This window comes from Phyllobates terribilis, unplaced genomic scaffold (genome assembly GCF_046119375.1).
Source record: "Phyllobates terribilis strain yellow unplaced genomic scaffold, ASM4611937v1 Scaffold_1__5_contigs__length_1240528914, whole genome shotgun sequence".
Taxonomy (NCBI): domain Eukaryota; kingdom Metazoa; phylum Chordata; class Amphibia; order Anura; family Dendrobatidae; genus Phyllobates; species Phyllobates terribilis.
In genome coordinates this window covers 156,574,484-156,646,572 of record NW_027362761.1, presented here as the reverse complement: position 1 = coordinate 156,646,572, position 72,089 = coordinate 156,574,484, and positions in this window count along the sequence as shown.

Below are 72,089 nucleotides of genomic sequence, written 5' to 3'. Positions count from 1 at the left end.
CTAGAAAACCATAATACACGGAACAATATTCGCATATGTAGCTTACCGGAATCTATCAACATGTCAGAATTCGATTCTATAGTTCAAACATTTTATCTGGATATACTAGACGACAACGAGAACAGCTCAATAGAGTTTGATCGTATCCATAGGTCCCTGGGCCCTAAACCATCATCAGAAACCCGCCCCAGGGACGTTATTTGCAGAGTTCACTATTACAAGGTCAAAGAAGCTATCATTACAGCATCCAGATGAAAAGAGAACATTAACTACGCTGGCCACCAAATTCTTTTGCTATCAGACTTATCCAGACGCACTCTACAACTGCGAAGAGCGCTAAGACCGCTATTATCAGGTCTAAAAGAAAGAGACATTGCCTACAGGTGGGGCTACCCTTTTCAACTGATAGCCTCCAAGGGAGGGAAAACAGCTATTTTTCTCCATTTAGGAGATTTGGCCAATTTTCTTGGAACTCTTGCTCTTCCAATGATAGACCTTCCTGAATGGCCGCAAACTCTAGTACTCCCGGATGCGCCTACAAGATGGCTTAAAGTCCAACAAGCCAAAAAATAGAAAAAACATGGATCATCCTCCAACTCCTCCTGAAGAAGTTTATTTTGTCCCTTCGACGTATTACCTTTCTTTTGTTTCCATCAACCTGTGGTATACTTCTACCAAAAAAGAGGACCACACAGAACTCGGCGAACTCGCTTAGACTTTTTTGATTGCCTATATGTTACTAAGTGATCTTGATGAGTTTCAGTTATACTGTAGTTTACCATACACCTATGATGTGGAGGCGATATTTTTTATGATGGGGCTTTGACGGGGCTACCCATTCATTATTTCCATTTAAAGGTCATTTCAGAAGACCAACCTTGGTTGGGGGCTATGAACAGCAAGGTTCAATCTGTTCGGTTATAGTTTTATTTTATAGTTACTTGCCTACATGAAGAACTGTTCTTGTCTATAACTTTGACTCCAATCATAGCCTCAACCCTAGATTCAAATTTTAACTTGCCTCCTACGCGATGGGTTAAGTAAACAATAGTTTTAATATATTCCTGAGACTTACATGGTGGAAGGGGAGTATGACGCTAACGTCGATTCGTCCTCATCTTACTTCCTCCATTTTTTTGGTGCACAGGTAGAACCTACTACCTATACATGCACTAATGGAGCTTGACACCCGGTGCTCAAGCTCTCACATCTTCTACTCTAATTTTTTATTTTCTATCTTTCTTCTCCTCCCTCTTACCAACTATTCCCCTTACTTAACCTCACCTTATCCCCCCTGATCCTTCCTCCGGTGTGGCGTCCAGGTTCTCGGGCCTCAGAAAAACTGAAAGATTATGGATAAAATAAAATTCTGATCCTTTACTGTAAAGGGGCTAAATATACCAGAAAAGAAAAGACAAGTATTATACTCAAACTACAAACAAAGGGTCTCAGTTTTAATGCTTCAAGAAACACATTTCAAAACTGGAGCTATCCCTCAATGCATTTTGAAATATTATCCCAGGTGGTTTCATAGTCCCAACCCGTATTCCAAATCTAAAGGTGTTTCAATAGCCTTCCACAAATCTTTTATGCCCGATCCTCGGGGGCGACTTTAATTTACCTATGAATCCCACAGTAGACGTTTCCTCAGGTAAGTCTTCATACCCTACATCTTCCATACAGCGGATAAAAGACAGATGCACCACTTGAGACTGGTTGATGTCTGGAGGGTTCTACACCCCAACACTAAAGAGTATAGTTTTTTTCACGGGTACACACTAGAGATGAGCGTTGTTCTACTCGAACTGTTCGCCAATCTCAAATTCGAGCTGTTTTGGGCGGTGTTCGAGCCGGTCGGCGAACACGAACAATTTGAGAAAAATTCGGCTGTTCGAGGTTATGTTCGATAACTGTTCGTGCACCAAAATCATAACTGGATTTTTTCTCAGTAATGATGAAAATTAATGTTAATACGCAGTTTGAGTGTACAGCGGGGCAGGGGGAGGGGCAGGGGATGGATCTCTGCAGGAACAATGAAGATCTCCATTTTTTTTTCTCTTTCCCGCATTTGCAGTGGGGAGGTGCAATCTGTCAGCCTATCAGCAGCGCACACACGGAGCGAAGTGCTTTTTTTCACACAAGCAAGGGCATGTGTGATTGGCAGTGTATGTCACATGTCCTTGCCCTATAAGACCAAGCCATTTTCCCCGTCGCCACCATTTTCTCACTGCTGCAGCTGCGTGTTAGACGGCACCGCTGTTGCTGTGTGCGCTATACCTTGTTAATTTCAAGCCAATTTTCGCACAAATATACAGATAGCTTGGGAGTAGGGAATAGTTGTGATTGCAGTCCTTTTAAGGACTAGGTTACAGCATTTCCTACGACTTTTATCAGGCAGGTCTGTGCTCTTAAATAGATAGATTGTGGGAGTAAAGACTAATTGTAATTGGAGTCCTTTTCAGGACTAGGTTACATCAGTTCCTATCAGTTTTTGCCAGGCAGGTCTGTGCCAGTGCTGTGCAAGTTTTTTTCACAGCATTTGGCTGAATCTAGCAAAGCTAATCCTTTTTGGCCTATTGCAGAGTGTGTTAGTCAGTGGAGTAGCCTATCTGTGTTGCAAGATATACCACCTGTGTATAGAATACCAATTTTTTTACTGCACCTAGTGAAGTAAAATCTTTTGGGCATAGCATCATTCTATTAGTCCATCTATACTGACCTCCATCAGGTTGCAAACTGAATATAATTTTTTTCTGCATCTAGCTCTGAAAAAATATTTGGGCTTCTAGCAGTGTGTGGGACTTGGTCTATTAGTCCATCTATACTGACCTCCATCAGGTTGCAAATTAAAAATAATTTTTTTCTTCATTTAGCTCTGAAAAAATATTTGGGCTTCTAGCAGTGTGTGGGACTTGTTCTATTAGTCCTTCTATACTGACCTCCAGCAGGTTGCAAATTGAATATAATTTTTTTCTGCATCTAGCTCTGAAAAAATATTTGGGCTTCTAGCGGTGTGTGGGACTTGGTCTATTAGTCCATCTATACTGACCTCCATCAGGTTGCAAATTAAAAATAATTTTTTTCTGCATCTAGCTCTGAAAAAATATTTGGGCTTCTAGCAGTGTGTGGGACTTGGTCTATTAGTCCATCTATACTGACCTCCATCAGGTTGCAAATTAAAAATAATTTTTTTCTTCATTTATCTCTGAAAAAATATTTGGGCTTCTAGCAGCGTGTGGGACTTGTTCTATTAGTCCATCTATACTGACCTCCATCAGGTTGCAAATTAAAAATAATTTTTTTCTGCATCTAGCTCTGAAAAAATATTTGGGCTTCTAGCAGTGTGTGGGACTTGGTCTATTAGTCCATCTATACTGACCTCCATCAGGTTGCAAATTAAAAATATTTTTTTTCTGCATCTAGCTCTGAAAAAATATTTGGGCTTCTAGCAGTGTGTGGGACTTGGTCTATTAGTCCATCTATACTGACCTCCATCAGGTTGCAAATTAAAAATAATTTTTTTCTTCATTTAGCTCTGAAAAAATATTTGGGCTTCTAGCAGTGTGTGGGACTTGTTCTATTAGTCCTTCTATACTGACGTCCAGCAGGTTGCAAATTGAATATAATTTTTTTCTGCATCTAGCTCTGAAAAAATATTTGGGCTTCTAGCGGTGTGTGGGACTTGGTCTATTAGTCCATCTATACTGACCTCCATCAGGTTGCAAATTAAAAATAATTTTTTTCTGCATCTAACCCAGCCAATAGTTTTGGCCTAATACCACAGTTTGGCCACTCAGCTCTGCTCGGTTACCATCCATTGTTTTTTTGTGCAAACAACTCCAGAGTTGTGAATTAGTTAACCACCAAAATGAGTGGAAAAAGGCCTGCTGCTGGTGGAAAGGGGAATAGGCGTGTTGGGAAGGGGAAAAAAGGTTGTGTCCGTGGGGTAGGTGCAGAAGAAAGACCATCTTCCAGCCAAACTAAAATGTCTACTTCTTTTAGCGGACAATGTGATAAGATCCCTTTCTTACGGCCACGCCAATCGCTACAAATTCCAGATGAGGCACAAAAACAGCAGGTGCTTCAACGGATATCAAGTGCTCCTTTAAGTGGGCTCTCCTCCACATCAACTTCAACATCACAAATACTCCAGTCCTCAAAGGTGTCACCCAAATCGCACTTGCTTCCTCACAGCTCCCAAATCTCCAGCTGCCCGTCTGAGTATGAGGTAGAACAGATGGTTGAGTCTGCAGAGCTGTTTACTCATACTATAGCCTGGGAATCAGAGGTCGACTCCAGCGCTTCTGTGAATCCAGACGAGGAAATGATCTGCACTGATGCCCAGAATCTTTATGAGTCGGATCCAGGACCAGACGCAGAAGGTTCTGACCATAATGTAGACCCTCATTCCCAAACTGTAACTCCTGTTGGTGGAGACAATGAGGAAGACGATGATAAGACTCAAATACCTGATTGGAGCGACAACTTTAGTTTTTTGTCAGGGCAGGAACAGGTTGGCTCTGAGGACGACGGGTGTGATAACGCACAGGGTGATGATGATGAGGTCGGAGATCCCACTTACTGTCAACCCACAGTCAGCCAAGAGATGAGGTCAGCAGAGGAGGTGGAGGAAGATGCTAGTGACGACGAGGTCAGGTTGCGCCTTCCTGGACAGAGACGTAGTACTGGAAGCACGTCAACAACTGCATCCTCAAACACAACTCTGCCTCTCACCACAAGTCGTGGTGGCTCTTCAGGTCGCATGGGTGCTAAGCCTTGCATAGCCTGGGCATTTTTTCAGATCGATAAAGATGACCCAACTCGTGTTATCTGTAACATTTGTCAGCAAAAGCTAAGTAGAGGCCAAAAAATACATAGTTTGAGTACTTCATGCATGAACCGGCACATGGACATGAAGCATAAGTTGCAGTGGGAAGCTCAGTGTGCTACAATGCGGTCTAGCCGGCCGGGCCAACCACCGTCTGCCATATCTTGTGCATCCGCGGCCTCTTCATTCTCTGTGACTGGGGGGACAGCAGTCACACCTGTTTTGGGGCGCAGACCTGCCACCTCTTTACCCGCAACAGCCAGCGTGATTGGCAGGTCATCATTTTCTTTGGAGGTGGTAACACCAGCTGGTCTTGAGCGCTGTCCGACATCGATAGCACCACCTTTGGATCAAGGCAACCTAACATGTCCGCCTGCATCTTCCTCACAGACCGGCAGTTTGCCGGGGACACCCTTATCAACCCCGTCTAAGCACAATAGCCAGCCCTCGGTCCCTCAGATGTGGACAAGTAAAAGACCATTTCCTCCTAGCCATGAGAAAGCTAAGAGGTTGAATTTCACCATCTGCAAGCTCTTGGCTACAGAAATGCTGCCTTTCCGCCTGGTGGACACAGAGGATTTTCGAGACCTTATGTCCGTCGCAGTGCCCCAGTACCAGATGCCCAGTCGGCACTACTTCTCAAAGAAAGGTGTGCCTGCGCTCCACCAGCATGTCGCACACAACATCACCGCTTCTTTGAGAAACTCTGTGTGTGACAGGGTGCATTTCACCACAGACACTTGGACGAGTAGGCATGGACAGGGGCGTTACATGTCGCTGACTGGGCACTGGGTAACTATGGTGACAGCAGGACAAGGGGCTGCTGTCCAAGTCTTGCCGTCCCCACGAGTTGTGCGTCAATCCTCTTTATGTCATTTTTCCTCCACTGCTTCTGCCTCCTCAACCTCCTCTCGGTCTTCCACCTGCACCCAAAGCCTGTCTGGTCATGCCACAAGCTTTCTAACTGCGCAGAAGGGATCCTGCACACCTCCTTACTATGCTGGCAGTAGGGCTCAACGTCATCAGGCGGTTTTTACATTGAAATGTCTGGGAAATGTGAGTCACACAGCTGAGGAGTTGTGGTCAGCTCTGGAGAACCAATTTCATGAATGGTTGTCTCCACTGGACCTGAAACCAGGGAAGGCCGTGTGCGACAATGCTGCAAACCTGGGTGCGGCCCTTCGCCGGGGCAATGTCACACACGTGCCTTGTATGGCTCACGTGTTGAACCTGGTTGTCCAGCAATTTTTAGCCCACTATCCCAGACTAGATGGCCTTCTGCAGAGGGCACGGTCGCTGTGTGCTCACTTCCGCCGTTCGCATCCCGCAGCTCAGCGACTTACATCTCTACAGAAGTCGTTGGGCCTGCCACTTCACCGGCTAAAATGCGATGTGCCTACCCGGTGGAATTCAACTCTGCACATGTTGCAGCGACTGTGGCAGCACCGACAAGCCCTGGTGCAATACGTTCTGACGTATAGCCTGGGCCAACGAGATTCAGAGGTGGGGCAAATCACGCTGGAGGAGTGGTCTCAGATCAGGGACCTATGCACCCTTCTGCATAGTTTTGAAATGGCGACGAAGATGTTTAGTGCTGACGATGCCATTATCAGCATGACTATTCCGGTGATTTACATGCTGGAGCACATGTTAAACAGAATTCGGAGTCAGGTGGTGGCACAAGAGGAGGTGGAGGAAGTAGAGGAGGAGGAGTTGTATGCGGAAGGGCTAACATCTGCAAGGTCCAGACGGTCGGCAGCACCAGGGCGGCAGGCATGTGAGGGTGGGGGAGATGATTTTACCAGGGCGCATGGTAGCAGCCAAACTAGTGAGGAAGGTGCAGGAGCCCAGGAAGAAGTGGAGGACGAACTGATGGAAGACTCATCAGATGAGGGAGACCTTGATCACATTTCTGTTGTGCGAGGTTGGGGGGAGAGGACAGAGGAAGGAAGCATGATTGTTACCTCGCCACCAACACAACAGGGACTTGGTGCTCCTGGATGCGCAACACACATGAGTGCCTTCTTGCTGCACTACCTGCAACATGACCCTCGAATTGTGAGAATTAGAAATAATCCTGACTACTGGGTTGCCACACTGTTAGATCCCCGGTACAAAAGTAAATTTGCAGAAATTATTCCTGCCATAGAAAGGGATGCACGCATGCAGGAGTATCAGCAGAGACTGTTGCAGAATCTTACATGTGCTTTTCCACAAAATACCAGTGGTGCACGTAGTGAATCTCACAGTTCCAACTTGCCAACCGTGGGACCGTCAAGTGTTCAGCACTCAAACCGTAACAGAACCACAGTATCTGCTGGTAACATCAATTTTGCGGAATCATTTCACCACTTTTTTAGCCCATCCTTTGCAAGGCCACAGGAGACAAGAAGTCTGACACATAGTCAACGCCTAGAGACGATGGTACAGGAGTATCTCCAAGTAAACATTGAAGCCACGACTGTGTCACTGGACCCTTGCTCTTTTTGGGCTTCCAATCTGGATAAATGGCCGGAGCTAGCCACTTACGCCTTGGAGATCTTGTCATGCCCCGCAGCCAGCGTTCTGTCTGAACGTGTGTTCAGCGCTGCTGGTGGTGTGCTGACAGATAAGCGCACGCGGCTCTCCACTGATAATGTAGACAGACTCACGTTCATAAAGATGAACAAATCATGGATCCGAAACGACTTTTCTACCCCTGTGTCATCCTGGGGAGAGTAAAAGCTTGATGATTGGTTAAAATCACCCTACCAACCGTTTTAAGCTTTCAAATTACTAATCATGTTTATCTGTATCTTGACTGGAAAATAATTTGGGCTTTGTAGCAGTGTGCAGCACTGATCCTATTAGGCCATCTATAATAAGCTTCACCAGATTTAAAATTAAAAATAATTTTTAGCTGCATCTAGCCCGGAAAATAATTTTGGGGCTCCGAGATGCGCAAGACACATAAGTGCCTTCTTGCTGCACTACCTGCAGCATGACCCTCATATTGTCAGAATTCGAAGTAATCATGACTACTGGGTTGCCACACTCTTAGATCCCCCAAACTTTTCGATCAACCTTTTCATTTTAATAAAGACCAAAAAAATGGTCATTTTTGAAATTATAAGCATTAGCAGGTTGTTAGAAACTGAAATCAAACAGTTTTCAACTCAAAACTTTATTCTAGGTGATGTTACATTTTCACATAGGACCCCTTGTTCGAAAGGAGCTTCTGAACTCTCTCGTCCATTGAATTTGTCAGGTTTTGGATGGTTTCTGCTTCAATTGTTTTGCATGAGGACAGAATACCCTCCCAGAGCTGTTGCTTAGATGTGAACTGCCTCCCGCCATCATAGACACTCCTTTTAATGATGCTCCAAAGGTTCTGAATGGGGTAGAGGTCAGGGGAGCATGGGGGTCACACCATAAGTTTGTCCCCTTTTATGCCCATATCAGCCAGAGATGCAGATGTTTTATGTGCAGCATGAGATGGTGCATTATCATGCAGAAAAATGATCTTGCTGTGAAATACACGGTTCTTCTTCTTGAACCATGGCAGGAAGTGCTGTTTGAGAAAATCCACATACATTATGGAGTTCATCTTTAGCGCCTTCAGGGATCCTAAAGGGGCCGACAATCTCTCTCCCCATGATTCCAGCCCAAAACATTACTCCACCTCCTCCTTGTTGGCGCTGTAGCCGTGTTTGCGTGGGGTGTCCATCAACCAGCCATCCTCCACTCCATTCATCTGGACCATCGAGCGCTGCACGGCACTCATCCGTGAACAAAACAGTTTTGAAATCAGTCTTCATGTAATGTTTGGCCCACTGGAGCCGTTTCTGCTTGTGTGAAGTGGATAGAGGAGGTCGACAGGATGGCGTATGCACAGCTGCAAACCTCTGAAGGACCCTGCATCTTGTTGTTCGGGGGACGTTGGAGGCACAAGCAGCTTCAAAAACTTGTCTGCTGCTATGACAAGGCTTTTTTGCCGCTGCTCTTTCAACCTGACGTAATTGCCTGTAGGAAAGAGTCCTCAATTTGCCCTTATCAGCACGCACACGTGTGTACTGTGAATCAGCTACATACTTCTTGATTGCCAAGACACTTCATCCTGATCATCGCACAATGTTGATTGTAGTCATGCCTTGACCTAAACACTCCACAATTTGTTGCTTCTCAGCAGCCGACACATCCTTTTTCTTTCCCATTTTGGCAGAAAATGTAGGCTGCTTAATAATGTGAGAGAGCCTTCTTAAGTAGTCTTGCCTTTCATTGGACACACCTGCCAAACTAATTAGCACAGGTGTCTGCAATTGCTTACAGTGATATAAAGAGCCCTGACACACATCACCATCAATGAGTTTAACTGACAAACAAACAAATTCTTCCCTTATCACTCCTAAACACTTTTTGCATAATAATTTGGAACGCGGTGTACATGTGCTTTTCCACAAAACACCAGTGGTTCACGTAGTGAATCTTACAGTTCTAACTTGCCAACCGTGGTCTGTATGGAATTGTTCAATAAAGGGCCCAAAATTAAGATAACATAGATGGGAGAGGTCTCTATGAATAGGAATTCCTAAGTATTTGATACCCTGTGAGGGCCAGGCAAAGGGAAAGTTGGACTGGATGGAATCCTATATGGATTTAGGGAGGGAGACATCGAGGGCCTCAGACTTCGCTGCATTGATTTTAAAATTTTACCATGTAACAAAGTGATCTATTTCAGCCATAACAGCAGGGATGGATATATGTGATTGAGTGATATATACTAGGACATCATCAGCAAATAGAGAGCACTTGTACTCGGTGCCTCCCACCTCAATCCACCTAATATTGGGGTTATGGCGAATTGATGAGAGCAGGTGCTCCGTCACTAGGATGTATAAGAGAGGGGACAGAGGACATCCCTGCCTTGTCCCATTGGTGATTGTGAAAGGTGATGAAAATGTTCTGACGCACCCCCTGGGCCTTGGGACACCCGGAGCCGGACCCTTTTTGGTGGATGCTGGTGGTTGTAGTCTTCGTGGCGGCGATCCGGTTCCGTGGCTCAGGGCGGTCAAACCAGTGGCGGAACTATTTATGTGGTTTTGATGTTTAAATGTCCGACTACGCCACCCGTGGATTGCGGTCAGAGTGAACCGCCGCTACAGGGCAGACCGCTAAGGCTGGTGTTGTGGGTGCAGCAGAGCGTAGCATAACTCCCCACGGGAGGAGTATAGCCTCAGGGCAGTGTATGCGGAGGATGGGGGTGATGGTGCAGGGCAGCAGCAGTAACGACACGGAGTCAGTGATGCAGTTCAGGGCCTTTACTCACAGTTCTTATTATCCAGACCACGTCTGCAGGTAACGGCTGCCCACGTCGTACTGTGCTCACCAGGTGAGGGGCTCAGACAACTCCCAGATAACTTTGGAGCGCTTCACAGGACCCCCTTTGTGTGTCCTTTGTCTGGCCTTTCTTACCAACACTTCTGTCCGGCTGCCTCGGGCCTCCTCTTGGTAAACTTGGCGCCAGTTTCCCTGACCCTATGTGGTGCCTTCCTAGCGGGTGGAGCAAGGGGCTGCGCCACATAAAATGTCAGAGCCTCCAGTTTCTAGCTGAGGGTCGTTTCCTGCCTCCACTAGTTCGGGGACCGGTCTCCCCCTTTGGCCTGACCCCTCCACGCAGGTGGATTCGGGCGTGCGGTGGCGACTCGCCCGTCCGCACCCCTGGGATCCCTTCATTCCTCGTTCCTGGAGCCTTCTCCGCTCCTCTTCCTTCCTTCTCCCTCTTGCAGGCCTGGGCCTCTGTTACTAGGCCCGCCTCCGGAGCAGAGCTCATGCAGAGCCCCTGCTCCCTGCCACTTCTGCTCAGACTTCTCTGCACTGAACTAAGATGGTGCCCACCTTTTATACTCCCTTCTCAATGCACCCAGGAACTGCTTCCTCCCTGCTCCTGCACTGCAGGGTTCCCCTTCCTCAGTGTTCCCTCCCCCCACTCCAGCCAGGGACAGGGACTGTCGTGCCCATCTCAGGGGCATATTGGTCGCCCTGCCCCACGGCAATGTGGTGTAATGCATGCAGGTGTCGGGTCCTGATCCACACTCCATCCTTATCTGAGAGTGAGATATCACACCTCTGGGTGAGGTGCAATACGTCTGTAGCAACCGAGCCCTCGGTGCTACAGTTCCATTTATCTTCAGCCTAGGTGACGTATTGTGATACAGGGCCGTGATTTTGGCTATAAAAGGGTCCCCTAGACCCCTACCCCAAGCTTTTTAAGAGAATCATATATGGCGTGCCAGGAGACTCTATGGAATGCTTTCTCAGCATCCAACGAGAGTATCTACTTACAAATTTTTAACTGCATCTAGCCCAGGAAATACTTTGTGCCTAGTAGCAGTGTCTGCTAGTCAGCGGATTATCCCGGCTGTTAAGCAAGCTACACCACCTGTAGTTTGGACACTTAATTTTTTCAAAGGAAATGCTTCAGGACCACGGGATACTTAGTGAAGAGCATCAGGAGGCACCCCAAGGCATAGGGGCTGGGACTGGCACTAGGATGCCTTGCGGTGGACAGCCGAGCTCGATCCTTATAAAAGCTTTTTAACTGCAGCAGCTTTAGTGGACGCTACTGGAGCTGGAATTACGCGGCTGCTGGCATGAGACTTGCCCTCCAATAGATCCTTGTAAATGGATTTAAAGTGTATTCATTCAAATTAGAGGGACAATTTAAATTAAAAAGCTTAGAGCTGCCTCCACCACAGGGGGGCTCTCTCGACCCACCAGCGGACAGGCACCAGTATTGGGAGAGGGGGGCTGGCCGTCAGGGTTCACCGCGGCTCTGGCACAAACCCGGCGACACGGAGGTGGCACGGGCAGGAGCGGACTGGCCGTCTCGGCTTCTCACTTTTTGGATTTTAGAAGGGCATGACATGCCTATATCTGTGTCTCCCCCTCCTTTTACTCCTCCACCTCTTTTCTTTTCGCATGACTATATGTACTTGTCACTTTTCCATGTGTTAGTTGTGTCTTCTGAGCAGTTTGTCAGCTTTTGGACACCTTTGAAGGTGTTTTCTATGTGTTTCTATGTGTTTTTGTTTGCCTGCCATTGGTTTTAACGGTGTTCGAAGGTGTTCGACGAACAGTTCGACGAACAGTTCGGCGAACACACGGGTGTTCGACGAACCGAACTCGAACACTACGGGGGTGGCTCAACACTAGTACACACTACCTATAGCAGAATTGACTATTTTTTCATTTCACATAGCTTGCTTGATCTCCCAATAGAGGCAGAGGTTGGGTTGATACTATGGTCGGACCACGCTCCCATAGTCTTTTCGATCTTATTAAATCCATGCTATAGCTCACGTTTCTCTTGGGGCTTGAATGAAAATTTACTTCAAGATTCTATATGCAAGTCAGAAATAGAACAAGCAATAATCAATTATACGGCAGACCATGGTGAAGATCCTTCGTCCCCATCTATTGAATGGGAGGCACTGAAAAGTTTCCTAAGGAGCGTGTTCATATCTCAGTGGGGGGGCACTTAAAAAAAGAGCGAGTGGCCGAGATAACTAAATTATCTGCTCAAATCCTTACACTTGAAACACAACATAAACAAGACTTATCTGAAAACACATATTCACATCTTTCTACAGCCAAGCAAAAATTACTTGCCATAGTAGACCAGTGTATTCTCTGAGTAATACCTTTATTGGCTAACCAGAAATATATATATATATATATATATATGCAAGTGTGGCACCCCAGAGGGTCCGGTTGCCACAGTGGTATTGCTTCCCTCAAAAGAGGTAATGCCATGTCTGGAAGCAAGCAGGGGCCCTTTTAGTCAGGTACACTATTCATGCAACACTTCCTGGCTCCAGACCAGCAAGGGGAGGCCCCTCCCCTTGGCAGCTGGATCTGGAGGCGGGGTTAGTTTAGTTAGTGTAGAGAGTTGAGTTTAGGACATCGAGGAGAGAGGAGATAGGGACTGGAGCTGAGGAAGCTCGTCCTAGCTGATCATGACAGAGGACTGGACACCAGAGTCCGAGGCTGTGGGGCACTGCAGGCCCAGCAGCAGATACCGTAGGGCAGGAGATTGCAGGTCTCCTGGCCCCAGCACACGCCCGGAGGCTCAGCAGCACAGAGGGACCAGCACCGCCATGGAGGAGTGACGCATGCACAAGGCCCGAGCTGACAGCCATACAGGTGAGCACAGCACGTTACACTCAGGGACATGGGCTACAACACAGCTACAATTAGTAAAGCCAAAGAGTATAGTGAGAAGGGCAGGCCTACAACTAGAGATGAGCGTTGTTCTACTCGAACTGTTCGCCAATCTCAAATTCGAGCTGTTTTGGGCGGTGTTCGAGCCGTTCGGCGAACACGAACAATTTGAGAAAAATTCGGCTGTTCAAGGTTATGTTCGATAACTGTTCGTGCACCAAAATCATAACTGGATTTTTTCTCAGTAATGATGAAAATTAATGTTAATACGCAGTTTGAGTGTACAGCGGGGTGGGGGGAGGGGCAGGGGATGGATCTCTGCAGGAACAATGAAGATCTCCATTTTTTTTTTCTCTTTCCTGCATTTACAGTGGGGAGGTGCAATCTGTCAGCCTATCAGCAGCGCACACACGGAGCGAAGTGCTTTTTTTCACACAAGCAAGGGCATGTGTCATTGGCAGTGTATGTCACATGTCCTTGCCCTATAAGACCAAGCCATTTTCCCCGTCGCCACCATTTTCTCACTGCTGCAGCTGCGTGTTAGACGGCACCGCTGTTGCTGTGTGCGCTATACCTTGTTAATTTCAAGCCAATTTTCGCACAAATCTACAGATAGCTTGGGAGTAGGGAATAGTGATGTGATTGCAGTCCTTATAAGGACTAGGTTACAGCATTTCCTACGACTTTTATCAGGCAGGTCTGTGCTCTTAAATAGATAGATTGTGGGAGTAAAGACTAATTGTAATTGGAGTCCTTTTCAGGACTAGGTTACATCAGTTCCTATCAGTTTTTGCCAGGCAGGTCTGTGCCAGTGCTGTGCAAGTTTTTTTCACAGCATTTGGCTGAATCTAGCAAAGCTAATCCTTTTTGGCCTATTGCAGAGTGTGTTAGTCAGTGGAGTAGCCTATCTGTGTTGCAAGATATACCACCTGTGTATAGAATACCAATTTTTTTACTGCACCTAGTGAAGTAAAATCTTTTGGGCATAGCATCATTCTATTAGTCCATCTATACTGACCTCCATCAGGTTGCAAATTGAATATAATTTTTTTCTGCATCTAGCTCTGAAAAAATATTGGGCTTCTAGCTGTGTGTGGGACTTGTTGTATTAGTCCATCTATACTGACCTCCATCAGGTTGCAAACTGCATATATTTTTTTCTTCATCTACCTCTGAAAAAATATTGGGCTTCTAGCTGTGTGTGGGACTTGTTCTATTAATCCATCTATACAGACCTCCATCAGGTTGCAAACTGAATATATTTTTTTCTGCATCTACCTCTGAAAAAATATTGGGCTTCTAGCTGTGTGTGGGACTTGTTGTATTAGTCCATCTATACTGACCTCCATCAGGTTGCAAACTGAATATATTTTTTTCTGCATCTACCTCTGAAAAAATATTGGGCTTCTACCTGTGTGTGGGACTTGTTGTATTAGTCCATCTATACAGACCTCCATCAGGTTGCAAACTGAATATATGTTTTTCTGCATCTACCTCTGAAAAAATATTGGGCTTCTAGCTGTGTGTGGGACTTGTTGTATTAGTCCATCTATACTGACCTCCATCAGATTGCAAACTGAATATATTTTTTTCTGCATCTACCTCTGAAAAAATATTGGGCTTCTAGCTGTGTGTGGGACTTGTTCTATTAATCCATCTATACAGACCTCCATCAGGTTGCAAACTGAATATATTTTTTTCTGCATCTACCTCTGAAAAAATATTGGGCTTCTAGCTGTGTGTGGGACTTGTTGTATTAGTCCATCTATACTGACCTCCATCAGGTTGCAAACTGAATATATTTTTTTCTGCATCTACCTCTGAAAAAATATTGGGCTTCTAGCAGTGTGTGGGACTTGTTCTATTAATCCATCTATACAGACCTCCATCAGGTTGCAAACTGAATATATTTTTTTCTGCATCTACCTCTGAAAAAATATTGGGCTTCTAGCTGTGTGTGGGACTTGTTGTATTAGTCCATCTATACTGACCTCCATCAGGTTGCAAACTGAATATATTTTTTTCTGCATCTACCTCTGAAAAAATATTGGGCTTCTAGCTGTGTGTGGGACTTGTTCTATTAATCCATCTATACAGACCTCCATCAGGTTTCAAACTGAATATATTTTTTTCTGCATCTACCTCTGAAAAAATATTGGGCTTCTTACTGTGTGTGGGACTTGTTGTATTAGTCCATCTATACTGACCTCCATCAGGTTGCAAACTGAATATATTTTTTTCTGCATCTACCTCTGAAAAAATATTGGGCTTCTAGCTGTGTGTGGGACTTGTTCTATTAATCCATCTATACAGACCTCCATCAGGTTGCAAACTGAATATATTTTTTTCTGCATCTACCTCTGAAAAAATATTGGGCTTCTAGCTGTGTGTGGGACTTGTTGTATTAGTCCATCTATACTGACCTCCATCAGGTTGCAAACTGAATATATTTTTTTCTGCATCTACCTCTGAAAAAATATTGGGCTTCTAGCTGTGTGTGGGACTTGTTCTATTAATCCATCTATACAGACCTCCATCAGGTTGCAAACTGAATATATTTTTTTCTGCATCTACCTCTGAAAAAATATTGGGCTTCTAGCTGTGTGTGGGACTTGTTGTATTAGTCCATCTATACTGACCTCCATCAGGTTGCAAACTGAATATATTTTTTTCTGCATCTACCTCTGAAAAAATATTGGGCTTCTAGCTGTGTGTGGGACTTGTTCTATTAATCCATCTATACAGACCTCCATCAGGTTGCAAACTGAATATATTTTTTTCTGAATCTACCTCTGAAAAAATATTTGGCCTTCTAGCAGTGTGTGGGACTTTCTCTATTAGTCCATCTATACTGACCTCCATCAGGTTGCAAATTAAAAATAATTTTTATCTGCATCTAGCTCTGAAAAAATATTTGGCCTTCTAGCAGTGTGTGGGACTTTCTCTATTAGTCCATCTATACTGACCTCCATCAGGTTGCAAATTGAATATAATTTTTTTCTGCATCTAACCCAGCCAATAGTTTTGGCCTAATACCACAGTTTGGCCACTCAGCTCTGCTCGGTTCCCAACCATTGTTTTTTTGTGCAAACAACTCCAGAGTTGTTAATTAGTTAACCACCAAAATGAGTGGAAAAAGGCCTGCTGCTGGTGGAAAGGGGAATAGGCGTGTTGGGAAGGGGAAAAAAGGTTGTGTCCGTGGGGTAGGTGTTAAAGCAACAGTAACATCTGCAGAAGAAAGACCATCTTCCAGCTAAACTAAAATGTCTACTTCTTTTAGCGGACAATGTGATAAGATCCCTTTCTTACGGCCACGCCAATCGCTACAAATTCCAGATGAGGCACAAAAACAGCAGGTGCTTCAACGGATATCAAGTGCTCCTTTAAGTGGGCTCTCCTTCACATCAACTTCAACATCACAAATACTCCAGTCCTCAAAGGTGTCACCCCAATCGCACTTGCTTCCTCACAGCTCCCAAATCTCCAGCTGCCCGTCTGAGTATGAGGTAGAACAGATGGTTGAGTCTGCAGAGCTGTTTACTCATACTATAGCCTGGGAATCAGAGGTCGACTCCAGCGCTTCTGTGAATCCAGACGAGGAAATGATCTGCACTGATGCCCAGAATCTTTATGAGTCGGATCCAGGACCAGACGCAGAAGGTTCTGACCATAATGTAGACCCTCATTCCCAAACTGTAACTCCTGTTGGTGGAGACAATGAGGAAGACGATGATAAGACTCAAATACCTGATTGGAGCGACAACTTTAGTTTTTTGTCAGGGCAGGAACAGGTTGGCTCTGAGGACGACGGGTGTGATAACACACAGGGTGATGATGATGAGGTTGGAGATCCCACTTACTGTCAACCCACAGTCAGCCAAGAGATGAGGTCAGCAGAGGAGGTGGAGGAAGATGCTAGTGACGACGAGGTCAGGTTGCGCCTTCCTGGACAGAGACGTAGTACTGGAAGCACGTCAACAACTGCATCCTCAAACACAACTCTGCCTCTCACCACAAGTCGTGGTGGCTCTTCAGGTCGCATGGGTGCTAAGCCTTGCATAGCCTGGGCATTTTTTCAGATCAATAAAGATGACCCAACTCGTGTTATCTGTAACATTTGTCAGCAAAAGCTAAGTAGAGGCCAAAAAATACATAGTTTGAGTACTTCATGCATGAACCGGCACATGGACATGAAGCATAAGTTGCAGTGGGAAGCTCAGTGTGCTACAATGCGGCCTAGCCGGCCGGGCCAACCACCGTCTGCCATATCTTGTGCATCCGCGGCCTCTTCATCCTCTGTGACTGGGGGGACAGCAGTCACACCTGTTTTGGGGCGCAGACCTGCCACCTTTTTACCCGCAACAGCCAGCGTGATTGGCAGGTCATCATTTTCTTTGGAGGTGGTAACACTAGCTGGTGTTGAGCGCTGTCCGACATCGATAGCACCACCTTTGGATCAAGGCAACCTAACATGTCCGCCTGCATCTTCCTCACAGACCGGCAGTTTGCCGGGGACACCCTTATCAACCCCGTCTAAGCACAATAGCCAGCCCTCGGTCCCTCAGATGTGGACAAGTAAAAGACCATTTCCTCCTAGCCATGAGAAAGCTAAGAGGTTGAATTTCACCATCTGCAAGTTCTTGGCTACAGAAATGCTGCCTTTCCGCCTGGTGGACACAGAGGATTTTTTTTTCGAGACCTTATGTCCGTCGCAGTGCCCCAGTACCAGATGCCCAGTCGGCACTACTTCTCAAAGAAAGGTGTGCCTGCGCTCCACCAGCATGTCGCACACAACATCACCGCTTCTTTGAGAAACTCTGTGTGTGACAGGGTGCATTTCACCACAGACACTTGGACGAGTAGGCATGGACAGGGGCGTTACATGTCGCTGACTGGGCACTGGGTAACTATGGTGACAGCAGGACAAGGGGCTGCTGTCCAAGTCTTGCCGTCCCCACGAGTTGTGCGTCAATCCTCTTTATGTCAAAGTTCCTCCACTGCTTCTGCCTCCTCAACCTCCTCTCGGTCTTCCACCTGCACCCAAAGCCTGTCTGGTCATGCCACAAGCTTTCTAACTGCGCAGAAGGGATCCTGCACACCTCCTTACTATGCTGGCAGTAGGGCTCAACGTCATCAGGCGGTTTTTACATTGAAATGTCTGGGAAATGTGAGTCACACAGCTGAGGAGTTGTGGTCAGCTCTGGAGAACCAATTTCATGAATGGTTGTCTCCACTGGACCTGAAACCAGGGAAGGCCGTGTGCGACAATGCTGCAAACCTGGGTGCGGCCCTTCGCCGGGGCAATGTCACACACGTGCCTTGTATGGCTCACGTGTTGAACCTGGTTGTCCAGCAATTTTTAGCCCACTATCCCAGACTAGATGGCCTTCTGCAGAGGGCACGGTCGCTGTGTGCTCACTTCCGCCGTTCGCATCCCGCAGCTCAGCGACTTACATCTCTACAGAAGTCGTTGGGCCTGCCACTTCACCGGCTAAAATGCGATGTGCCTACCCGGTGGAATTCAACTCTGCACATGTTGCAGCGACTGTGGCAGCACCGACAAGCCCTGGTGCAATACGTTCTGACGTATAGCCTGGGCCAACGAGATCCAGAGGTGGGGCAAATCACGCTGGAGGAGTGGTCTCAGATCAGGGACCTATGCACCCTTCTGCACAGTTTTGAAATGGCGACGAAGATGTTTAGTGCTGACGATGCCATTATCAGCATGACTATTCCGGTGATTTACATGCTGGAGCACATGTTAAACAGAATTCGGAGTCAGGTGGTGGCACAAGAGGAGGTGGAGGAAGTAGAGGAGGAGGAGTTGTATGCGGAAGGGCTAACATCTGCAAGGTCCAGACGGTCGGCAGCACCAAGGCGGCAGGCATGTGAGGGTGGGGGAGATGGTTTTACCAGGGCGCATGGTAGCAGCCAAACTAGTGAGGAAGGTGCAGGAGCCCAGGAAGAAGTGGAGGACGAACTGATGGAAGACTCATCAGATGAGGGAGACCTTGATCACATTTCTGTTGTGCGAGGTTGGGGGGAGAGGACAGAGGAAGGAAGCATGATTGTTACCTCGCCACCAACACAACAGGGACTTGGTGCTCCTGGATGCGCAACACACATTAGTGCCTTCTTGCTGCACTACCTGCAACATGACCCTCGAATTGTGAGAATTAGAAATAATCCTGACTACTGGGTTGCCACACTGTTAGATCCCCGGTACAAAAGTAAATTTGCAGAAATTATTCCTGCCATAGAAAGGGATGCACGCATGCAGGAGTATCAGCAGAGACTGTTGCAGAATCTTACATGTGCTTTTCCACAAAATACCAGTGGTGCACGTAGTGAATCTCACAGTTCCAACTTGCCAACCGTGGGACCGTCAAGTGTTCAGCACTCAAACCGTAACAGAACCACAGTATCTGCTGGTAACATCAATTTTGCGGAATCATTTCACCACTTTTTTAGCCCATCCTTTGCAAGGCCACAGGAGACAAGAAGTCTGACACATAGTCAACGCCTAGAGATGATGGTACAGGAGTATCTCCAAGTAAACATTGAAGCCACGACTGTGTCACTGGACCCTTGCTCTTTTTGGGCTTCCAATCTGGATAAATGGCCGGAGCTAGCCACTTACGCCTTGGAGATCTTGTCATGCCCCGCAGCCAGCGTTCTGTCTGAACGTGTGTTCAGCGCTGCTGGTGGTGTGCTGACAGATAAGCGCACGCGGCTCTCCACTGATAATGTAGACAGACTCACGTTCATAAAGATGAACAAATCATGGATCCGAAACGACTTTTCTACCCCTGTGTCATCCTGGGGAGAGTAAAAGCTTGATGATTGGTTAAAATCACCCTACCAACCATTTTAAGCTTTCAAATTACTAATCATGTTTATCTGTATCTTGGCTGGAAAATAATTTGGGCTTTGTAGCAGTGTGCAGCACTGATTCTATTAGGCCATCTATAATAAGCTCCACCAGATTTAAAATTACTAATCATTTTTATCTGTATCTTGACTGGAAAATAATTTGGGCTTTGTAGCAGTGTGCAGCACTGATCCTATTAGGCCATCTATACTAAAGCTTCACCAGATTTAAAATTAATAATAATTTTTAGCTGCATCTAGCCCGGAAAATAATTTTGGGGCTCCGAGATGCGCAAGACACATAAGTGCCTTCTTGCTGCACTACCTGCAGCATGACCCTCATATTGTCAGAATTCGAAGTAATCATGACTACTGGGTTGCCACACTCTTAGATCCCCCAAACTTTTCGATCAACCTTTTCATTTTAATAAAGACCAAAAAAATGGTCATTTTTGAAATTATAAGCATTAGCAGGTTGTTAGAAACTGAAATCAAACAGTTTTCAACTCAAAACTTTATTCTAGGTGATGTTACATTTTCACATAGGACCCCTTGTTCGAAAGGAGCTTCTGAACTCTCTCGTCCATTGAATTTGTCAGGTTTTGGATGGTTTCTGCTTCAATTGTTTTGCATGAGGACAGAATACCCTCCCAGAGCTGTTGCTTAGATGTGAACTGCCTCCCGCCATCATAGACACTCCTTTTAATGATGCTCCAAAGGTTCTGAATGGGGTAGAGGTCAGGGGAGCATGGGGGTCACACCATAAGTTTGTCCCCTTTTCTGCCCATATCAGCCAGAGATGCAGATGTTTTATGTGCAGCATGAGATGGTGCACTATCATGCAGAAAAATGATCTTGCTGTGAAATACACGGTTCTTCTTCTTGAACCATGGCAGGAAGTGCTGTTTGAGAAAATCCACATACATTATGGAGTTCATCTTTAGCGCCTTCAGGGATCCTAAAGGGGCCGACAATCTCTCTCCCCATGATTCCAGCCCAAAACATTACTCCACCTCCTCCTTGTTGGCGCTGTAGCCGTGTTTGCGTGGGGTGTCCATCAACCAGCCATCCTCCACTCCATCCATCTGGACCATCGAGCGCTGCACGGCACTCATCCGTGAACAAAACAGTTTTGAAATCAGTCTTCATGTAATGTTTGGCCCACTGGAGCCGTTTCTGCTTGTGTGAAGTGGATAGAGGAGGTCGACAGGATGGCGTATGCACAGCTGCAAACCTCTGAAGGACCCTGCATCTTGTTGTTCGGGGGACGTTGGAGGCACAAGCAGCTTCAAAAACTTGTCTGCTGCTATGACAAGGGTTTTTCGCCGCTGCTCTTTCAACCTGACGTAATTGCCTGTAGGAAAGAGTCCTCAATTTGCCCTTATCAGCACGCACACGTGTGTACTGTGAATCAGCTACATACTTCTTGATTGCCAAGACACTTCATCCTGATCATCGCACAATGTTGATTGTAGTCATGCCTTGACCTAAACACTCCACAATTTGTTGCTTCTCAGCAGCCGACACATCCTTTTTCTTTCCCATTTTGGCAGAAAATGTAGGCTGCTTAATAATGTGAGACAGCCTTCTTAAGTAGTCTTGCCTTTCATTGGACACACCTACCAAACTAATTAGCACAGGTGTCTGCAATTGCTTACAGTGATATAAAGAGCCCTGACACACATCACCATCAATGAGTTTAACTGACAAACAAACAAATTCTTCCCTTATCACTCCTAAACACTTTTTGCATAATAATTTGGAACACAGTGTACATGTGCTTTTCCACAAAACACCAGTGGTTCACGTAGTGAATCTTACAGTTCTAACTTGCCAACCGTGGTCTGTATGGAGTTGTTCAATAAAGGGCCCAAAATTAAGATAACATAGATGGGAGAGGTCTCTATGAATAGGAATTCCTAAGTATTTGATACCCTGTGAGGGCCAGGCAAAGGGAAAGTTGGACTGGATGGAATCCTATATGGATTTGGGGAGGGAGACATCGAGGGCCTCAGACTTCGCTGCATTGATTTTAAAATTTGACCATGTAACAAAGTGATCTATTTCAGCCATAACAGCATGGATGGATATATGTGATTGAGTGATATATACTAGGACATCATCAGCAAATAGAGAGCACTTGTACTCGGTGCCTCCCACCTCAATCCACCTAATATTGGGGTTATGGCGAATTGATGAGAGCAGGTGCTCCGTCACTAGGATGTATAAGAGAGGGGACAGAGAACATCCCTGCCTTGTCCCATTGGTGATTGTGAAAGGTGATGAAAATGTTCTGACGCGCCCCCTGGGCCTTGGGACACCCGGAGCCGGACCCTTTTTGGTGGATGCTGGTGGTTGTAGTCTCCGTGGCGGCAACCCGGTTCCGTGGCTCAGGGCGGTCAAACCAGTGGCGGAACTATTTATGTGGTTTTGATGTTTAAATGTCCGACTACGCCACCCGTGGATTGCGGTCAGAGTGAACCGCCGCTCCAGGGCAGACCGCTGAGTCTGGTGTTGTGGGTGCAGCAGAGCGTAGCATAACTCCCCACGGGAGGAGTATAGCCTCAGGGCAGTGTATGCGGAGGATGGGGGTGATGGTGCAGGGCAGCAGCAGTAATGACACGGAGTCAGTGATGCAGTCCAGGGCCTTTACTCACAGTTCTTATTATCCAGACCACGTCTGCAGATAACGGCTGCCCACGTCGTACTGTGCTCACCAGGTGAGGGGCTCAGACAACTCCCAGATAACTTTGGAGTGCTTCACAGGACCCCCTTTGTGTGTCCTTTGTCTGGCCTTTCTTACCAACCCTTCTGTCCGGCTGCCTCGGGCCTCCTCTTGGTAAACTTGGTGCCAGTTTCCCTGACCCTATGTGGTGCCTTCCTAGCGGGTGTAGCGAGGGGCTGCGCCACATAAAATGTCACAGCCTCCTGTTTCTAGCTGAGGGTCGTTTCTTGCCTCCACTAGTTTCGGGGATCGGTCTCCCCCTTTGGCCTGACCCCTCCACGCAGGTGGATTCGGGCGTGCGGTGGCGACTCGCCCGTCCGCACCCCTGAGATCCCTTCGTTCCTCGTTCCTGGAGCCTTCTCCGCTCCTCTTCCTTCCTTCTCCCTCTTCCAGGCCTGGGCCTCTGTTACTAGGCCCGCCTCCGGAGCAGAGCTCATGCAGAGCCCCTGCTCCCTGCCACTTCTGCTCAGACTTCTCTGCACTGAACTAAGATGGTGCCCACCTTTTATACTCCCTTCTCAATGCACCCAGGAACTGCTTCCTCCCTGCTCCTGCACTACAGGGTTCCCCTTCCTCAGTGTTCCCTCCCCCCACTCCTGCCAGGGACAGGGACTGTCGTGCCCATCTCAGGGGCATATTGGTCGCCCTGCCCCACGGCAATGTGGTGTAATGCATGCAAGTGTCGGGTCCTGATCCACACTACATCCTTACCTGAGAGTGAGATATCACACCTCTGGGTGAGGTGCAATACCTCTGTAGCAACCGAGCCCTCAGGGTGCTACAGTTCCATTTATCTTCAGCCTAGGTGACGTATTGCGATACAGGGCCGTGATTTTGGCTATAAAAGGGTCCCCTAGACCCCTACCCCAAGCTTTTTAAGAGAATCATATATGGCGTGCCAGGAGACTCTATGGAATGCTTTCTCAGCATCCAACGAGAGTATCTAATTACAAATTTTTAACTGCATCTAGCCCAGGAAATACTTTGTGCCTAGTAGCAGGGTCTGCTAGTCAGCGGATTATCCCGGCTGTTAAGCAAGCTACACCACCTGTAGTTTGGACACTTCATTTTTTCAAAGGAAATGCTTCGGGACCACGGGATACTCAGTGAAGAGCATCAGGAGGCACCCCAAGGCATAGGGGCTCGGACTGGCAGTAGGATGCCTTGCGGTGGACAGCCGAGCTCGATCCTTATAAAAGCTTTTTAACTGCAGCAGCTTTAGTGGACGCTACTGGAGCTGGAATTACGCGGCTGCTGGCATGAGACTTGCCCTCCAATAGATCCTTGTAAATGGATTTAAAGTGTATTTATTCAAATTAGAGAGAAAATTTAAATTAAAAAGCTTAGAGCTGCCTCCACCACAGGGGGGCTCGCTCGACCCACCAGCGGACAGGCACCAGTATTGGGAGAGGGGGGCTGGCCGTCAGGGTTCACCGCGGCTCTGGCACAAACCCGGCGACACGGAGGTGGCACGGGCAGGAGCGGACTGAACGTGTCGGCTTCTCACTTTTTGGATTTTAGAAGGGCATGACATGCCTATATCTGTGTCTCCCCCTCCTTTTACTCCTCCACCTCTTTTCTTTTCGCATGACTATATGTACTTGTCACTTTTCCATGTGTTAGTTGTGTCTTCTGAGCAGTTTGTCAGCTTTTGGACACCTTTGAAGGTGTTTTCTATGTATTTCTATGTGTTTTTCTTTGCCTGCCATTGGTTTTAACGGTGTTCGAAGGTGTTCGACGAACAGTTCGACGAACAGTTCGGCGAACACACGGGTGTTCGACGAACCGAACTCGAACACTACGGGGGTGGCTCAACACTACCTACAACTCCATCTGGCAAGGAGGACTCTATGTTTGCTTCCAGGCTGACCGGACTCTTACTTCTAGCCAGTACTCCAGTCCATGCTTGCCTAATTGACAACTGTGAGTAAAGACCCTGGGACTGCACTATACTGACTCTGTGGTTATTACTGACACCCTGCACAACCACCATCATCCACACACACTGCCCTGAAGCTAACTCTTCCTGTGGGGAGTTATACCACCCTTGCTGCAAAACCACCAGCCTCAGAGGACTGTTCCAGAGCGGCGGCCTCCATTAGCCGCATCCCACAGGTGGCGTAGTCGGACATTAAAACCTATACATATAAATTTCCCTTGGATTGACCGCCCTGGGTCACGGACCGGGTCACCGCCACAGTGACTGCAACCCCCATCATCTACCGATCCGGCACCGGGTACCCCACGACCCAGGGGGCTCGTCACAAGCTTTCAGAGCACAGAGGCTCCTTCGTCAGGCAAAATTACAAATTAATTCATAAGACAAAAGGCACAACATTTGAGAGATGTTACAACAAGTTCATGAGGTGTAAGTTGTGATGCCTCCTACTGATAAGTTAGGGAGATCAAATTAGTTTTTTTTTGCTGCAAAATGAGAGGCCTTGGGAATGTTTAATTATCTGGAGGTGTGAATTGTGCCCATGTAGTGAGTCATAAACTCAGGTGTTATACTTAGTCCTGTTGTCAGTGAATTGAACATCCTTATCAATTTGAATTCCTAAATTTTTCTTTCTCTATTGCCCTTGAAGTGACCTTTTAGTATTAAAAATTTTAGATCTTTCATACAGTGTCCCAGGCCAGAGAAATGTTTTCCCACAGGTGTATCCAGTTCATTCTTTATTGTGTGTCTGTGTACATTCATTCTCGTTTGCAGTTTTTGCATTGTTTCACAAAAAAAACTAATTTGATCTCCCTAACTTATCAGTAGGAGGCATCACAACTTACACCTCATGAACAAATGTCTTGTAACATCTCTCAAATGTTGTGCCTTTTGTCATAAGAATTCATTTGTAATCTTGCCTGATGAAGGAGCCTCTGTGCTCTGAAAGCTTGCATATACACTGTATATATATTTCTGGTTAGCCAATAAAGGTATCACTCCGAGAATACTTTTGTCATTCTTGGCATAAAAGTATTTACATCAATTTTTCTGGCTAACACTGTACCACAATATAACTTTGTATTGTACATCATCATAATAGACCAGAAAACACGACGCTTTAGAGAAAGAATCAGAAGTTGCTTTTATCACATGGGGAATAAAAGTGGTAAACTGTTGGCTAGAGCCATTCACCCACCCAATCCAAACACATACATTCCATTCATTAAAAATTCAAAGGGAAAGAAAGTTCATAGCACTAGCGTTCATAAAGTTCATAGCACTATCCTTACAAGTTTTAGTGAATACTATAAATCCCTATACAATATACCTGGACAATTCAAAGATCTCCCAGTGAGATCACTTTGCGATAAAATCAAATCATATTTGCAACAAAATAATTACCTATAGTTCCGCAGGAAACTCTATCAGATTTAGAAAGGGATTTCTCACTTTAAGATGTGACCTCAACTATGAAAGATCTAAAGCTGCCCTGGTCCAGATGGATATTCCGCCGTTTTTTATAAACAATTCTCTGAGCTAATAAGCCCTTTGCTTCTGTTGGTTTGTAATTCCATATCTTCAGGGGGCTCATTTCCAGCTCAGGCCTTGTCCGCCCATATTACAGTTCTCCCCAAACCAGGAAAAGACCTGTCAACATGCAGTAGCTTCCGCCCCATCTCCCTGATTAACCTCAATATCAAAATGTATGCAAAAATGATTGCATAAAGGTTATGTCCGCTCCTTCCAGGTTTAATAAATGAAGATCAGGTGGGGTTTCTTCTGGGGCGCGAGTCAAGGGACAATACCATAAGGACTATCTCACTAATAAATAAATAAATAATCTTTATTTTTTTATATAGCGCTAACATATTCCGCAGAGCTTTACATATGTTATCATCACTGTCCCCATCAGGGCTCACAATCTAAATTCCCTATCAGTATGTCTTTGGAATGTGGGAGTAAACTGGAGAACCCAGAGGAAACCCACGCAAATACAGAGAGAACATACAAACTCCCTTCAGATGTTGTCCTTGGTGAGACTTGAACCCAGGACCCCAGCGCTGCAAGGCTGCAGTGCTAACCACTGAGCCACCATGCTGCCCACTAATAAGTGGAGCGGGTAGGGGGGGGCCCCATGTGTATCCCGTTGATAGACGCTGAAAAGGCGTTTGACAGGGTACACTGGGAGTTCATATTCCAAACTCCAGAAGGAATTGTTTTGCATGAGAATATGCTTTGTAGAATTTCAGTACTATACACTTCCCCCACTGCTCAAGTAAAAATTAATGGCTTCTTATCAAATTCATTTCCAATAGGAAATGGAACAAGGCTGCCCTCTTTCACCCCTTCTATATATTCTAACCATGGAACACCTTGCAATTGCAATATGTGATAATCCCTCAATTAAAGGACACAAGCCCCAATCAGAGGAACATAAACTAGCCTTATTCGCAGACGACATTCTCTTATATACAACCCCTGGAAAAAATTATTGAATCACCGGGCTCGGAGGATGTTCATTCAGTTGTTTAATGTTGTTGAAAAAAAGCAGATCACAGACATGGCACAAAACTAAAGTAATTTCAAATGGCAACTTTAGGGCTTTACGAAACACTAAAAGAAATCAAGATTAAAAATGTGGTACTCAGTAAGGGCAATTTTTTTCAGACCAAGTAGAGGGAAAAAATCATGGAATCACTCAATTCTGAGGAAACAATTATGGAATCACCCTGTAAATTTTCATTGCTAAAACTAACAACTGCATCAAATTAGATCAGCTCGTTAGTCTGCATCTAAAAAAGATTGATCACACCTTGGAGAGCTGTTGCACCAAGTGGACTGACATGAATCATGGCTCCAACACGAGAGATGTCAGTTGAAACAAAGGAGAGGATTATCAAACTCTTAAAAGACGGTAAATCATCAAGCAATGTTGCAAAAGATGTTGCTTGTTCACAGTCCGCTGTGTCTGAAATCTGGACAAAATACAAGCAACATGGGAAGGTTGTTAAAGGTAAACATACTGGTAGACCAAGAAAGACATCAAAGAGTCAAGACCGGACACTTAAAGCAATATGTCTCCAAAACAGGAAATGCACAACAAAGCAAATGAGGAACGAATGGGAGGAAACTGGAGTCAAACTGGAGTCAATGTCTGTGACCGAACTGTAAGAAACCGCCTAAAGGAAATGGGATTTACATACAGAAAAGCTAAACATAAGCCATCATTAACACCTAAACAGAAAAAACAAGGTTACAATGGGCTAAGGAAAAGCAATCGTGGACTGTGGATGACTGGATGAAAGTCATATTCAGTGATGAATCGCGAAACTGCATTAGGCAAGGTGATGATGCTGGAACTTTTGTTTGGTGCCGTTCCAATGAGATTTATAAAGATGACTGCATGAAGAGAACATGCAAATTTCCACAGTCATTGATGATATAGGGCTTCACGTCAGGTAAAGGCACTGGGGAGATGTCTGTCATTACATCTTCAATAAATGCCCATGTTTACATTGATATTTTGGACAGTTTTCTTATCCCATCAATTGAAAGGATGTTTGGGGATGATGACATAATTTTTCAAGATGATAATTCATCCTGCCATAGAGCAAAAACTGTGAAATCATTCCTTGAAAGAAGACACATAAGGTCAATGTCAATGTCATGGCCTGCAAATAGTCTGGATCTCAATCTAATTGAAAATCTTTGGTGGAAGATGAAGAAAATGGTCCATGACAAGGCTCCAACCTGAAAAGCTGATCTGGCAACAGCAATCAGAGAAAGTTGGAGCTAGATTGATGAAGAGTACTGTTTGTCACTCATTAAGTCCATGCCTCAGAAACTGCAATCTGTTATTAAAGCCAGAGGAGGTGCAACAAAATACTAGTGATGTATTGGAGTGTTCTATTGTGTGTTTGTTTTTCATGATTCCATAATTTTTCCCTCAGAATTGAGTGATTCCATAATTTTTTCCCTCTGCTTGGTCTTACTGAGTGCCACACTTTTTATCTTGATTTCTTTTAGTGTTTCTTAAAGCCCTAAAATTGCCATTTGAAATTACTTTAGTTTTGTGCCATGTCTGTGATCTGCTTTTTTTTAACATTAAACAACTGAATGAACATCCTCCGAGCCCGGTGATTCCATTATTTTTGCCAGGGGTTGTATCACGTCCCCCATAACAAGTATGCCTAACATACTTTTGGAATTACATAAATTTGTATCCTTAAGTAACTTCAAAATAAATTCCCACAAATCTGAGATAATGAACATAACATTACATCCATCATTGGTGACCCAACTTGCAGCCTCCTTTCCTTTCAAGTGGTGCTCTGATTCAATTACCTACTTAGGAATCAAATTGACTGCCAAAACATCCCAGCTGTATGAAGCCAATTTTAAGAGCACTTTATATAATGCTGAACTTGATCTAGAGAAATGGCATAAACTACAGCTATCCTGGTTTGGTAGGGTCAATGCAACAAAAATGGGCCTTATACCACGCCTTTTATATTACTTCCAAACAATCCCGTTATTTCTACCTGCTTGCTTTTTCTCTAGACTTAAGCAATCATTAGATTCATTTAGTCCCATAACCGATCACATCTATCCTTTTTTCTATTAAGCCGGTCTAAACAAGCCGGCGGAATTGGCCTCCCAGATTTAACTTTGTATAGTTATTAGTGTTGAGCGAGCATTAAAATGCTCGGGTGCTCGAAGCTCGGGCCGAGCTCACTGTGATACTCGGGTGCTCGACCCGAGCAATGAGCCCAATGTTAGTCTATGGGAGACCCGAGCATTTTTGCGGCGGCACCCCCAGCAGTCTGTAGAAAGCCTAAAAAGTGCCGAAAACGATAGTGACAGTGCTCAAATGACATGGGACAGCATGGGGATCGCCCCAGGAAGCATTTCTGACCCCCAGGTCACTGCTGTCAACAACGTGGTCAGAGGTAGAGATGAGCGTTGTTCTACTCGAACTGTTTGCCAATCTCAAATTCGAGCTGTTTTGGGCGGTGTTCGAGCCGTTCGGCGAACACGAACAATTTGAGAAAAATTCGGCTGTTCGAGGTTATGTTCGATAACTGTTCGTGCACCAAAATCATAACTGGATTTTTTCTCAGTAATGATGAAAATTAATGTTAATACGCAGTTTGAGTGTACAGCGGGGTGGGGGGAGGGGCAGGGGATGGATCTCTGCAGGAACAATGAAGATCTCCATTTTTTTTTCTCTTTCCCGCATTTACAGTGGGGAGGTGCAATCTGTCAGCCTATCAGCAGCGCACACACGGAGCGAAGTGCTTTTTTTCACACAAGCAAGGGCATGTGTCATTGGCAGTGTATGTCACATGTCCTTGCCCTATAAGACCAAGCCATTTTCCCCGTCGCCACCATTTTCTCACTGCTGCAGCTGCGTGTTAGACGGCACCGCTGTTGCTGTGTGCGCTATACCTTGTTAATTTCAAGCCAATTTTCGCACAAATATACAGATAGCTTGGGAGTAGGGAATAGTTGTGATTGCAGTCCTTTTAAGGACTAGGTTACAGCATTTCCTTCGACTTTTATCAGGCAGGTCTCTGCTCTTAAATAGATAGGTTGTGGGAGTAAAGACTAATTGTAATTGGTGTCCTTTTCAGGACTAGGTTACATCAGTTCCTATCAGTTTTTGCCAGGCAGGTCTGTGCCAGTGCTGTGCAAGTTTTTTTCACAGCATTTGGCTGAATCTAGCAAAGCTAATCCTTTTTGGCCTATTGCAGAGTGTGTTAGTCAGTGGAGTAGCCTATCTGTGTTGCAAGATATACCACCTGTGTATAGAATACCAATTTTTTTACTGCACCTAGTGAAGTAAAATCTTTTGGGCATAGCATCATTCTATTAGTCCATCTATACTGACCTCCATCAGGTTGCAAACTGAATCTAATTTTTTTCTGCATCTAGCTCTGAAAAAATATTTGGCCTTCTAGCAGTGTGTCGGACTTTCTCTATTAGTCCATCTATACTGACCTCCATCAGGTTGCAAATTCAAAATAAATTTTATCTGCATCTACAGTGCCTCTGAAAAAATATTTGGGCTTCTAGCTGTGTGTGGGACTTGTTGTATTAGTCCATCTATACTGACCTCCATCAGGTTGCAAACTGAATATATTTTTTTCTGCATCTACCTCTGAAAAAATATTGGGCTTCTAGCTGTGTGTGGGACTTGTTGTATTAGTCCATCTATACTGACCTCCATCAGGTTGCAAACTGAATATATTTTTTTCTGCATCTACCTCTGAAAAAATATTGGGCTTCTAGCTGTGTGTGGGACTTGTTGTATTAGTCCATCTATACTGACCTCCATCAGGTTGCAAACTGAATATAATTTTTTTCTGCATCTAGCTCTGAAAAAATATTTGGCCTTCTAGTAGTGTGTCGGACTTTCTCTATTAGTCCATCTATACTGACCTCCATCAGGTTGCAAATTAAAAATAATTTTTATCTGCATCTACAGTACCTCTGAAAAAATATTTGGCCTTCTAGCAGTGTGTCGGACTTTCTCTATTAGTCCATCTATACTGACCTCCATCAGGTTGCAAATTCAAAATAATTTTTATCTGCATCTACAGTACCTCTGAAAAAATATTTGGCCTTCTAGCAGTGTGTCGGACTTTCTCTATTAGTCCATCTATACTGACCTCCATCAGGTTGCAAATTCAAAATAATTTTTATCTGCATCTACAGTACCTCTGAAAAAATATTTGGGCTTCTAGCTGTGTGTGGGACTTGTTGTATTAGTCCATCTATACTGACCTCCATCAGGTTGCAAACTGAATATATTTTTTTCTGCATCTACCTCTGGAAAAATATTGGGCTTCTAGCTGTGTGTGGGTCTTGTTCTATTAATCCATCTATACAGACCTCCATCAGGTTGCAAACTGAATATAATTTTTTTCTGCATCTAGCTCTGAAAAAATATTTGGCCTTCTAGCAGTGTGTCGGACTTTCTCTATTAGTCCATCTATACTGACCTCCATCAGGTTGCAAATTCAAAATAATTTTTATCTGCATCTACAGTACCTCTGAAAAAATATTTGGGCTTCTAGCTGTGTGTGGGACTTGTTGTATTAGTCCATCTATACTGACCTCCATCAGGTTGCAAACTGAATATATTTTTTTCTGCATCTACCTCTGAAAAAATATTGGGCTTCTAGCTGTGTGTGGGACTTGTTGTATTAGTCCATCTATACTGACCTCCATCAGGTTGCAAACTGAATATATTTTTTTCTGCATCTACCTCTGAAAAAATATTGGGCTTCTAGCTGTGTGTGGGACTTGTTGTATTAGTCCATCTATACTGACCTCCATCAGATTGCAAACTGAATATAATTTTTTTCTGCATCTAGCTCTGAAAAAATATTTGGCCTTCTAGTAGTGTGTCGGACTTTCTCTATTAGTCCATCTATACTGACCTCCATCAGGTTGCAAATTCAAAATAATTTTTATCTGCATCTACAGTACCTCTGGAAAAATATTTGGGCTTCTAGCTGTGTGTGGGACTTGTTGTATTAGTCCATCTATACTGACCTCCATCAGGTTGCAAACTGAATATATTTTTTTCTGCATCTACCTCTGAAAAAATATTGGGCTTCTAGGTGTGTGTGGGTCTTGTTCTATTAATCCATCTATACAGACCTCCATCAGGTTGCAAACTGAATATATTTTTTTCTGCATCTACCTCTGAAAAAATATTGGGCTTCTAGCTGTGTGTGGGACTTGTTGTATTAGTCCATCTATACTGACCTCCATCAGGTTGCAAATTGAATATAATTTTTTTCTGCATCTAACCCAGCCAATAGTTTTGGCCTAATACCACAGTTTGGACACTCAGCTCTGCTCGGTTACCATCCATTGTTTTTTTGTGCAAACAACTCCAGAGTTGTGAATTTGTTAACCACCAAAATGAGTGGAAAAAGGCCTGCTGCTGGTGGAAAGGGGAATAGGCGTGTTGGGAAGGGGAAAAAAGGTTGTGTCCGTGGGGTGGGTGTTAAAGCAACAGTAACATCTGCAGAAGAAAGACCATCTTCCAACCAAACTAAAATGTCTACTTCTTTTAGCGGACAATGTGATAAGATCCCTTTCTTACGGCCACGCCAATCGCTACAAATTCCAGATGAGGCACAAAAACAGCAGGTGCTTCAACGGATATCAAGTGCTCCTTTAAGTGGGCTCTCCTCCACATCAACTTCAACATCACAAATACTCCAGTCCTCAAAGGTGTCACCCAAATCGCACTTGCTTCCTCACAGCTCCCAAATCTCCAGCTGCCCGCCTGAGTATGAGGTAGAACAGATGGTTGAGTCTGCAGAGCTGTTTACTCATACTATAGCCTGGGAATCAGAGGTCGACTCCAGCGCTTCTGTGAATCCAGACGAGGAAATGATCTGCACTGATGCCCAGAATCTTTATGAGTCGGATCCAGGACCAGACGCAGAAGGTTCTGACCATAATGTAGACCCTCATTCCCAAACTGTAACTCCTGTTGGTGGATGTAGTGCCGGCGTCCCTGCCCTCTGCTAGGCAGGGACGCTGTTCCCCTCACCGCTCTGCTCCGTGCCCGGCGTCCCTCTCCCGCTCTGCTGGCAGCGCGCGCTCCTTCCCGGCTACTGTGCTTAGGGCGCGCGCGCGCGCCCTCCCTCCCTCTTAAAGGGGCCGCGCGCGCCGTCCTAAGGAGTCCCCGGCCAATGGCCGGAGGACTTTACCATATATAAGGCACCTCCTCCAAAATGGAGGTGCCCGAGCAATGTTGTTGCACCGTTCTACTCTGCTTCAGCCCTCAGGTCCCGTTGCCAGTTACCTGCCAGTTACCTGCCAGATTCCTGCCAGCTTGCTGTCCTAATCCTGCCTGATTTCTCCGCTACCTGCCTGCTTGCCTGCCCGGAGGCTCCGCTGTCACGTGCTGTGACCACCAGCTATTCCAGACTCTTGCCCGCTCACCTGGGAGCGCTTCTCCGCTACCTGCCTGCTTGCCTGCCCGGAGGCTCCGCTGTCACGTGCTGTGACCACCAGCTATTCCAGACTCTTGCCCGCTCACCTGGGAGCGCTTCTCCACTACCTGCCTGCTTGCCTGCCCGGGGGTTCCGCTGTCACGTGCTGGGACCACCAGCTATTCCAGAGACTCTTCCCCGCTCACCTGGGAGCGCTTCTCCGCTACCTGCCTGCTTGCCTACCTGGAGGCTCCGCCGTCACGTGCTGTGACCACCTGCTATTCCAGAGAATCTCGTTTGCTCACCTGGGAGCACACATCCTCCATCTGCCTTGCTAGCCTACCTGGAGGTTCAGCCATCACAGGTCGTACCTACCCTTTACCTAGAGACTGCCCCGGTCACTTGCCGTGACCTCCAGCCCGTTCTTCCAGAGACTGCCTCGGTCACTTGCCGTGACCTCCAGCCCGTTCTTCCAGAGACTGCCCTGATCACTTGCCGTGACCTCCTGCCCGTACACCCCGAGACTGTCCCGGTCACCTGCTGTGACTGCCTGCCTGGTCGCCACCCGCTCCCTTACAAGGACCGCTCCCTTGTATAGTAGCCCAGAGGTTCCGCCTCCCAGACACGTTACAGTGGAGACAATGAGGAAGACGATGATAAGACTCAAATACCTGATTGGAGCGACAACTTTAGTTTTTTGTCAGGGCAGGAACAGGTTGGCTCTGAGGACGACGGGTGTGATAACACACAGGGTGATGATGATGAGGTTGGAGATCCCACTTACTGTCAACCCACAGTCAGCCAAGAGATGAGGTCAGCAGAGGAGGTGGAGGAAGATGCTAGTGACGACGAGGTCAGGTTGCGCCTTCCTGGACAGAGACGTAGTACTGGAAGCACGTCAACAACTGCATCCTCAAACACAACTCTGCCTCTCACCACAAGTCGTGGTGGCTCTTCAGGTCACATGGGTGCTAAGCCTTGCATAGCCTGGGCATTTTTTCAGATCGATAAAGATGACCCAACTCGTGTTATCTGTAACATTTGTCAGCAAAAGCTAAGTAGAGGCCAAAAAATACATAGTTTGAGTACTTCATGCATGAACCGGCACATGGACATGAAGCATAAGTTGCAGTGGGAAGCTCAGTGTGCTACAATGCGGCCTAGCCGGCCGGGCCAACCACCGTCTGCCATATCTTGTGCATCCGCGGCCTCTTCATCCTCTGTGACTGGGGGGACAGCAGTCACACCTGTTTTGGGGCGCAGACCTGCCACCTCTTTACCCGCAACAGCCAGCGTGATTGGCAGGTCATCATTTTCTTTGGAGGTGGTAACACCAGCTGGTGTTGAGCGCTGTCCGACATCGATAGCACCACCTTTGGATCAAGGCAACCTAACATGTCCGCCTGCATCTTCCTCACAGACCGGCAGTTTGCCGGGGACACCCTTATCAACCCCGTCTAAGCACAATAGCCAGCCCTCGGTCCCTCAGATGTGGACAAGTAAAAGACCATTTCCTCCTAGCCATGAGAAAGCTAAGAGGTTGAATTTCACCATCTGCAAGCTCTTGGCTACAGAAATGCTGCCTTTCCGCCTGGTGGACACAGAGGATTTTCGAGACCTTATGTCCGTCGCAGTGCCCCAGTACCAGATGCCCAGTCGGCACTACTTCTCAAAGAAAGGTGTGCCTGCGCTCCACCAGCATGTCGCACACAACATCACCGCTTCTTTGAGAAACTCTGTGTGTGACAGGGTGCATTTCACCACAGACACTTGGACGAGTAGGCATGGACAGGGGCGTTACATGTCGCTGACTGGGCACTGGGTAACTATGGTGACAGCAGGACAAGGGGCTGCTGTCCAAGTCTTGCCGTCCCCACGAGTTGTGCGTCAATCCTCTTTATGTCAAAGTTCCTCCACTGCTTCTGCCTCCTCAACCTCCTCTCGGTCTTCCACCTGCACCCAAAGCCTTTCTGGTCATGCCACAAGCTTTCTAACTGCGCAGAAGGGATCCTGCACACCTCCTTACTATGCTGGCAGTAGGGCTCAACGTCATCAGGCGGTTTTTACTTTGAAATGTCTGGGAAATGTGAGTCACACAGCTGAGGAGTTGTGGTCAGCTCTGGAGAACCAATTTCATGAATGGTTGTCTCCACTGGACCTGAAACCAGGGAAGGCCGTGTGCGACAATGCTGCAAACCTGGGTGCGGCCCTTCGCCGGGGCAATGTCACACACGTGCCTTGTATGGCTCACGTGTTGAACCTGGTTGTCCAGCAATTTTTAGCCCACTATCCCAGACTAGATGGCCTTCTGCAGAGGGCACGGTCGCTGTGTGCTCACTTCCGCCGTTCGCATCCCGCAGCTCAGCGACTTACATCTCTACAGAAGTCGTTGGGCCTGCCACTTCACCGGCTAAAATGCGATGTGCCTACCCGGTGGAATTCAACTCTGCACATGTTGCAGCGACTGTGGCAGCACCGACAAGCCCTGGTGCAATACGTTCTGACGTATAGCCTGGGCCAACGAGATTCAGAGGTGGGGCAAATCACGCTGGAGGAGTGGTCTCAGATCAGGGACCTATGCACCCTTCTGCACAGTTTTGAAATGGCGACGAAGATGTTTAGTGCTGACGATGCCATTATCAGCATGACTATTCCGGTGATTTACATGCTGGAGCACATGTTAAACAGAATTCGGAGTCAGGTGGTGGCACAAGAGGAGGTGGAGGAAGTAGAGGAGGAGGAGTTGTATGCAGAAGGGCTAACATCTGCAAGGTCCAGACGGTCGGCAGCACCAAGGCGGCAGGCATGTGAGGGTGGGGGAGATGGTTTTACCAGGGCGCATGGTAGCAGCCAAACTAGTGAGGAAGGTGCAGGAGCCCAGGAAGAAGTGGAGGACGAACTGATGGAAGACTCATCAGATGAGGGAGACCTTGATCACATTTCTGTTGTGCGAGGTTGGGGGGAGAGGACAGAGGAAGGAAGCATGATTGTTACCTCGCCACCAACACAACAGGGACTTGGTGCTCCTGGATGCGCAACACACATGAGTGCCTTCTTGCTGCACTACCTGCAACATGACCCTCGAATTGTGAGAATTAGAAATAATCCTGACTACTGGGTTGCCACACTGTTAGATCCCCGGTACAAAAGTAAATTTGCAGAAATTATTCCTGCCATAGAAAGGGATGCACGCATGCAGGAGTATCAGCAGAGACTGTTGCAGAATCTTACATGTGCTTTTCCACAAAATACCAGTGGTGCACGAAGTGAATCTCACAGTTCCAACTTGCCAACCGTGGGACCGTCAAGTGTTCAGCACTCAAACCGTAACAGAACCACAGTATCTGCTGGTAACATCAATTTTGCGGAATCATTTCACCACTTTTTTAGCCCATCCTTTGCAAGGCCACAGGAGACAAGAAGTCTGACACATAGTCAACGCCTAGAGACGATGGTACAGGAGTATCTCCAAGTAAACATTGAAGCCACGACTGTGTCACTGGACCCTTGCTCTTTTTGGGCTTCCAATCTGGATAAATGGCCGGAGCTAGCCACTTACGCCTTGGAGATCTTGTCATGCCCCGCAGCCAGCGTTCTGTCTGAACGTGTGTTCAGCGCTGCTGGTGGTGTGCTGACAGATAAGCGCACGCGGCTCTCCACTGATAATGTAGACAGACTCACGTTCATAAAGATGAACAAATCATGGATCCGAAACGACTTTTCTACCCCTGTGTCATCCTGGGGAGAGTAAAAGCTTGATGATTGGTTAAAATCACCCTACCAACCGTTTTAAGCTTTCAAATTACTAATCATGTTTATCTGTATCTTGACTGGAAAATAATTTGGGCTTTGTAGCAGTGTGCAGCACTGATCCTATTAGGCCATCTATAATAAGCTCCACCAGATTTAAAATTAAAAATAATTTTTAGCTGCATCTAGCCCGGAAAATAATTTTGGGGCTCCGAGATGCGCAAGACACATAAGTGCCTTCTTGCTGCACTACCTGCAGCATGACCCTCATATTGTCAGAATTCGAAGTAATCATGACTACTGGGTTGCCACACTCTTAGATCCCCCAAACTTTTCGATCAACCTTTTCATTTTAATAAAGACCAAAAAAATGGTCATTTTTGAAATTATAAGCATTAGCAGGTTGTTAGAAACTGAAATCAAACAGTTTTCAACTCAAAACTTTATTGTAGGTGATGTTACATTTTCACATAGGACCCCTTGTTCGAAAGGAGCTTCTGAACTCTCTCGTCCATTGAATTTGTCAGGTTTTGGATGGTTTCTGCTTCAATTGTTTTGCATGAGGACAGAATACCCTCCCAGAGCTGTTGCTTAGATGTGAACTGCCTCCCGCCATCATAGACACTCCTTTTAATGATGCTCCAAAGGTTCTGAATGGGGTAGAGGTCAGGGGAGCATGGGGGTCACACCATAAGTTTGTCCCCTTTTATGCCCATATCAGCCAGAGATGCAGATGTTTTATGTGCAGCATGAGATGGTGCATTATCATGCAGAAAAATGATCTTGCTGTGAAATACACGGTTCTTCTTCTTGAACCATGGCAGGAAGTGCTGTTTGAGAAAATCCACATACATTATGGAGTTCATCTTTAGCGCCTTCAGGGATCCTAAAGGGGCCGACAATCTCTCTCCCCATGATTCCAGCCCAAAACATTACTCCACCTCCTCCTTGTTGGCACTGTAGCCGTGTTTGCGTGGGGTGTCCATCAACCAGCCATCCTCCACTCCATCCATCTGGACCATCGAGCGCTGCACGGCACTCATCCGTGAACAAAACAGTTTTGAAATCAGTCTTCATGTAATGTTTGGCCCACTGGAGCCGTTTCTGCTTGTGTGAAGTGGATAGAGGAGGTCGACAGGATGGCGTATGCACAGCTGCAAACCTCTGAAGGACCCTGCATCTTGTTGTTCGGGGGACGTTGGAGGCACCAGCAGCTTCAAAAACTTGTCTGCTGCTATGACAAGGCTTTCTTGCCGCTGCTCTTTTAACCTGACGTAATTGCCTGTAGGAAAGAGTCCTCAATTTGCCCTTATCAGCATGCACACGTGTGTACTGTGAATCAGCTACATACTTCTTGATTGCCAAGACACTTCATCCTGATCATCGCACAATGTTGATTGTAGTCATGCCTTGACCTAAACACTCCACAATTTGTTGCTTCTCAGCAGCCGACACATCCTTTTTCTTTCCCATTTTGGCAGAAAATGTAGGCTGCTTAATAATGTGAGAGAGCCTTCTTAAGTAGTCTTGCCTTTCATTGGACACACCTGCCAAACTAATTAGCACAGGTGTCTGCAATTGCTTACAGTGATATAAAGAGCCCTGACACACATCACCATCAATGAGTTTAACTGACAAACAAACAAATTCTTCCCTTATCACTCCTAAACACTTTTTGCATAATAATTTGGAACGCAGTGTACATGTGCTTTTCCACAAAACACCAGTGGTTCACGTAGTGAATCTTACAGTTCTAACTTGCCAACCGTGGTCTGTATGGAATTGTTCAATAAAGGGCCCAAAATTAAGATAACATAGATGGCAGAGGTCTCTATGAATAGGAATTCCTAAGTATTTGATACCCCGTGAGGGCCAGGCAAAGGGAAAGTTGGACTGGATGGAATCCTATATGGATTTGGGGAGGGAGACATTGAGGGCCTCAGACTTCGCTGCATTGATTTTAAAATTTTACCATGTAACAAAGTGATCTATTTCAGCCATAACAGCATGGATGGATATATGTGATTGAGTGATATATACTAGGACATCATCAGCAAATAGAGAGCACTTGTACTCGATGCCTCCCACCTCAATCCACCTAATATTGGGGTTATGGCGAATTGATGAGAGCAGGTGCTCCGTCACTAGGATGTATAAGAGAGGGGACAGAGGACATCCCTGCCTTGTCCCATTGCTGATTGTGAAAGGTGATGAAAATGTTCTGACGCACCCCCTGGGCCTTGGGACACCTGGAGCCGGACCCTTTTTGGTGGATGCTGGTGGTTGTAGTCTTCGTGGCGGCGACCCGGTTCCGTGGCTCAGGGCGGTCAAACCAGTGGCGGAACTATTTATGTGGTTTTGATGTTTAAATGTCCGACTACGCCACCCGTGGATTGCGGTCAGAGTGAACCGCCGCTACAGGGCAGACCGCTGAGGCTGGTGTTGTGGATGCAGCAGAGCGTAGCATAACTCCCCACGGGAGGAGTATAGCCTCAGGGCAGTGTATGCGGAGGATGGGGGTGATGGTGCAGGGCAGCAGCAGTAACGACACGGAGTCAGTGATGCAGTCCAAGGCCTTTACTCACAGTTCTTATTATCCAGACCACGTCTGCAGGTAACGGCTGCCCACGTCGTACTGTGCTCACCAGGTGAGGGGCTCAGACAACTCCCAGATAACTTTGGAGCACTTCACAGGACCCCCTTTGTGTGTCCTTTGTCTGGCCTTTCTTACCAACACTTCTGTCCGGCTGCCTCGGGCCTCCTCTTGGTAAACTTGGCGCCAGTTTCCCTGACCCTATGTGGTGCCTTCCTAGCGGGTGTAGCGAGGGGCTGCGCCACATAAAATGTCAGAGCCTCCGGTTTCTAGCTGAGGGTCGTTTCCTGCCTCCACTAGTTCGGGGACCGGTCTCCCCCTTTGGCCTGACCCCTCCACGCAGGTGGATTCGGGCGTGCGGTGGCGACTCGCCCGTCCGCACCCCTGGGATCCCTTCATTCCTCGTTCCTGGAGCCTTCTCCGCTCCTCTTCCTTCCTTCTCCCTCTTCCAGGCCTGGGCCTCTGTTACTAGGCCCGCCTCCGGAGCAGAGCTCATGCAGAGCCCCTGCTCCCTGCCACTTCTGCTCAGACTTCTCTGCACTGAACTAAGATGGTGCCCACCTTTTATATTCCCTTCTCAATGCACCCAGGAACTGCTTCCTCCCTGCTCCTGCACTACAGGGTTCCCCTTCCTCAGTGTTCCCTCCCCCCACTCCAGCCAGGGACAGGGACTGTCGTGCCCATCTCAGGGGCATATTGGTCGCCCTGCCCCACGGCAATGTGGTGTAATGCATGCAGGTGTCGGGTCCTGATCCACACTCCATCCTTACCTGAGTGAGATATCACACCTCTGGGTGAGGTGCAATACCTCTGTAGCAACCGAGCCCTCAGGGTGCTACAGTTCCATTTATCTTCAGCCTAGGTGACGTATTGCGATACAGGGCCGTGATTTTGGCTATAAAAGGGTCCCCTAGACCCCTACCCCAAGCTTTTTAAGAGAATCATATATGGCGTGCCAGGAGACTCTATGGAATGCTTTCTCAGCATCCAACGAGAGTATCTACTTACAAATTTTTAACTGCATCTAGCCCAGGAAATACTTTGTGCCTAGTAGCAGTGTCTGCTAGTCAGCGGATTATCCCGGCTGTTAAGCAAGCTACACCACCTGTAGTTTAGACACTTAATTTTTTCAAAGGAAATGCTTCGGGACCATGGGATACTTAGTGAAGAGCATCAGGAGGCACCCCAAGGCATAGGGGCTGGGACTGGCAGTAGGATGCCTTGCGGTGGACAGCCGAGCTCGATCCTTATAAAAGCTTTTTAACTGCAGCAGCTTTAGTGGACGCTACTGGAGCTGGAATTACCGCGGCTGCTGGCATGAGACTTGCCCTCCAATAGATCCTTGTAAATGGATTTAAAGTGTATTCATTCAAATTAGAGAGACAATTTAAATTAAAAAGCTTAGAGCTGCCTCCACCACAGGGGGGCTCGCTCGACCCACCAGCGGACAGGCACCAGTATTGGGAGAGGGGGGCTGGCCGTCAGGGTTCACCGCGGCTCTGGCACAAACCCGGCGACACGGAGGTGGCACGGGCAGGAGCGGATTGGCCGTGTCGGCTTCTCACTTTTTGGATTTTAGAAGGGCATGACATGCCTATATCTGTGTCTCCCCCTCCTTTTACTCCTCCACCTCTTTTATTTTCGCATGACTATATGTACTTGTCACTTTTCCATGTGTTAGTTATGTCTTCTGAGCAGTTTGTCAGCTTTTGGACACCTTTGAAGGTGTTTTCTATGTGTTTCTATGTGTTTTTGTTTGCCTGCCATTGGTTTTAACGGTGTTCGAAGGTGTTCGACGAACAGTTCGACGAACAGTTCGGCGAACACACGGGTGTTTGACGAACCGAACCGAACTCGAACACTACGGGGGTGGCTCAACACTAGTCAGAGGTATTAAGCCACTTTTACGGGCTCACAATAAAACATTCAAAATTGAAACTGAAACTGCTTTCCTGTGAAATATGTTAAGGAACATCCTTTCCATGGTAAAGACTTCTGTATAAGGTAAAATAAATAACCAAAAACAAAAATACTCCTCCACACCTTAGGCTATGTTCACAAGTAGCATTTTTTATGCGTTTTAGCACTTTTGTATTGCTTTCAATCGTGACAAATGCATTCACGGGAAATGTCATTTTAACATTTTACAACCTTATCTGGCCATGTGCTGTGTGACACATCCATACAGTGCTGAAAAGACATTGGAACAGTATGGGGAAGACCCCTGGAAGCATCTCTGACACCCAGGTCACTGCCTAAAAGTGTGCCCATCAGAAGTGATCCTTGCCGCATCAGAAGATGCAGACTTGCAACTATCCTCGTGCAAGTCCTTGTCCCAGGGCAGTGTTCAATTGTACCTCCCCCATTTCTTGCAATGCAAGCGCAAGTACGCAGCCTGCCACCCAACCAACCCCAGGCTGCAATACCATACTGCTTGCTTGCTTGCACTTGAAGTTGGGCCTTTTAGGCATGTGGAGGCGGAATCTGGCCACCACGTCATGGCTGCGTCGGCGGCCTGGTATCCATACTCAGTCCCCAGCCGCCTGGCGGCCGGGTGTCCATACTCGGTCCCCAGCCACCCCGTGGCCGGGTGCCCACACACGGTCCCCAGCCGCCTGGGGGCAGCCAGGTGTCCATAAACAGTCCCCAGCCACCCCTATTTGAAGGACAGCCTAACCACAAACACGTGGACAAGTGAATGTGGCCAGGGATGGTCCATCTGACTGATGCCTTTACACTGGGTTAATATTGTGGAAGCCAGGACACAGTTGGACACTGGGACGCAACACGTCCTCCAGACATAGAGGATTGCGGGTCCTGGGTCAATCAGGCTTCAACATTAAGTTCAGAAGGTAGACAGCAGCAGTGGTCGGCCTCCTACACAACGAGTAAATTATTCATGATCATGAGGCCATCCATCTCCTTAGCTTTGTGTTCCTTGGAAAGCAAGCACATGTATGTAGTAGCGGCTAGGCCTGAGGTGGTCAGCGTTTTGGCGCATATCCTACCTCCTCCAAGGATTGCTGGATGTTTTCCTACTACTATCCCTGTTCTATTATTCCCGTTAAAACAAAGCTTCAGGTGATGAATGATGGATGAGGTGGTGGCAAAGGAGAAAGAGCAGGAGGAACAGGGACCATTCACATCAATATCAGGCCAGTCAACCACACATGTCTTGTAGGATATGTTTCTGTACCAAAAGGAGCGGTTCGGCTACACAGTTGTAGGGCATACAGTGAGTGCAATGCCTATCAAAAATTTCGAGGCACTCCAATGCCCCTTGGAAGTGACATGGAGGTCAGAGGGCCTTAACTAAACCGTTTTTTCCATTTCTAGCAACTGGGTCTCCTGTACACTGTTGGCCTAAGCAGTGAATGGAAGGCTTTCCAAAAATTATGAGGAGCTGCAATGCCCCTTGAAACAGACGTGGATTACAGCGTACTAAAAACCTTCTACCCATTATTGGGGAGTGAGTCTCCCTTAGTGTTCGCCTATGCATTGAAAAGCAAAAGCTGACTAAAATTAGGAGAAAATGCAATGCCCGTTGGAAGAGTGGTGGAGGTTAGAGTTAATTAAAAACAACATTTCAATGCCCCTTGGAAGAGCTGTGTAGTTCAGAGTGGTTTAACAAGACGCTTTTAATGCCCCTTGGAAGAGACGTGGAGGTCAGAGTGGTTTAACAAGAAGGTTTTAATGCCCCTTGGAGGAGACGTGGAGGTCACAGTAGCTTAACAAGACGCTTTTAATGTCCCTTGGAAGAGTGGTGGAGGTCACAGTAGCTTAACAAGACGCTTTTAATGCCCCTTGGAAGAGTGGTGGAGGTCACAGTAGCTTAACAAGACGGTTTTAATGCCCCTTGGAAGAGTGGTGGAGGTCACAGTAGCTTAACAAGACAATTTTAATGCCCCTTGGAAGAGTGGTGGAGGTCGCAGTGGAATAAAAAGACAATATCAATGCCCCTTGGAAGAGTGGTGGAGGTCACAGTAGCTTAACAAGATGCTTTTAATGCCCCTTGGAAGAGTGGTGGAGGTCACAGTAGCTTAACAAGACGGTTTTAATGCCCCTTGGAAGAGTGGTGGAGGTCACAGTAGCTTAACAAGACAATTTTAATGCCCCTTGGAAGAGTGGTGGAAGTCGCAGTGGAATTAAAAGACAATATCAATGCCCCTTGGAAGAGTGGTAGAGGTCACAGTAGCTTAACAAGACGGTTTTAATGCCCCTTGGAAGAGTGGTGGAGGTCACAGTAGCTTAACAAGGCGGTTTTAATGCCCCTTGGAAGAGTGGTGGAGGTCGCAGTGGTATAAAAAGACAATATCAATGTCCCTTAGAAGAGTGATGTGTAGCGTCGGCGTCCCTGCCTCTTGCTAGGCAGGGACGCTGTTCCCCTCACCTCTCCGCTCCGTGCCCGGCGTCCTCCTCCCGCTCTGCTGGCAGCGCGCGCTGCTTCCCGGCCACTGTGCTTAGGGCGCGCGCGCGCTCCCCCTCTCTTAAAGGGGCCGCGCGCGCCGTCCTAAGGAGTCCCCGGCCAATGGCCGGAGGACCTCACCATATATAAGGCACCTCCTCCAATATGGAGGTGCCCGAGCAATGTTGTTGCAAAGCCTTCACTCTGCTTCAGCCCTCAGGTCCCGTTACCAGTTACCTGCCAGTCACCTGCCAGATTCCTGCTTGATACCTGCCTGATATCCGCTTACCTGCTTGCAAGCCTGCGGTCCGACGGTCTGCCTTCCGACACCTGTCAGTCTGTCTATGGACGAGCCTGCCCGCTCACCTGGGAGCGCTCACCTGCTACCTGCCTGCTAGCCTACCTGGAGGCTCTACCGTCACTTGCCGTGACCACCTGCCAGTCCAGAGACTCTTGCCCGCTCACCTGGGGGCGCTCACCTGCTACCTGCCTGCTAGCCTACCTGGAGGCTCTGCCGTCACTTGCCGTGACCACCTGCCAGTCCAGAGACTCTTGCCCACTCACCTGGGAGCGCTCACCTGCTACCTGCCTGCTAGCCTACCTGGAGGCTCTGCCGTCACTTGCCGTGACCACCTGCCTGTCCAGAGACTCTTGCCCGCTCACCTGGGAGCGCTCACCTGTTACCTGCCTGCTAGCCTACCTGGAGGTTCTGCCGTCACTTGCTGTGACCACCTGCCCATCCAGAGACTCTTGCCCGCTCACCTGGGAGGGTCCACCTGCTACCTGTCTGCTAGTCTACCCAGAGACTGTCCCTGTCACTTGCTGTGACTACCTGCCCTTCTACCCAGAGACTGTCCGTCCCTGTCACTTGCGGTGACTACCTGCCCTTCTACCCAGAGACTGTCCCTGTCACTTGCCGTGACTACCTGCCCATCTTCCCTGGGAGCCACCCGCTTCCTTACAAGGACCGCCCCCTTGTATAGTTGCTCAGAGGTTCCGCCTCCCAGACCCGTTACAGTTTGCTCGGGCCATGGAACCCGGTGGCACCCAAGCTCCCTCACTCTCGGACCTGTGTCATGAACTGTCCCGTCAGAGGTCCCAACAGGAGTCCATCCTGAGTCATCTGCGGAATGTCAACTCTCGCCTGGACACTCTGACTGCTCCATCAGCAACCACCGCTAGTGTCATGACTCGCAGCCCGGCAGCGCCGCTGCCCACCAATACCATGGCATCCTGCCCCGGACCCCGGCTTTCTGCACCTCCACGCTTCGGAGGCGACCCCGCTCAAGATCGGGGCTTCATAAACCAGTGCACCCTGCACTTTGAACTCCTGTCCCACCAGTTTATCTCCGACCGGGCCAAAGTAGCCTTCATCATGTCCCATCTCACGGGGGAGGCACTGGCTTGGCTAAATCCTCTATGGGAGAGAGGAGACCCCCTGGTGTCCAACCTGCCAGCCTTTCTCACGGCTTTCCGGAAAGTCTTCGACGAACCCGGACGGAAGACCTCATCCGCATCATCTCTGCTACGCCTCCATCAAGGAAATCTCACCGTGGGCCAATATGCCATACGTTTCCGTACCCTTGCTTCGGAGCTGGCCTGGGATAACGACGCCCTGGTGTCTGTCTTTTGGGAGGGTCTGTCCGGCCGTATTAAAGATGAACTCGCCGGTCGGGACATACCTACCACTCTCGACGACTTAATAACTCTTGCCACCCGGTTGACATCCGGTTCCAGGAACGCGCCAAAGAGGTCACCCGTGAGAGGAGGTTTCCACGTCTAGCCTCTACCTTTCAGAAACCTGTCACTTCTCCCGCTACTCCCCAGGCGCACTCACCCGAGCCTATGCAGGTCGACCAGACCAAGATGGCCAAAACCCGTCAAGAGTTACGCCGTGCCGAGGGGAGCTGCTTCTACTGTGGCAGTAAGGAGCACCGGATCCGTTCCTGCCCGGAGAGGTCGGGAAATGCCTGTGTCTAGGATCGCTCAGAGAGGTCGTCCTAGACAAGAGTAAACCCTCTCCATCTCTGTTGCTGTCAGTCTCTATCATCTGCGGGGAGAACCGTTATTTTGAACTAGCCCAACTTGACTCTGGAGCTGCCGGAAATCTCATTTCTCAGTCTCTGGTAGAGAAATACCGCATTCCCACCAAACCTCTAGCTGTACCCTTATCTGTCGCTGCCGTGGATGGGGGCCTCTTACCACATCCCATCCAACTCATCACCGAATCCATAACCCTGCAGGTGGGAATGCTGCACTCTGAGAGCATCTTCTTTCATGTTCTGCCTGGACTCTCTCACGCCCTCTTACTAGGCCTACCTTGGCTTCAGAGACATGCACCCGTGCTTGATTGGCAGACGGGAGAAGTCCTTCGTTGGGGACAGGACTGCCATAAGACTTGTTTAGTTCCCGTCCATCCTGTCCGTCCTTCTCCTACTCCAGCCAATCTACCTGGTCTTCCGGCTCCTTATTGGTCGTATGCGGACGTCTTTAATAAAAAGGAGGCAGAGACATTACCCCCTCATAGACCATACGACTGCCCAATCGACCTGATGCCCGGCGCTACTCCTCCCCGTGGGCGCATTTACCCATTGTCCGCTGCTGAGACCCGATCCATGTCAGAATATATTGAGGAGAATCTGGCCCGGGGATTCATCTGGAAATCTACTTCCCCGGCGGGAGCAGGTTTCTTCTTCGTCAAAAAGAAGGACGGCTCACTCCGTCCCTGTATAGACTATAGAGGCCTTAACCAGATCACGGTGAAGAATAAATACCCCCTTCCGCTCATTCCGGAATTATTTGACCGTCTGAGGGGGGCTAGAATCTTCACCAAGCTGTACCTCCGTGGGGCGTATAACCTGGTCCGTATCCGTCAGGGGGATGAATGGAAGAAGGCATTCAACACCCGGGACAGCCACTATGAATATCTGGTAATGCCCTTAGGTCTCTGTAACGCTCCCGCCGTCTTTCAAGAGTTGGTCAATGACATCTTCCGGGACCTTCTCTACTCCTGCGTAGTGGTGTACCTGGACGACATCTTGGTCTTCTCTCTGGATCTCCCCACACACCAGAGGGATGTTCGTCAGGTTCTGCTCAGGCTCAGGCAGAACCACCTCTACGCTAAATATGAGAAGTGCCTCTTTGAGCAGACCTCGCTTCTGTTTTTGGGCTACATAATTTCTCAGACCGGCCTACGAATGGATCCTGAGAAACTGTCTGCCATCGAGAAGTGGCCTCGACCAGAGGGGTTGAAGGCTATTCAGCGGTTCCTGGGCTTCGCCAACTACTACCGCCTCTTCATACCGCACTTCTCTTCCCGGACTGCCCCAATCTCTGCGCTCACCCGTAAGGGCACTAATCCCAGAGAATGGCCGCCCGAAGCTGAGGAAGCCTTTCTTTCCTTAAAACAGGCTTTCTCTTCCGCCCCGGTGCTGCATCGCCCGGACGGCAACAAACATTTCTTCCTGGAAGTTCACGCCTCCTCCTCTGGAGCCGGAGCGGTACTTACCCAAAACTCGTCTTCCGGGAGAATGGTAACTTGCGGCTTCTTCTCCAAACTCTTCTCCTCTTCCGAGCGCAACTATTCTATAGGAGACCGAGAGTTATTGGCCATTAAGCTGGCATTGGAGGAGTGGCGTTACCTGCTCGAGGGGGCTCTTCACCCGGTAATAATTTACACGGACCACAAGAACTTGGCTTACCTCCAGAGTGCCCAGAGACTTAACCCGCGCCAAGCCCAGTGGTCCTTGTTATTTCCTCGCTTTGATTTTGTTCTTCATTTTCGCCCGGCTGACAAAAACATCAAAGCTGACGCCTTGTCCCGATCCTTCATGGTGTCTGATCTTGAGGAGGAACCTAAACACATCATCGATCCTGCCAGAGTAATGCAGGTGGCCCCCGTGAGTCTAAATCGTCTCCCTCCCGGAAAGACGTTCGTAACGGTACCTGATCGGGAGAAGATCCTACACTGGGTTCACTCGTCTAAACTTGCTGGCCATGTCGGTCAGAAAAAGACCCTCCAGCTTATCACCCGGCACTACTGGTGGCCTACCCTGCTCAAGGACGTAATAGACTTTGTTTCTGCCTGTGTGTCCTGCACCCGCAACAAGGTTCCGAGACACCTGCCAGCCGGTCGCATCCTTCCTCTTCCAGTACCTGCTGCCCCCTGGCAGCATATAGCTATGGACTTCATAACAGATCTCCCTGTCTCTGCCGGTTGTACGGTCATTTGGGTGGTCGCTGACCGCTTTTCCAAAATGGCTCATTTCATTCCCCTGCCAGGCCTCCCGTCTGCACCCGAGCTGGCTAAAGACTTTATCCGCCACATCTTCCGTCTCCAAGGCCTGCCCCTCCACATCGTGTCGGATCGTGGGGTTCAGTTCACCTCACGCTTCTGGAGAGCCACATGTAAGCTGCTAGACGTCACCATGGACTTCTCCTCCGCATACCACACACAGTCCAATGGTCAAGTGGAGCGGATCAATCTGATCCTGACCAGTTACCTCCGGCACTTCGTTAATGCCCACCATTCAGACTGGGTGGATCTCCTGCCATGGGCCGAATTCTCGTACAATAATCACGAGAGCGAATCTTCCTCCAAATCCCCGTTTTTTGTAGTCTTCGGTCAGCATCCTCGGATCCCTTTTCCCGTCTCCACCTCGGTGGACAATCCGGCTGCGGAATCTCTCGTTAGCAAATTTTCCTCCATTTGGGAGAGTACCCGATCCGCACTCCTTCAGTCGTCCGAGCAGATGAAAAAACACGCTGATAAAAAATGCCTGGATCCTCCACAATTCCGTCCTGGAGATAAAGTCTGGCTCTCGTCCAAGTATGTCCGGCTCAAGATTCCTTCCTACAAGTTAGGGCCTCGGTTCATCGGCCCACTAGAAGTTATCAAACAAATCAACTCAGTGGCCTATAAATTGAAACTCCCGGCCAACTTGCGGATCCCTAACTCCTTCCATGTGTCTCTCCTCAAACCCGTGGTACTTAACTCTTTTTCCAAGTCTACAGGTACGCCTCCTGCTCCGGTTTCCGCTGAAAACGAGTTTGAGGTAGAGAACATTCTGGCCACTAAAAGGGTAAGAGGAAAAACCTCTTTTCTGGTAGATTGGAAGGGGTTTGGTCCTGAGGAGAGAACGTGGGAGCCCCGGGAGAACATCCATTCCCCTCTCATCCTTGATAAATTTCTGTCTGGCCTAAAAAAGGGGGGGCCTAAAGGGGGGGGGTACTGTAGCGTCGGCGTCCCTGCCTCTTGCTAGGCAGGGACGCTGTTCTCCTCACCTCTCCGCTCCGTGCCCGGCGTCCTCCTCCCGCTCTGCTGGCAGCGCGCGCTGCTTCCCGGACACTGTGCTTAGGGCGCGCGCGCTCCCCCTCTCTTAAAGGGGCCGCGCGCGCCGTCCTAAGGAGTCCCCGGCCAATGGCCGGAGGACCTCACCATATATAAGGCACCTCCTCCAATATGGAGGTGCCCGAGCAATGTTGTTGCAAAGCCTTCACTCTGCTTCTGCCCTCAGGTCCCGTTACCAGTTACCTGCCAGTCACCTGCCAGATTCCTGCTTGATACCTGCCTGATATCCGCTTACCTGCTTGCAAGCCTGCGGTCCGACGGTCTGCCTTCCGACACCTGTCAGTCTGTCTATGGACTAGCCTGCCCGCTCACCTGGGAGCGCTCACCTGCTACCTGCCTGCTAGCCTACCTGGAGACTCTGCCGTCACTTGCTGTGACCACCTGCCAGTCCAGAGACTCTTGCCCGCTCACCTGGGAGCGCTCACCTGCTACCTGCCTGCTAGCCTACCTGGAGGCTCTGCCGTCACTTGCCGTGACCATCTGCCAGTCCAGAGACTCTTGCCCGCTCACCTGGGAGCGCTCACCTGCTACCTGCCTGCTAGCCTACCTGGAGGCTCTGCCGTCACTTGCCGTGACCACCTGCCTGTCCAGAGACTCTTGCCCGCTCACCTGGGAGCGCTCACCTGTTACCTGCCTGCTAGCCTACCTGGAGGCTCTGCCGTCACTTGCCGTGACCATCTGCCCGTCCAGAGACTCTTGCCCGCTCACTTGGGAGCGTCCATCTGCTACCTGTCTGCTAGTCTACCCAGAGACTGTCCCTGTCACTTGCTGTGACTACCTGCCCTTCTACCCAGAGACTGTCCCTGTCACTTGCCGTTACTATCTGCCCTTCTACCCAGAGACTGTCCCTGTCACTTGCCGTGACTACCTGCCCGTCTTCCCTGGGAGCCACCCGCTTCCTTACAAGGACCGCCCCCTTGTATAGTTGCTCAGAGGTTCCGCCTCCCAGACCCCTTACATGATGGAGGTCACAGTAGCTTAACAAGAAGGTTTTAATGCCCATTGGAAGAGACGTGGAGGTCACAGTAGCTTAACAAGATGATTTTAATGCCCCTTGGAAGAGCTGTGGAGTTCAGAGTGGTTTAACAAGACGGTTTTAATGCCCCTTGGAAGAGTGGTGGAGGTCACAGTAGCTTAACAAGATGGTTTTAATGCCCCTTGGAAGAGCTGTGGAGTTCAGAGTGGTTTAACAAGATGGTTTTAATGCCCCTTGGAAGAGTGGTGGAGGTCACAGTAGCTTAACAAGACGCTTTCAATGCCCCTTGGAAGAGTGGTGGAGGTCACAGTAGCTTAACAAGACGGTTTTAATGCCCCTTGGAAGAGTGGTGGAGGTCACAGTAGCTTAACAAGATGGTTTTAATGCCCCTTGGAAGAGCTGTGGAGTTCAGAGTGGTTTAACAAGACGGTTTTAATGCCCCTTGGAAGAGTGGTGGAGGTCACAGTAGCTTAACAAGACGGTTTTAATGCCCATTGGAAGAGACGTGGAGGTCACAGTAGCTTAACAAAACAGTTTTAATGCCCTTTGGAAGAGCTGTGGAGTTCAGAGTGGTTTAACAAGACGGTTTTCATGCCCCTTACAAGAGCCATGCAGTACAGCATATTAAAAACATTATTCCCATTATTGGGGAGTGGGTCTCCCATAGCCTTTGCTTATGCCCTCCAAGCAAAAGCTGCCAAAAATTAGGACGGAGGAACTTGCAATGCTGGCAACACGGACCATGGTCACCCTGGTGGTATAGTGGTGGTGCAGGCTGAGGATAAGGAGAAGAGCAAAATACAGCCGAAATGAGGAAGTGTATACCCATGTGTGGGTGTGAAGCGGTGCACGGGAATACACCTCCCGAAATAACACAGTGGATTTGACTTTATGTTACTCTGCTGTCATTTGGTGGTGATGAGAAGTCTGGCCCAATCCAGCCCTTGTTCATTTTGATAAGGGTCAGCTTGTCAGCATTGTCAGTTGACAAGCGAGTGCGCTTATCAGTTATAATTCCCCCAGCGGCACTAAAAACACGCTCCGATAACACGCTAGCGGCAGGGCAGGCCAGGACCTCCAAGGCGTACAGAGCGAGTTCATTCCAAGTGTCCAGCTTGGATACCCAATAATTAAAAGGCGCAGAGGAATCACGGAAGACACTGGTACGGTCGGCAAGGTACTCCCTCACCATCTTTTGAACCTTTCCACTCCTTGTGAGAGTACCCCGAGCCTCAGGGCCTGTAAGCTGGGCGGGTCTCAGAAAACTGTCTCAGAATGTTGACAGTGTTCCCCTGCCTCTGCTGGATTGGAGTTGCGTCTCTCTCGCCTGTACGCCTTGTTTGGTCAACGAACTGTGACCTCTGCAGCTAGCGTGTTCAGATGGGAATTTTTTTTAACAGTTCTGCAGCAAGGGCCTTCTGGTACTGCCCCATTTTTGTAGACCTCTCCACCTCAGGAATAAGAGAGTGAAAGTTCTCCTTGTAGCGGGGGTCTAAAAGTGTCACCAACCAGTAATGACGGTCACCCAACATTTTGACAATGCGAGGGTCATGGTTAAGGCAGCGTAACAAAGTCAGCCATGCGTGCCAGACTGGTAACGGGCAAGACTTCCGTGTCCTCACCAAGATGACGACTGACCATGCTCTCCTCCTCCTCCTCCCCCCAGTCCTCAGGCCACCCATGCTGAACCGACGGTATGACAGTTGTACAGGTACTACCGTCTACAGCGCATGATACCAGCTCCTGTTCTTCCTCCTCCTCTCCCTCATTGTCCCCTAATGCACGTTGGGATGAGATGAGGCTGGGCTGTGTGTAATCGACCACTACGGCTTCTTGATCCATCTCATCATACTCTGGCTGCAATGCCTCCTCTTTAATTCTCTGCAGAGAGCGTTGCAAAAGACAGACAAGTGGGATGCTGACGCTAATGATGGCGTCATCACCACTCACCATCTTGGTGGACTCCTCAAAGTTTGTCAGGATGGTACATATGTCAGACATCCAGGTCCACTCCTGAGGTCTTATGTGTGGAGTCTGACCTGAATATCGACGGCCTTGTTGCAGCTGGTACTCCATAACTGCTCTCTTCTGCTCACAAATCCTTTGCAACATGTGGAGAGTAGAGTTCCAACGTGTGGGGACATCACACACCAGTCGGTGTGACGGAAGCTGCAAACGCTGCTGAAACACAGCAAGGGCAGCGGAGGCTGTAGCCGACTTCCGAAAATGAGCTGACAGGCGGCGTACTTTGACGAGTAGATCTGGCAACTCAGGGAACGATTTAAGAAACCGCTGAACCACGAGGTTAAGCACATGAGCCAGGCATGGTACGTGTGTGATCTCGCCTCGCCTCAGAGCCGCCACCAGGTTACGGCCATTGTCACACACGACCATGCCTGGATGTAGGTTCAGCGGTCTCAGCCACAGATCTGCCTGCTCTTTCACAGCTGTCCACAACTCACAAGCAGTGTGAGGTTTATCACCTAAGCTCATGAGTTTCAGCACAGCCTGTTGCCGCTTGGCTGAGGCAGTACTGCAGTGCTTCCTGCTTGTAACTGATGTGGTGATATCTGAGATGGAGGCTGAACATGAGGAGGAAGAGGAGGATGATGCGCAGGAGCTGTACACTGTGGGGGCAACTCTGACTGACATAGGGCCTGCAATGCTCGGTGTGGGGAGGATGTGTTCCGTCCCAAGGTCCGACTGGGTCCCGGCTTCCACTATGTTTACCCAGTGTGCCATCAGGGAGATGTACCGTCCCTGGCCACAAGCACCTGTCCACGTGTCCGTTGTCAGGTGGACTCTCCCAGTAACTGCGTTGTTAAGGGCTCGGCAGATGTTTTGGGACACGTGCTTGTGTAGTGCAGCGATGGCACACCAGGCAAAATAGTGTCGGCTGGGGACCGAGTACCGAGGGACGGCCACCGCCATAAGGTTGCGGAAGGATTCGCAAGCAGTCGTGAAATGTGCGAACTGTGGCCTGTGGGGCGTTGGCTGCGAATTTGCGCTTTCGTTCAAAGCTCTGGGATATGGACAATTGAACGCTGCAGTGGGAAGTGGACGTGGACGTTGATGCTGTTTCTTGAGAAACTGCCATAGCAAGTGAAGACTGAGAGGAGAGGGGCATCTTTGCATGCAGTATGGACAGGGGATTGCCTTGCACGCACAACAGAGGGTTCTCTTACATGCACAACAGCGGAAGAAGCAGTGGTGACACCCGCTGACACTGGTCGTGGACCCTGGGGTTCGCCCCACAAAGTCGGGTGCTTTGCTGACATGTGCCTGATCATGCTGGTGGTGGTCAGGCTGGTAGTTTTGTCACCTCTGCTGATGCTGGCCTGGCAGGAGGTACAAATGGCCTTTTTGGGGTTATCAGCAGAGTCTTTAAAAAAATTCCAGACTCTGGAAGACCTATCGGTTGTACTGGCAACATCCCTCGTGTTGGTGTTACGGGGAACGGTTGACCGCCTTCTGTGTGCGGCCACCACACTGCTTCTTCCTGCCTGTTGGGGTACTCTGACTCCCTCCCCCTGTGTGCTGCTGGCCTCGCTCTGCTTGTCCTCCTGCCACATTGGGTCAGTTAGTAGATCATCCACCACCTCCTCTTCTTCCACTTGCGCACCATGATCCTCCTCCTCACTTCGTGGCAATTGTGTCTCGTCATCGTCCACCTCTTGTGACAAATTGCCAGCATCGACTTCCTGTGGCCGTGGCTGTTCAAATATTTGGGCATCGCGAGGGGCACAAATCTGGAAATGGACCAGTGAACAGCTCTTCAGAGAGTCCAACTGTGGGATCAGTTGCTGTCTGACGACACTCGGCTTGGTGGGAAGAAGGAGCATCAGGGTGAGGAGGAGTATGCGGTCGAGACTCACGGCTACTAAAACTTGACCGTGTAGAAGACAGACTGGAGGTGGTGTTGCCCAGGTAACTGGAAGTATTATCTGCTATCCAATTAATAACCTGTTCACACTGATCAGTTCGCAATACTGGTGCAGTAGTGTTCTTCCCTAGTAATTCGGTCAAGAAGTGGGAGCGAGAAGATGTGGCTGTTGGTTGTGGCACATTTTCACCTTGGCCACGGTCCCGTCCTCTGCACGCACCATCACCAGAACATCCAGTTCCACGTCCCTTGTCACGCGCATTGCCCATTGTAAATGAAGTAAAATAGCTTACACTCGCACTATCAATGGAAAAAGGGTAATAAAAAGAAGATTAGAACCGTGGAAGAGGAAAACCACAGTTCTATTTCTCTGGCCTACACCAGAATCTTTTAAACAGATATATTTGTGTCTGAACAGTCAGGGAGACACTATTACAGTTTTTTTTTATGGAAAAAATGCCAAAAGCAGGATAATACAGAGATTTGAACCGTGGAACTGCAGAACCAAAGTTCTAGTTATCTGGCCTACACCAGACTCTTTTAAATAGATATATTGGTGTCTGAACAGTCAGGGAGACACTATTACTGTTTTTTTTACGGAAAAAATGCCAAAAGCAGCATAATACAGAGATTTGAACCGTGGAACTGAAAAACCAAAGTTCTAGTTATCTAGCCTATGCCAGACTCTTTTAAACAGATATATTTGTGTCAGAACAGTCAGGGAGACACTATTACAGTTTTTTTTTACGGAAAAAATGCCAAAAGCAGGATAATACAGAGATTTGAACCGTGGAACTGCAGAACCAAAGTTCTAGTTATCTGGCCTACACCAGACTCTTTTAAACAGATATATTGGTGTCTGAACAGTCAGGGAGACACTATTACTGATTTTTTTACGGAAAAAATGCCAAAAGCAGCATAATACAGAGATTTGAACCGTGGAACTGCAAAACCAAAGTTCTAGTTATCTAGCCTACGCCAGACTATTTCAAACAGATATATTGGTGTCTGAACAGTCAGGGAGACACTATTACTGTTTTTTTTTACGGAAAAAATACCAAAAGCAGCATAATACAGAGATTTGAACAGTGGTACGGCAAAACCAAAGTTCTAGTTATCTGGCCTACACCAGACTCTTTTCAACAGATATATTGGTGTCTGAACAGTCAAAGACACACTCAATTTTTTTTTTTTTTTGGGGGGGGGGGGGGGGAATACCAATAGGTTAATAAGACGGTATTTGTACAGTCTGACTGAAGAAAAAAAAATACAGGATTTAGATGAAAAAAAAAGGATTTTTCCTGGCCCCTGAGACCGGGGGATAAGTCTAGCAATTTGACCGGCAGGAGCACACAGGACTGTAATGCAGTGTTTGTTGGTATAACCACTGCGTCTCCTATACAGCCTGCCTGCCTGCCTGATATCTGGGATGGATATTAGTCCTGAGAAGGACTGTTTGTTTGATTTGGCTGGCTTTAGAGACCCTACACTACCTATATCGCACTATATATCTGTCCCTAACTCAGCAGCACTGACCCTACACTGTCTGATCCCGGGCGACTCTGTCCAAGATGGCGGCGCCCGGTTTTAAATATTTGAGGTGACGCTGTGCGGCCAGCCAATCACTGTAATGCCCACAAACAACATGGCTGCAGCATTGCAGTGACTGGCTGGCAATCCCTGCATGTTCATTGGCTCTGTAAAGAGCGCCAAACGTGCAGGGCGGAGACCCGAGCTCCCGCCCGAGTAACTCGGAAATGCTCGGTGCTCACCGAACATCCCGAGTAGTGAGATGCTCGGGCGAGTACCGAGCAGTGTCGAGCATGCTCGCTCAGCACTAATAGTTATGTGTTAGGGGGACGGTTGCAGACAACTTTATTTAATGGAACGCAACCGACCCCGGGGTCCGCGATGCAGCCTAGAGGACTGCTGCTGAAAACTTCCCGGGTGGAAAGGCAAACGACAACTAAATGATAAGCCCTTCCGTGTTAACTTCACACCGGACAGGGTATAGCAGTACGCTCTATCTCCGTTTACTGCACGGAGGAGAGAGCGACCGGCGACGCACCTAACAATAATCTTATCCCTTCGTGTAAACGCACACGGAAGGGTAAGACGGTACGCACAATCTCCAAGAACCGCAGGGAGACGTGCGTCCGTGGGAACAGCAGTAGCCCTGGCTTTGATACAGACGCTACGCTATGGGGATTGGCGCTAAAGCGGTTCACACAATCTCCAAGAACCGCAGGGAGACGTGTGACCGGACTATGAGCAGTAGCCCTGTCTTCGGTACAGGCGCTACGCTATAGGAGACGGCGCTAGCTTGCGGGTGATTCCCGCCGGGTATTCGAGCACTCAGCCAGCGTGCTACCGGACTGAGCAAACCCGCTCTATTAACTAACAGGCGGCTCGGGGTGTAAGGGCGAACCCCCTGGTCAGAGCCAGTCAGCGAAGCGAAGCTACCTGCCTCTATGGAGCTAAACCTGCCTAGCGGAAACTATGGCTCTTTGAGCCCGGAGTCAGCGTGCACACCACACACAGCTAGCTCAAATGATCTGAGCGCACCGCCATGTTTGTGGGCGGGCCTTTTAAAGATTAAGCCCTGCCCCACTGTCGCACCATTAGTGACGACACCCGTGACCAATCAGGCGGTGCCAGGTCACCAGGTCAGGTGGGTGCCAAACCACCAATCATGATCCGCCAGGTCACGGACATGCTCAGTGTGGCGAATCCTGGACTTAGACTCCACGAGCCTTGTCTCCCTCTGCAGCCTATGCTTCACACTGCTAGGCACAAATGCCTGGGAGACAATCTGCAGGGCTCGTGGAACAGCTAGGCGTTGAGGCTGACAACAATGCTGAGCAGTATCACCCCTGGCTGGCCTGGAATGGGAAACCACAGAAGGTCCTGGACCCATTTCAAATCCAGCCCCAGAATGATGCTTAACATTATGCATCATTGGGAACATGTATACTAGATTTATTTCACAATGGATATAATAAAAAATGAGTTAATTTGGAAAAAGATCTCATCCATCGCGACCCATGGGCGGTCCTGTGGTCCATAAAAGTGGGGGAGGGCAAGGACGAACCCCTTCCCTTCCTCACTAAAAATCTCATTCTATTTATTAAACAAGGGAATAGGACTCTTTACATATCATCCTCACCTGGTCCATTAACCCCAGTTTATGACAACCAGCATTTCCAGCAGGCATTAATAAAACATACTTTTTAAACAAACATAAAAATACTAAACCTATTCTATATGACTACATAAACCAAATTGGAATAAGAACACTTCAAGAAATGTTTCTTGGTGAGGAACCTCCTGCGGGTTCCTGGCTCTTTTATGAACAACTTACAAGCTATATCAACTCTATGGCCAAGCAAACTAACATTTTTAGACCACTCACATCCTCCAAAACTCTTTGTCAAGAAACCCTCCAGAGCATACCGTCTCTCTATTATATAAACTCTACCAAGAGGGGCAAGTAGTCCCCCATAATTTTCCTTTGTTCTTCTGTAAATGGGAGAGCGAATTTCGAAGACCCTTATCACCCGAGGACCGATCGAGGATTCTCCTGTTTACATTCAGGTCCTCGCTGAGCTCAGTATCACAGGAGAGGTGCTATAAGGTTTTATCAAGATGGTATAGATGCCCCTCTGCCATCCACTCTATGATCCCAACTACTTCAGACACTTGTTGGAGACGCCTAGAAGAAAAAGGTTCTTACGCACACATCTGGTGGGCATGCACACCCATCAAAAAATTGTGGATAGCAATTTTTGAATTGTATAACAAACTCTCTTTACATAAGCTCCAACCCTCAATGGAACTAGCTTTATTATCTCTAAGTGACATCTCGATCTCAAAATTCAAGAAGGGTCTCCTTAGACATTTTCTCACCGCGGCTAGGAACCTGATTCCTTGGTATTGGAAACAAGAAAAATCGCCACCACGTTCGGAATTTGTATCAGAACTTAATAATATTTACAGAATGGAGCAATTTATAGGTCAGGTCACCGGAGATCCAGATAAGATATATAACACTTGGGCCCCCTGGATCACGTTCAGGGAAACACCAGACTTGGACTCTTGGGAGACTGTATCTCAATCTGCATTCTAAGCCTGCCCACTAGAGGGTTCTTTGATCTATGATCCAACCCTTCCCCTTCACCCCTCTCCCCCATCGCTTTCCTCTCTCTACTCAACCCACTCCTCTCTTTCTATCTACCTCTCTTACATGTTTTTTTCTATTATTTCACTCGCATACCTCAACAACGTTGATATTGATTATAGCTGTTATTAACATTTGTAAAGTTTAATAATATACATTGTTATTTGTTACTTAATCATATCTAACATTTTTCTAAATAAGTAAATGTGCAATTTTTTTTTGCCTTGTCACTTTCAACTTTCAATAAACTTGATTTACCAAAAATCAACAAATTAGCCATAATGACCCAGTATCATTCAAATCATAGAATATTCAACAATATTATCCGCAAATACTGGCCGATCCTTTCGACAGGACAAAATAATAGGTGAACTCCTACCGAAACATCCGAGGTTTACGTACAGAAAGGCCCAAACTTTGGGTAGTTTGGTAGCCCCAACAATTAAGGTAAACGGAAAAACCCAACTAAGACGAGTACAAATAACTTCCTGCTACCCAACAAAGGGTTTCTTCCATGCAGGAAATGTTCATATTGCATTCGCACTAAAATTACCAAGAGCCTCCAAACTAGCTTTACCGATTCAAGTGGAACTAACCATTTTTCCGTTAGGAAAGCAATTTCATGCCATACAATGGGAGTCATTTATATTATCAAGTGCCCATGCAATAAAATGTACATTGGCCGCACTAAAAGGCAGTTAACCAAAAGAATCAAAGAACATCTAGATAATATCAACAAAGAATATTGTGGCACCCCAGGGGTCCAGCTGCCACAGTGGCATTGCCTCCCTCACAGGGGGTGATGCCATGCCTGGAAGCAAGGAGGGGTCCCCTAATCTGGTTTACCAGCATACAACACTTTCCTGGCTCCAGACCAGAAAGAGGAGCTCCTCCCCTGAAAACTGGAATCTGGAGGCGGGGTTAGTTAGAGTGAGTTGAGAGGACTTGGAGACAGGAGAGCGACGAGAAAGGACCTGGGTAAGGGAGCTGTGGACAAGCTCACCCCAGAGAGAAGCGCAAAGGAATCGGACACCGGAGTCCGTGGTTGTGGGACACTGAAGGCCCAGCAGCTAAATCCAGAGGGCAGGAGACTGCAGGTCTCCTGGCCCCACCAGACGTCCGGCGGCTCAGCAGCATCATAGGGCCCAGTATCGCCACGTGGGTGCGACACTTGGGGAAGGCCCGAGCTGCCTGCCATACGGGTGAGGAAAAAGACGTTTTACTCAGGGACGAGGGACGCAGCATAGCTTCAAGCAGCAGGGCCAAAGAGAATAGCGCAGAGGGAAGGCTTACAACTGCACCTGGCGAGGTGGATCCCTCACTTTCTTCCAGGCTGCCCGGACCTCCACTACCAGCTAGTACCCGTGCCCCGGTCTGCTCTAACAAACCGCAAGTAAAAATAGAGGAAACCGGCATTAATTTGTTGTGTGGTCATTATCTGCACCCTCAGCCCTGCATTACACTGCACCAACAGCATCTACCTCCACAATTCATCATATACTGCCCCGGAGCTTAGCTCTGCCTGTGGAGAGCTAAACCAACTCTGCTGGTCACCATCAGCTCCATATTCTCTAAAAACTTTATTTCCCTTTTACTTTTCCTTTAATTGACCGCCTTGGGTCACGGATCGGGTCACTGCCACCGTGATATCCCCAGCACCGACCGGCCCGGCTACCGAGTACCCCACGGCCCGGCTACTGAGTACCCCACGGCCCAGGGGGCGCATCATACTTGGAGTCACGAACAGGATAAACAAACCCCGGTATAACAGAGTACTGTGTGCCATAGACTTTGCTGAACTGTATCATCACGTCATTTACTGTCAGAGGAGGGGAAGCAGGAGGCCCCGATCCGGAACCGCCTGGTAAGCGATTCCTCTTACCTGCAGAGCAGCATACTGGTACGCCAGCAGACACTCAGGACCTGGCTGAGGTTCACTGGGGGGGGGGAAGGAAGATGCCAAACCTGGAAGAGGATCCCACTGCGGGTGCGGCCGCCGCCACAGTAATGCCTTTATCTATGCCATATATACCAGGGGCGGCGTGGTTGCCCCAGTACTCAGGAGAGTCGCACACCCTGAGAGAATTTGAGGAGAGACTGCGCAGTTTGCTCCAAGTGTACCCCCTGTCTGAGAAGCAAAAGGTCACCATCCTTATAGGCCAGCTAATCGGTGCAGCCCAGAGAGAGGTGAAGTCCTGGCCAGGCATGGACAAAAGCACTGTTAGGCTATGTGCCCATGATGCAGAAATGCTGCATATTTTTTCCGCTTCTCCCTGGCAGGAAAAATGCATGCGGTTTTTACATGCATTTTTCCCACCAGGTAGAAGCGTTTGTCAAGCGTTTTTGCATGTATTTCTGCATGCGGGTTATCAAGCACTTTCCAAGCGATTTTAGCATCAATTGGAAAAGTGCTTGACAACTTGTTCACACTGTATAAATCCATTTAACCGGCATGGATTTATAGTAGTGTGACCAAGTTAGTTAAAAAAAAAAGAATAAGAATGGTAAAAAAAAAAAAGCTTATACTTACCTTCCGGTGTCCTCCCGGTGTTTTCTCCGCTGCGTCCGGTGTCTTGGGCGGCTCGCGGTGGTATGAAGGACCTGAGGTGACGTCATTGAGTCATGGGACAGGTCACATGACTCAATGAAGTCATGGCAGGTCCTTCACAACACTGCGACCCATACAGCAGACCAAACGGAGGGGAGAAAACACCGGGAGGACATCGGAAGGTAAGTATAATCTTTTTTTTTTATTTTAAATTTTTTTTTTAACAGGTTCTATGGTACCCAGGTCTAGATGAGAGTCTCTTCTCCTCCAGACCTGGGTACCATACGCACATTGAACCATGTGATATCCGCATGTACAGATGCAGTGATGGGGATGTCACGCGGTCCAATGCAAGTCAATGGCGGTGATTACGCTTCGTGTGTGCAAAATTAATGGACATGCTGCGTATTTTTCCGCAATGATAATCCGCAGCGGAAATTTCCGCAACATGTGCACAGCACATGCGGATTATCATTGGGGACCAGGGGGCACGTATTACCAAGCGTTTAAGCGTTTTCGCTGCAGAAATTCTGCAGCAAAAATGCTCAAAAAACACATAGTGGACACGCAGCCTTAAGCAAATTCAGGCCTGATTGAAGGATACCTTTGACACCCGCACAGCAGCAGAGATTAAAATGAAGTTCTACGGGTGCAAAGGGTGCAGGACTGTGTACGGGACTATGCTCTAAACCTGCAGGAGGCGCCGCAGGCCATTAAACAGGTAGACCCCGACAGTGTGCGAGACGAGGACAGATTGCTAACTAAGCAGTTTATTGAGGGGCTCCTGTCTAACGCTCACTGGACACAGCTGCGCATAATGGTTCTGCAAAACCCTGAGCTGGACTTTGCGCAATTTAAAGACCTAGCCATCCGGGTGCTGCGGAAACCAACCCCAAGTGGCACTGCACCCCTCTGGCACCCAGCTATCACATACCACAAGGAGATGGCATCCTTTTCCCCAGCGCCTGTCGAGGCTGACGCGCAGGCCCTAGATAATGACCCCTCTGCAGACCTACGCCTTCAGGTCCAGGAGCTGACCAAAAGTGTGGCTACACTAACCAAAACCGTGCAGGCCATGCAAATGTCTCCAAAGGAAAGAATTCACCTGGCTTCCAGTCCAGATGATGTCCCATGGCGACGGCAGAGAAGAATTCTACTGACCAGAGGGAGAAACAGGGATCGCTACGACCAAAACGGACAACTCATCTGACGCCGCTGTCAAAGGCGGGGCACTTTGCAAAATTCTGCGATTTAAAAGAGCAACCCCTGGGGCAGAGGGCCACCCCCCAGGAGTAAGACGACCAGGCCCACAAAGCTGGCGAGACAAGTACGTAGGAGGATGACCGGTCCTACCTGTCGTGCTTGATGTTAGAACTCTCCTGTTAGGTTTTTTTTAGTTTGCTGGTCACATGACCATTTTTGCCTATTTAATCCGGCTCCACCCTCCTGGTCTTGCTGGACTTCATTGTGTTTACTACTCTTGAGCTAGCTTGGTGGTTTTTTATTGCCATTCTCTGTTAGTTTTGCTAGGTCTTCTGACCTCTATGCTTTTTGTTGTGTGTTTGTCTTTGACTGCTACTATTTCTGCTAGGAGGTGTCCAACTTATCCCAGTCCCTAGTTCTTGTAGGGATCCCTCCCTCACATCTATAGGTCTTCGTACAGACTAGCCGAGGACTTTAGCGGGTCTGATCGCAGGATCAGGTTCCCCGTTACATCGTAGGGATCTAGTTTAGTTCTATTGTAGGGACAGTTCTCCTGTCTTTCCTTAGTCCCTGTAGCAGATCATTACAGTAAGTCCAGCCCTAAAAGAAAAAAAAAATTTTCTCTAAGGAAAGACCTCCAGTTTTCCATCATGGTCTCGGTTCAAGATTTGGCTCAACGCTTGCAGGGACTCTCTCTGGAGGTGGCCGAGCTCCAACAACACGTGAGCAGCTGTTCTGGAGCGCATTTTGTGGAACCAAAGGTACGTCTGCCTGATCTATTTTTTGGCGAACAACAAGATTTTTTTTCGTTTAAAAATGCTTGTTTATTGTATTTTCGTTTGAGACCCGGATCCTCTGGTGATGAATCACAGCGCATAGGGTTCATAATGTCACTTTTGCGCAAAGATCCTCAGGGATAGGCCTTCCAAGTCTCCTGTGGCTGTTGGATTTTTTTTTGTAAAAAAAAAAGATGGCGGTTTACGTCCTTGTCTGGACTTTCGTGAGATTAATAAAATTACTGTACGCAATCCTTACCCACTGCCATTGATTCCTGATTTATTTAACCAGTTAGTGGGGGCCAAGTGGTTCTCTAAAATTGATCTCCGGGGGGCATACAATTTGTTGCGCATGAAGGAGGGTGATGAATGGAAGACTGCTTTTAACACTCCTGTGGGTCATTTTGAGAATCTGGTTATGCCTTTTGGTCTTACCAATGCTCCAGCATTTTTTCAGAATCTTATTAATGACATCCTTAGACCTTTAATCGGCAAAAATGTGGTTGTGTATTTGGATGACATTCTGATTTATTCGCCTGATCTGGAGTCTCATTGGCGGAGCGTACGTGAGGTATTACAGTTATTAATGGACAATTCGCTTTTTGCTAAGCTGGAGAAATGTGAGTTCGCTGTACAGAGAATTAGTTTTTTGGACTACATTATCTCCAATGAAGGTTTTGAGATGGACCCGGTTAAAGTTCAAGCTGTGCAGGAATGGCCTAGGCCTATTGGTTTGAAATCGATACAGAGGTTTTTGGGTTTCGCCAATTATTACAGAAAATTCATAAAAAAAATTTCTATTATTGTCAAACCGCTGACCGATCTCACCAGGAAAGGTGCTAATGCGGTTCAGTGGACTTCTGAGGCCATTGAAGCTTTTGTGTTTCTAAAGGAGAGGTTCACCTCTGCTCCCATCCTTATGCAGCCTGATGTGACTAAGCCGTTTTTGGTTGAGGTTGATGCTTCTTCGGTGGGGGTCGGTGCGGTGTTGTCTCAGGAAAACAAGGATGGAGTACATCCCTGTGCCTTTTTTTCAAAAAATTTTTCTGAGACTGAACTTAATTACGATATTGGTAAACGGGAATTGCTGGCGATTAAACTCGCATTTGAACACTGGCGTCACCTCTTGGAAGGTGCTGAATTTCCCATTCAGGTTTTCACTGATCATAAAAATCTGATCTATCTTGATGCTGCCAAGCGCTTGAATGCCCGTCAGGCTAGGTGGGCACTTTTTTTCTCGCGGTTTAATTTTTCCGTTACTTACATCCTGGGTACCAAGAATGTTAAAGCGGATGCTTTGTCTCGCAGCTTTTCTCCCATGGTCGGTGTTGTGGAGGAAGAGGAGAGCATTTTACAAGAAGGTGTTGTGATTGCTGCTTTGGACTCCGTTTTGGAGGATGAGATTCTTAAAGCTCAGGAGAATGCCCCATCTAACACTCCCCATGGGAGGTTGTTTGTGCCTAGGACCTTTAGGAGAGATTTGTTTGTTGAGTGTCATGAGTCTCGGTTGGCAGGTCATCCAGGAATTTCTGAGACCAAGAGACTTTTGGGTCGCAGTTTTTGGTGGCCTGGATGGCAGAAGGAAGTCATTAAGTGGGTGCGCCAATGTACTGTGTGTGCTAGATCCAAGTCTTCGCATGCTCCTGCTGCGGGGTTGCTTTGCCCTCTGGAGGTTCCTAGTGCACCTTGGACACATCTGGCTATGGACTTTATTACTGACCTTCCCCCCTCTGAAGGTTTCACGGTCATCTGGGTGGTCGTGGACCGTTTTAGCAAGATGTGTCACTTGGTTCCCTTCATCAAACTGCCTTGCGCTAAGACACTCGCTAAGGCCTTTGTCAAGGAAATTGTCAGACTACATGGTGTTCCTACTGACATTGTTTCTGATAGGGGACCTAAGTTCATGGCTCGTTTTTGGCGTGCCTTTTGTGACAGGTTGGGAGTTCATTTGTCGTTTTCATCTGGATATTATCCTGAGTCTAATGGCCAGACAGAAAGGAAGAACCAAGATGTTGAGCAGTTCTTGCGTTGTTTTGTGGCAGACAATCAAGAGGGGTGGTCTGAGTTTCTGCCACTTGCTGAATTTGCTGTTAACAACCATACATCCTCTTCTGCTGGGTGTTCGCCTTTTTTTTGTTGTTCTGGGAGACATCCGTCTTTTGGGTCATTCTCCAAATTGGTTTCGGCTGTGCCTGAGGAGGAGAGTTTTTCCGGTGATTTGGAGAGAGTTTGGACGGATGTGCGTGGTAATCTTCAGGAGGCTAACAAAAAATCTAAGAGGTACTTTGATAGGAAACGGCAAGAGGTTTTGTTTACAGTTGGTGACATGGTTTGGTTGTCCTCTAAGAATCTGCGATTGAGGATTCCTTCTAAAAAATTGGGTCCCAAGTTCGTAGGGCCCTTTAAGGTGCTTCAGATAGTTAACCAATCTGCTGTTAGGTTGGAGGTTCCTACGTCCTGGAAGATTAACCCGGTGTTTCATGTTTCTCTGTTGAAAAAAGCTGATGTGTCGGATGGTGCCACTGTTCCTCCGGTGGTGGAGGACGGGGAATATGAAATTTCCCGCATCCTAAATTCTAGACGGTATAGAGGGAGTTTGCAGTATCTCGTCGCTTGGAAGGGTTTCGGACCTAAGGATAACTCATGGGTGAGGGTGGATGATGTTTCTGCTTCCAGACTTGTCGGAGCGTTTCACAGGAGGTTTCCTGGTAAGCCTGGGCCTAGGGGATCCGGAGGATCCTCTTAGAAGAGGGGGTACTGTTAGAACTCTCCTGTTAGGTTTTTTTAGTTTGCTGGTCACATGACCATTTTTGCCTATTTAATCCGGCTCCGCCCTCCTGGTCTTGCTGGACTTCATTGTGTTTACTACTCTTGAGCTAGCTTGGTGCTCTGTTGCCGTTCTCTGTTAGTTTTGCTAGGTCTTCTGACCTCTATGCTTTTTGTTGTGTGTTTGTCTTTGACTGCTACTATTTCTGCTAGGAGGTGTCCAACTTATCCCAGTCCCTAGTTCTTGTAGGGATCCCTCCCTCACATCTATAGGTCTTCGTACAGACTAGCCGAGGACTTTAGCAGGTCTGATCGCAGGATCAGGTTCCCCGTTACATCGTAGGGATCTAGTTTAGTTCTATTGTAGGGACAGTTCTCCTGTCTTTCATTAGTCCCTGTAGCAGATCATTACACTTGATGGCATCTCGATGAACGCATTGCTGGACACTGGTTCCCAGGAGACAGAGATGCCATATATCCTTTTTAAATGATACTGGGCTGATTCAGACATTACCCGCAGTCCAGATGAACATATTAACATCTTTGCCAGCAATGGTCAGCCCTTGCCTCAGGTGGGGTATAAAGAGGTGACCATAAAGGTTGACCGAGTAGAACTGCCATCACAAGAGTTAATTATTGTTGATATTGATCACCGAGAAAGCCATCCTATGATAAATATAGGCACCAATGTGATAGAGAATTGTCTTGGGGAAATTATTGTTTTGTTACGACAAGTCGCAGAGACTGCCAGTTCCAGTCAGCAGCGAGTTCTGCAGAAGGAGATTAAAGCCCTGATACAGAGACAACATGTAGAGCTGTCTGGTGGAGAAGTCGGCAATGTCAGAGTCCCATTGCAATGCCCCCTAGGAGTGAAATGTTAATATGGTGTTGGGAAGCAATAGGTCTCAGGGGTCAAGATTATCAGGCCCTGGTAGAACCCGTGTACTCTGATAGTAGGCCCACCATCTTGACGGCCAAGGGGGTAAGTCGATGTCCGCAAGAATGTACTGATACGCATCCTGAATTGTGGGGAGAAAGAGGTCCATTTACCCTGGTATGCCACCCTTGCTAAGCTGTTCACTGTCAGTAACAACGCAATAAAGGCAGTGGAACCCTTGCCTCCATCCGAACAGGCGGGAGACAATGGCTCCAAGGGGCAGATGGAGGATTGGTGTCAAAAGCTACAAGTAGGCACAGACTCCACCCCTTTGCACCAAAAGCAATGACAGGCCAAGTGTATTGCTAATAAAAATATGGATATCTTATAGCCTACATATTGTAACATATTGTTTATATGCTTTGTTAAAGTGTGGTCATTAGACCAAGTGTGGAATGTATTGCAAATATGGTTGTCTGAATCCAAGCACTATAATATTGCAATATAGTGTAGTATAATATTGATATACTCTGATACTGAGAAACTAGGTTCTTTCACATGAACTGTCCTTGATGCATGCTATCCACAAAGTGTTTGCTATGTGTCAATGCAGTAAGACAATGTTAATTGTTCTATGGTCTATGAAGTTGTGTCCTTCAAAGATTCATTATCCTTATTTGTACACAAGTGATCACTGTTATATTTGCCTTGACAAATAGTGTTATTGTAACCAAAATACTGATTCAAATAATGTGTGTACACTTACCATTATGTTCCATAAGAAATACACAGATCTAAAGTCTAAAACAATGTTTATAGGTAAACTTCTCGAGATTACAGAACCTGGCCAATTCTGTATTATCGAAGACTCATACTTATAAACATTAACCAGTTTTATGCTTCCATTGTCTAAGCCTTATAAAAGTTGCTGGAATCATGATACAGACAGAAGCTTTCTTGTGTAGACTTCTCAGGGGTTCTCTGTCAATTAGACAGATGATGCTCATAAACTCCTAGATGAAGAAGCCATAAGTTATACCTGCACTGATGTGTAGTGTTGTATGTACCTGCCCATGCAGTGTTGTGAAGACTTCCAGGGGTTTCTCTGTCTTGGTGAAATTGCTTCTCTGATCTTCCAGACAGATGATGTTTAAAAGCTCCTTGGTGATGAAGTGAGTATATATATATGTACTTAACCTTTGTATTATAACATATACAAAAGTGTATGCAATATCATCATATCATACTATTCCTTTAATTATGTATTTTACCTTTTAAATCAACTATTATAAATAAAATTGCGTTATATCGCAAAGGGTTGCCTTCTTTAAAGCCGCATCCAAACCTTAGTGTTAAAAACTTGGCAAAACATTTCTTTAAAGTCGTATCCGAACCTTAGTGTTAAAAACTTGGCAAAACATTTGGCGTAGTCGGCAGGATACCCAGAAGGCTCAGAAGTTCTTTTTTGGTAAAAATTACAATCATCTTGAATTGATAAGGACTCTGTGTGATAAGGTGTGATAGAGTGATATTGCGTAAAACATACCTTTCTTTAAGAGAAAGGTAGGTGTAAGTGAGTCTGTTGAGATTCTAGGTTGGGAACAGACTCCCTATAATATTTTGGCAACCAAATTGTCCCACAGTGTTGGTTTGAGTGAACCATGGGACAAATGTTTGAATGATGCTGAACCTGATGATATGGTTTCATGCTTGCAGAAAGTAAAAGTAGAAAAAGGTAAAGAGTTGGGTGCTGTTGGCAGGCGTGGATGGATCCTGCTGTCTGCATATAGAAAACAGCATGAGGAAATAATACGTAGTTCAGGAATTAGAAGGACAGTTGTGTGAGGCCCAGAATGCATTGGTTATAGCACAGTGTCAGAAATTGAATAAGTTATTAATGGACAGATGTGATGGATATCAGCATGTTGCAGAAAAGGCTGCTGTATGTGTAGCGCAGTATAAATACAAAAGGAGGCGAGGGAAGGTTAATAAAAAGAAAGTAGTTTTGGCCATAGCCAAAGCAGGGATAGAGTGGAGCCCTGATCAGTGGGATGGGGATGTATGGGATTCAACTGACTCCGAAAACATCACCGATCCAGAGACTGAGGATGAATATTTCAATGGAAAGAGAGAAATTGATCCTCCTCTTAACCCAGTGAAAGTTCATCCTATATATCGGAGACGGATTGTAGAGACTGCTGCAGGTAAACAGAATAAGAATGCAGTAGAGGATTACAGTCAGCAGGAGCTTAATGACCTTCATGATCGTTTTTCTGAAAAGCCAAATGATTCTTTGGTAGCTTGGGCTGTCAGATTATGGGAGATGGGGGCTCATGGAGTGCAGGTGGATGCTGTGGATGGCCCAAAATTTGTCCAACTCAGTCATGAACCTGTAGTGAAGGAGGCCTTCTGTACCTTGACAATTCAGCAGCCACATGTGATGTGTAGTATGCTTGATGTTGTGGTCATGGCATTGCAGCATAAATACCCATCCGAGGGGGACTGGCCGCCCAATGAAAAACCATGGTTTACATTGAAAGATTGTGCTCAGAGATTGAAGGAGGAGGTCATGAAAAATGCTATTTCGGCAAGCTCTTATGATGATTATATGCAAGTTGCTGTGAGTGTTTCTGTTAGAAATCGTATCATTAGAAATGCCCCTCCAGCCTATAAGCATATCATGACGATACTAATGATAAATCAGACTGGGAAAACTATCGCCAATACATTGGAGGCAATTAGACAGTTAGGGGATCTGGGAGATTGGGGTCCCAAACAAAAGGGTAATTATCCCTCTGAAGAGCAGCGTGACAATGTCAAAAGTAACTACAATCCTAGATCCCGTATTACCCGGAAAGATATGTTTATGGCCCTGATAAAGGATGGTGTCCACAGGGATAAAATAGACGGGATTGGTACTGACAAGATGTGGAAATTGTATCAAAAGAGAGGACTTAATAAAAAGTCAGGGGTTTCACATAATAGAAAGGTTACAGTAAAAGATTCTGAATCCCCACAGCAGGAGCCGGGCAGGACACGGGGAGAGAGAGGGCCCACTCCCTCCCCGTCGCCAGCAAAGCCCACAGCACCGGGGTTTGATGATCTTTATGCTGAAGTTAAATCCTTGATACAGGAATTCAAAGCCCAGCAGAAGGGGGCATCATTTTCTCCTAATATGATGTCTTCATCTGAAATGGAGGATCGATGGAGGGAGACTGATAAAAGTGATTGACATGCTGGCCATGCCCCACAAATGTTGGTAGATACAGGGGCGGAGGTCAGTTTGATTAAGGGAACTCCAAAACAATTCAGTGAGTGCAAGGTTATAACTACAGAATTAGGAGGAAAGCAAATTGAGGCAATTCAGGACAGAGCAAAACCAGGAGTTAGTGGAATCTCCACATTGTATGAGAAGTTAAGCAAAGTCCCTATGGGACTTCAGGAGCAGGAGATACCCTTTGAACAATTGATTCCTGAGCAGAGGAAACAAGAGTAGTTTACAGAAGGGTCAGCTAGGTACCAAGGTAACAACTGTGTGTGGAATGCAGTGGGCTATCAGACTACAAGTATACATAGCAAAGAAGTATGGGGAAAAGAGTTGTAGCAAGATATCTGGGCAATTGTACAAATAATTAAAGTGACTGTGTTTCATGTTGATGCTATTTGTGCTTCAGATACCCTGGAAAGATTCTTCAACTCAGTAGCAGACGAACAGTCCAAAATATCAGTCACTGAATCCTGTAAAAAGACTGACACCACTGAGGAGCTGCTTGGACTGACTCAATGGGCACAAACCAGAGGGGTGTCCATCAGGTTAGATTTGATAAAGGAAACCGTCATGAAGTGTCAACATTCAAAACAGAGACCAATAGCTCACGTGGTGAGAGGCCAGAAAGCTCGAGGAAAACTTCCTGGGCAAATTTGGCAAATGGACTACATTGGCCCTCCTCTACATGATGGAGGATGCGTATGCATGGCTGTGGATGCATATTCTGGGTTTACGTTGATTTGTACCTGTAAAATGGCCAATGCTAATGACTAGCCCAGGGGATGGGAATGACTCGGTACCCGGGCCTTTAGCCTGGCGTTTAGGGATGTCGTGGTGGTCGGCTCCCGTGCCCGTACCCTGGGGTCGCTCCTTTAAAAGGGTTGGTGATTTGTGAAGTTTTAAGAAAGAGTTTGTGATGCCACCTGTGGTTTCTGGTGAGGATCACCAGCGCTGCGCAGTCCACTGAGGCCGGTGATAAGGCAGCTGGATGGTATAGCTCCCCACAGGTGGAGCTAGGCCTCAGGGCAGCATATGAAGGGGAATGCAGGACCGACGAGACCCAGCCGGGTCTGAGCAAGAACAGGGACAGACACGATAGTCACTTCAGTACCTTTTACTGATGGAAATTCAGGCACGTCCGGAGCACTGTAGGGTGAAGGGTGCATGTCAGGATCCTCCCCAATGAGCGGGTTTTTGGGCCTCCTGTCTGCGTAGTAAGTTTCTGACCTGCCTGGAGCTAGGCCTAACTTTGTCTCTGTCCTGCGCTGGCTGACCTTGTGGTAGGGCCTTTTCTTGGAGTACACGCACCTTAGCTGCGGGCCTATGTGTCTCCTGGCTCTGTTATGTATCAGCACCTTAGCGATCCTGGGACTTGTAGTTCTCCAGGTATTCCGGTTGCACCTTACTGGGTCATAGAGATCCCGGTAAGCTTCGGACCCAGTGTCCGGTAACTGCTTCGGGGAGAGCTAGTTAAGCTCCTCTGCCCCTATGTACTAACTCTCCACTCACCTTCGGCCTACTCGGGCCCTCACTAGGCTACTCACACTGACGGCAGCTTGCCGCGCTTCACCGATCTTATGGCGCCGGCACACCTAAAGCTCACTACTCCGAGCTACAACTGAGTCTGGACTGTGCTCCACTGCAGACTAACCTCACTCAGGCTTCTTTACTGCAGGAACTCTCTCAACAGGTTTGCTCTCTGTCGACTCCAGTCTAGACTAACTGCTGCCTGGCTCCACCTTCCCTTATATATTACCGTAACGGGCTCCCTCTGGTGGTCTGAGGTGGAAGGTGGAGATGTGTGAATGGTTATGGGGGCCTCTTGTGGAGGAATCCATCAATACACCCTTCTAGGATTTGTGATACCAAGCGCAGCTGGGCATCACATTCCCCCCTAGTTAAACTCAGCACTCCCGGGCTGAAGTACATTTTATAGAACGATAAGAAACATAAGCAATACAAGAACAATCTTCCCTTTATGGGAGGCACGAAT